Here is a 71,189-nt window from a genome sequence, read left to right as displayed (position 1 = left end):
TTAGGACTTCAACACACGAATTTGGGGGGACACAATACAACCCATAAGAGCACAGAGAAAGCCCACTCTGAGTGCTGTGATAAAGTGTCACTGGTTTGATCCTCACAGCCACCTTGGAGAGAGTCACTGTCTACTTAAACGTGGGGAAACTGAGGCTCAGAAAGCCTCCTCCACGTGCCCCGTGTCTCATGGGTCCCAGTGGTGGGGCTGGGGTTTAAATCGAGGTCTGCTTGTCCACAGGGTCTGTGCCCACTCCCCAAGGATCAAATCTGATTCCTCCCAGCCTCCTGCAATCACTTCCACGTGGGCTGCTCTAATTCCCTAGAAGGGAAGTTTTTACGGTCTGGTCTCTGGACCAGCGGCAGCCGCCTCACCTGGGAGCTTATTAGACATGCGCATCGTCGGGCCCCACCCCAGACCCGCTGAATCAGGCACTCTGGGGCGGGGCTCCTGCCCTCCAGAGGGTTCTCATGCACGCCCCAGTTTGAGAACCCCTGCTTTGTACCCTCCCTGAGGATCACACGGAAGCATTGTGTCGCCTAACTGAATCGGGCCAAAGGGCACGTCAGATCCCAGCTGGGAGCTAAAGCTGCAGCCCTAGTGGGCTCACGGCCAGTGGCTTTCTCTGGCCTTGCCTGTCTTCCTCTCTCTGCTTTGGGAGACTTCAGGGACCAACTTGCTGTATGAGCAGCACAGAAAAGGCTGCCCTCTGTGTGGTGGGGCTGGCATCTGCACTTGAGATTCCTTCAGGAAAGGTGTGCTCCAGACACTCAACCAGCACATGCTGGCATATGCCATGTCCCAAGCTACGAGTCAGCTGCAGAGATGAGGGGAAGACTCAGGCCCCAGGAGTGCATAATGGGGAGATAAACTTCTATTCAAAGGGCAGTGGTGTCACCAAAAGCCCTTCAGAGCCATACAGCCTTGGGTTGAAATCTCACCTCTGCCCCTTGTGAGCTGTGTGAACTTGAGCAAGTCCCTTGACCTATCTGAGCCTCAGTTTCTCATTTGTATAATGGGGAGAATAGCACCTACCTTACAAAGTCATCATGAACCTTAGAAATTATGCATTTCAAGGTCTGGAACTCAGCAAGTGAAACTGTCACGGTTAGTGCTTGAAACCAACATGGACCCCAAGATTTTAGAAGCTAAAAAATAAGGTCATTATCTTCCTGACAGCAGAGGCCACGCCTTCAGGAGTGTCTCCACGGCACCTTGCATACAATCGTTACTCAATAAATGTTTGTTGATTAAAAATAAAAGTATGCTGCCCCCCAGACTGGGATTGGAGGGAGAATACAGGGCTCCTGTGGATCAGAGCAGAGGTCTGTTGAGCTGAGGAAAGAGAAATTTCTCCCAGAGATGATGTATTTGTGAAGTTTGTGCAGGATAAACTCTCCCCGTGGATAGACCCCGCCTGGTTCAGGCCAGGCTTCTGGGGCAAACCTTGGCTTGGCAGGTGGCTGGACTAAGTGAATGTTTGTCGAATGAGTGAACGAATGAATGAATGAATTGTAGATTGAATGGTGGGGGAGGGAGGAGCAGTAAAGAGGAACCAGAAGAAATTTTAAGGTAGTTTTTGTTGTTTGTGTTTTACAGAGGAGAAACTGGAGGCACAGAGAGGTTAATCCACTTGCCCTGGGCCACACAGTCATAGAATGAGCTTGAAAGGTAGAGTGGTAAGAGGAAACGAAATGAGAGACCAGGCTTGAGTCTCCACTGGGTGGCCTGCATGGGGGCGGGGGCATTCACAGGCAGGAGCCCCCTTCAACCTTCACAACCGCTCAGGACCAGCTACGTAATTTGCAGGGTCCAGTGCAAAATGAAAACGCAGGGCCCTGTGTTCAAAATTGCTAAGAATTTCAAGACAGTGACAGCAGAGCATTAAACCAAGCACAGGGCCATATAGGACCACACAGGTCCCACGCCGGCGAAATGGGCCCCACAACTACTTCATTTACAGATGAGGAGACCCCAGCTCAGAGAGGCTGCAAATCTCACCAAGGACACCCAACCTGTCTTTGGGGATGTTAGGATTCGAACCCACGAAGCTTAGTGGTCACCTAGTCCCCCCCTTCATTGTACTAGCCTTGTCTGTGAGCCCCCGGGGCTGAGCATCTGAGTGTCCTGACTCCCTGTCCAGGGCTCCGGGCGGGGAGAAGGAGCATCTCTGAGCTTCTTAGTCCCCAGGAGCCTGACTGCTGGAGCCTTGAGCACCCAGCCAGCTCCCTCTCTCCCTCTCCCTCCCGGGATGTGAGGAGACAGACCTTCCTCCCTCCCACCCCGCAGATTTATTCCTGGGGGTGCGTGGGCTGATGCGTGTTTGTGTGGGGGGTGTTGGTCTAAATTTAAAGACATCATGACAGTGACGACCTATTAATGTTGGGGCTGGTGAGGCCTCTCTTTTAGAAGAATCACAAATAAGTTGAGAGATAAGATGCCGTCTCCGGTTCTAACTTCTGCTGCGGCCCCGCCGGCTGGGCTGTTGCCTGCCAGCCCTCTGGCACGGGGTAATAATAGTAAGGCATGCTTACTGGTGCCAGATGCTTGGGGGACCTTGAGAAGTGGCACATTTGTGCCCATTTTACAAGTTGGAGAAATGGAAGCTCAGAAGGGGACGCACCCTCCCGAGGGCTTGAGTTATGACGTGACAGAGCTGAACTAGGACTCGGATGACGCCAACACATTCCAGGACCCGTGTGCCTGCAGCCGTGCCACGGCTGGCTGCGTTGATTCAAACACGAAGTTAACAATAGTTGTGATTGTGTTGAGACCCAGAAGTGCGCCCGGCCCTGTGCTAAGTATTTGACATGCATTCCTTGAGCTAACTCCCTCAATAACCCAGGCAGCGGGTACCACTGTTCTCATCCCGTTTGATGGATGAGGAACCTGCGGCTCAGCGAGAGTGAGTGGCTTCCTCGCCTTCTCCGTGCTAGTAAGTGATGAAGCCAAGATTCCAACCCACGTCTTGTTGACGTCAAAACTCATACTCTCTCCGTCTCTTTCTTTAAACCACAGCCAACTGTGGAAAAAGAAAACACAGATACGTAAAATAACTTTTAAAAAATCACTCTCCTACCTCCCCTGCGAGAGGTAACTTTATGTACCTTGACGAGTTTCATCCCACTGTTTTTCTCTGCTGAAGGGGAGGTTCTTGCTCCTGGCACCTGACCCGTGGTGTTCTGTAATTGCCGAGCAATTTAGAGATGGCTGGAAATATATAATTCATGGGCGCATCTTTCATCCTGTCCACTGGAAGGCAGCGAGGCATGGCTGTCTCCCGGGGAGAATTTCAGCCTTGACATATGGGGAGATGGGATCTTAGGAGCTTAGAACAGAATTTCAGAATCAGAGAACCTGCCAACGCTGAAACTGACTGCAATATCCCAGCATAGAATTCTAGAAGTTGGGGATCCTAGCACGGAACCTTATAATAAGGTCTTATGATAGAGCGCTAGGATAAACTCCAGAATCAAGCTCCAGAATTGGAGATGAGAACTTTGTAAATTGGGAGTCAGATGGGTCCAAGAACAGCATTCTGGTCCACTCTTCTGTTTATTCACAAGAGCAAGGTCTAGAACAACGTCTAGAGGTGTTTTTCTTCTTACCTCTCGGTGTGTGTGGGGGTGGTGATACTGGCATCTAGTGGGTACAGGCCGGGGACGCTGCTAAACATCCTACAATGCACAGGACCGTCCCCTGCTCCCCTGCCAACAAAGAATTATCCAGTTCAAAATATCAGTGGTGCTGAGGTTGAGAAACTCTGGTCTAGACTTTTTAAGACATGTGGTAGTTTATTCTTTCGACAGTCCCAGGGGATAAGAAACCACGTTTTGTCAGAACGAGAAGCTTCAGTTTCTAGTCTTACCTGCCACACTCAGCATGTTTCTTGGGCAAGGCACATAGAGTCTGCTGTTTCTCATTGTGAAGTGGGTTGAAGGATTCCTGCCATGTGCTGTAAATGGAGATGGACAGACAGGGATGGTGCATGTGTGTGTGAGCCGTGGGGGGAGGTGGCAGGCTTGGGGGGTGCACATGTTCGTACTTGCGTGTGTCTCTGTTGACACGTGCACGTGTGTCGTCACATGCCACCTTCTTGATGGCATGCAGATGGTGAGCCACGGGGCTGCAGCATCGGTCAGTTTCTGGATGTGATTGCCCTCATGGGAGGGCACATCTCTCCGTTGGATGCCAGCAGAACTCCTTGGGCCACTGAAGGACACGGTGAAGATACTACAGGGGTCTAAGGACCCCTGTCCCTTCTAGAAGGAGCTCGTTTCCCTCATTCCCAGCTGAGGGGCCTCATGGGGGGCACCGGCTTGCTGAGCAGACTCCCTGGAGAAAGGCTCCCTGGGTGTGGAGGGACTGCATTGCCCCACTCGCCTAGTGGAGGCCAGAGGAAGGTGCTGCAGCAGGAGGCGATGGCACATAGAGGCTATGATTAAGGTTCTGGAGTCGGACAGGCCTGGGTTCGAGCCTTGCTCTGCCGCTCATCAGCTCTGCCTGCTGGCAAGTTGACTGGCCTCCCCACCTCAATTGCCTCATCTGTAAAGTGAGAATAAAACCAGCCCGCCAAGTGGAGCCACTGGGGAGAGTCAATGACATCATGTACCTGGAAGGGCCTGACACACAGTAGGTAGTTTATACATTTTCCTTCCTTCCCAGGGAGGGCGCCAAGGCCTAAGGCTGGGGTCCAGGAGGCCTGGGTCTGAGTAAAGTCACTGGATGACTATGGGGAGTGCCTCCACCTTCCCCTTTGGGCCTCGGTTTCCCCATCTGTCGATGAGGAAGCTGGCCTGGGATTGTGAGGGGTCTTCCCCTCCAGCTCTGATGGGCTATGAGCCCACCTGCAAGTCCTGCTCTGAGCCAGCTGCAGGGACTGGCGGCCCCTCCAAGGGCACTGGGTGCTCTGCGATGGAAGAGAACTTGAACCTATGCAGCTGGCGGGGGGCACAGAGACCACACACACACACACACAGACACACAGACACACACACACAGGCACACACACACACACACACACACACACACACACAGGCACATAGGCTTGGACAGAAAGACTGGGCCTAGGTGATTTGGGGCTGAGGACAGCGGTTCTTGCTGGGGAAACTCCTAGTGGAAAATTCCTCCCTGGGGAAGAGTTGCGAACGGGAGCTGTCGCCGTTCCTAAATTAGAGTTTAATCCTCCATCAGCGTGCAGTCAGCGAGCGGCAATTTGTTCGTGGTTGGAGCGGGGGGTTGACGGGGGCTGGCAGGGAGCAGCGTGTGCACTGGGAAGAAAGCTGCAAGGCAGCGGGCCTGTCCTGGAACCAGCTTGGCTCTGGCCTGGCTGTGTGACCCTGGGCCACTCTCTCAGCCTCCCTGAGCTCCAGTTCCTCGTCTGTAAAATATCAGACTTGTAATAGCTGGTTTCTAAGGCCTTTTGAACTCTACAAGTCCATGGTATAATAATAATAATAGTAATAATAGTGATAACAATAGCTAGAACTTATTGAACACTCACTTGGGTCCAGGCCCATGGGAGGCATTTCACATGAGTGGGGGTTATTTCATTGAGTTTCTCTAGGCCTCAGTTTCCCCTTCTGTGAAACAAGGCTGTTTCACTAGGAGCTGGATCTCCAGGCTTCCTTCCAGCTCTTTCTCACGTGCTCTAAGAAGATGCTGAGAGAGTGGTCTGTGAGCTCTGGGGATGGACGGGGTGACCTGCTCAGTGGCCCTAAGCCCCTCTCCCCAGTAATCTCCACCAGCGGCCTCCATTGTGATGAAGATCGAGACTTGGCAAACGCTTTCTGTAAAGGGCCGGATAGTAAATACTTCAGGCTTGTGGGCCACGTGCAGCCTGCTGCTGCTGCGTATCCTCCTTCTTTGTCATAACTGTTTAAAATATAGAAGCCATTCTTGGCTCTGGGGCCTGCGGCCGCAGGCCGCTGTGGGTGAGGTCGTGGTTTGCCAACCCGATCGTGATGGATGCTCTCGCCTCATCCAAGCGCTCGGCAGCGTCGGTCGAGCCCTGAGCCTGCCCTTCCAGCCAGATTTTGCCCCTGAGCCCCACCCAGGAAGAAATTCTAGAGCCACCACTGACCCCTGCCAAGGGCCCGGACCTCGGCCTGTGCTCAGCTCCACCGGTCAACAAACATTTCTCCACCCCAGCTCAGCCTCCGAGAGCCACCGAGACATGGCCGTAGCCCACGGGGGCAGGAAGCATCCTCAGGGTCCTCCTTCTCCTCCCCCTTCTCACCGTGCAGTGGAGGAAGCAGGCGTGGGTCACGCTGCCATTCAGAAACAGCCCTGAGCGGAACCCAGAGGCCCCTGCAGGGTGGAGTCCACCCACTCCCTAGCCCCCTCTCTCTCCACGCTGACCCACCCCCCATCCTGGTTTCTAGAATGTGCTGGGCCCTTTCCCACCTCCTGGTCTGCATTGTGTCCCCTCTGCCTGGGCCATCCTTGCCCCAGATCTTCTCATAGCTGCCTCCCTCTCACTTTTCAGGTCTCAGCTCAGATGCCTTCTTCTCAATGAGTCCTTCTGCGACCACCGTCCCAAATAGCTCTCCCCTCCTGTTCTCTATCACTAGGGCTTTCAAATGATTTTAATGGACCTACAGTGAGAAATGCATTTTACACTGAGATCCAGTCCACCCACACACAATAAAGCAAAAGGTTCACAAAATAATACTCCTCCGCACTGCGTGTGAGTTGGTAATAATTCACTCGGTTCCATTTCCCTCCCTTCCAGCCCATCCCATCCCATCCTTTCCCTTCCCTCCTCCCGTCCTCCCTGTTCTCTGCTGCCCCCTGTAGGCCTGCCCCTGTGGTACACATTCTGCCCAGAACCAGAGAGCCATCCATTATCTCCCCAGACAATTAGCAACCTATTAAAGAACTCTATGCAAATGTGCACTAATTGACCCACGACGCAGCAGCTCCTGGAGGAGAAGGATGACTCCAGATGGCTTAATGATAGGGATTTCTTTAGAAGTCCCTCTTGGGGAGGAAAGTGATCCAGGCTCAGAGAAGGGCTGTTAGCTGCCTGACAGGGAAGGCCAGCGGGTGAGGTGAGCTGCACCTTGAGCCCCTGCTATCAAACCACTGGACAAGGGGAACGGGCATTTCACCCTTTACCCCCCCTCCCCCACCCTTGTCCCTCCCTGCAACTGGGTCCCTTCCCCGCAGCCCAGAGTTTGGATGGTTCGTTGACATCTACTCCAGTGGGTCTCTGCCTTTTCAAGAATATGACTGCCCCATTTCTGTTTTTTTTTTTAATAGACTTTACTTTTTAGAGCAGTTTTAGGTTCATAGCAAAACTGAGCAGAAAGTACAAAGGTTTCCCATATACGCCCTGCCCCCACACATGCACAGCACCCCCCTCCCATCAACCTCCCCCATCAGAGTGGGACGTTCATTACGATGAATGAACCTACACTGACATGTCATTATACCCCAGACTCCACAGTTTACATTAGGGTTCACTCTTGTGTTGTCTATTCTGTGGGTTTGGAGAAATGTATAATGACATGAATCCATCATTATGGTACCATAAGTTATGGAGTACTTTCACTGCCCTAAAAATCCTCTGTGCTGCCCCTATTCATCCCTCCCTCCCCACAACCCCTGGCAACCACTGATCTCTTTGCTGTCTGCATAGTTTTGCCTTTTCCAGAATGTCATAGAGTTGGAATCAGACATTATGTAGCCTTTTCAGATTGTCTCTTTCACTTAGTAATATGCATTTAAGGTTCCTCCATATCTTTTCATGGCTTGATAGCTCATTTCTTTTTAGTGCTCAATAATACTCCATTGTCTGGATGGACCACAGTTTATTTACCCATTCTCCTACTGAAGGACATCTTGGTTGCTGCCAGATTTGGGCAATTATGAATAACACTGCAATAAACATTCATGTACAGGTTTTTGTGTGGAGTAAGTTGTCAGCTCCTTTGGTAAATACCAAGGAGCATGATTGCTGGATCACATGGTTAGAGTATGTTTAGTTGTGTATGTGCCCTTTGAAGGCTAATCGTAGCGCACTCTTACTGAGTGCCTGCTGTGTACCCAGCACGGTGGTAAGGAAAGTCCCCGTGTTTTCTCATTCAGTGCTGTCTATGACCCTGGAAGGCTGGTACTTGGTCCTCTAAGAGTCAGAAACCAAGACTTTCTCAGCATCTCTGTCTCAGAGTCTCCCTACTTTCTTCTTCTTTCTGCAGACTAACTTTTGCTCTTTCTTTGGCACATGGTGACAGCTGCTAAGGTTATAGGTCCTTAGTCCAAGTGATCAGAAGAGATCAGAATGTCTCAGATCCCAACTACGTATTCCCAGGGACAAGAATTGATTGACCAGTTTTATATGTGAGTTCACTTATGGTCCACCAGCAATGCCAATGGGCAGGGTTATGTGGTACAAACACAGCCACCGCCTACACCTGTGAGCAGGCGGTGAGGGTCATGCACTAGACAGACCCCCCAAATGTATCCTCCACACCTACCTTGGGTGGTCAGCAGTCATCACGACAACTCACTGAATCTTCCTCTTTTTCTGAGATGAAGTCTGGGCAAATGGTATTGTCATGAGAAGAGAGGAGACGATTTGTCTGGTTGGCCCAAGTTGGGGCAGAGAATGACATCTATTGAGAAACTGTTATGACAGGCTTAACAGAGTGCAGGCCCTGGAGCCAGACTGCCTGGGGTGGAACTCGGCTCTGCCGCTTCCCAGCTGTGTGACCTTGCACAGGTGACTTAACCTCTCTGAACCTCAGTTTTCTCAAATGTAGCAAATGAGACCTTTCACATAGGATTGTTGTAAGGATTGAACAGGTTAATATCTAGAACAGTGCCTGACACAAAGTAAGTGCTTAATAAATAATAGTGTGTGCTATTATTATGGTGCTATGTATTTCAAACACGTCAGCTCCTTTAACCTTCATATCTTCTCAGCGAGGCAGGGTAGATTGGTCCTATTTTGCAAGTAAGGAAACTGAATCTCAGAGAGGCCACTTGCTGAAGGTCACACAGCCACCATGTGTCTGAGGCAGGTTCAAACCAGGGATGCCTGACTCTAGATCTGACCCCTTCCATGTCTCTTCCCAGTGATCATTTCTACTCACCGTGGCCCGGCCTGATTCTCTGCAACCCGTGAAGATGGCCACAAAGTTTCCCCGAAGAGCAAGAGGCACTGGGGTCATTACCCAGGGAAACAAAATTTTAATATTTATTTATAATGGGCACCATATGCTCCCTGTGATTTTTTTATTTAATTACATCAGGCAGATGGTTGGGTGCTAAAGGCCATTAAGCTAATGGCACTTTGCCTTCTCATTTATTTTCTCGAGTTTTGGGAAAGATGAATGAAAATGGACACTGATGGCGAGCTGTGAGCGCTGGGCGGTGGCAGGTGAGCCCCCATCCTACGAATGGAGGAGAAGAAGTGTGGGGGCTCTGGGACTCTTCCTGGGAGGTGGGTGAGTGTGCGGGAGACAGTACATGATGGGATCAGGACCCTGGAACAAGGTTTCCCCTGTGCGCACACACAAAGATGCAGGATCTTGGATGTAGTAGCCCCACTTTTTTGACCCAGGGAGTAAGTCTCTATGTACTTAAGTGTCCGCGGCAGTTTTGCACAGAGAGGACAGAAACTGGAGAAAACAACACAACAGATCCATCATGGAGGAACAGGATGGGATCATTACATGATGGACACCCATGAATGGAAGGGTGTGTCCGGAGGGGTTCACACACCATTTGGGGGTATGAAATTCTTCTCCAGGGTTAGTTGAGTTAATAAAATTTTGGATTCCTAAAGACCATGAGTGAAAGCCTCAACATTGACATTTCTGATGGTATTTCTTGGGCTATTTCATTACCTCTTTCGATTGCCAAATGGCTGGTCCAGAAGCAAGTTGGATGAGAAGGGACTTGGATTAAAGGAGTTGAACTTTGATTAAACTACCTGGAGAAGAAGCGTTTGAGGGATGGGTTTCCATGTCTCCAAGCTCAGGAAGGATCCTTCCTTTGAGGCTGGGATTCAACTGAGAGATTTAGTGGGTAAGAGAGGGGGGCTAGCTGTCCTGGTGGCCCACTTGGTGGGTGCCATCGCATTAGGACATTGAGACTTAGTTCTGCACTTGGATTCGTGCTCCACTTCTTGCTAGCTGTGTGCTTGGGCAAGTTACTTAATCTCTATGAGCCTTAGCTTCCTCATCTGTAAAATGGGTTTAATCGTGCCTATGTCTCGTTGTTGTTGAGAGGTCCTATATTGCCTTCCAGGAATCTGGACAAAGATCTACATATAGGAGGTTAATCATAGCATGACTTATTTATAAGGGAGGAAAACTGGGAATATCTTACATGTCTAATGACAAGGAAAAGGTTGAATAAATGACAGTATATTCCAAGTAATCACTATCATTGATAAGTAGTTTATTTAGGAGGTGAAGAGTACACCTGTCCTTCCCTGAGTGGGGAAGAGAGACGGGGAAGGGAGGAAACCAGCACAGGGTGTGCTGTCAAGTCAGCTACTGAGGGTGACTAAGGCTGAATCTCTCATGGGAAAGTCAGGGAGACTGTGTAGACACAGCCTCAGAGTTATTCTACCAGAGGGGTGAAGGAGCCGGGGCGTTTATCCACCAACTCCCATCAGTCATTGATTGAAGTTGCTTCCAAATGGCGTTCGGAAGTTAACTCTATGGGTGGGGCACATACAGCCTCTATTACAGATCTACCAGGCTGGCAAAAAGGAAGAAGGCTGACACATTAAGGGTTGATGCAGACTTGGAGCAACAGGAACGCTCATACACTCCTGGAGGGAGCTGTCACTACGGCCACTTTGGAAAACAAGTCAGCGTTTCTTAGGATAGTCATAAGATGCTCACACAGTAGGACCTCCCAATTTCACCCCTACGTGTATATACACCCTACACGACCTCTTGTGCACATGTATCAGGAGATAGGCACGAGTGTTTGCAGCAACTAGTGAGGGGATTCCATTCTGCCCAAGCCATGTGAGCTGAGAATTGATGATGGAGAAGCTCCGTAAAGGGAAAATGGGTCCTTATAACAGGAAAAAGGGGCACTGAGCAGGCAAAACCACATCTATTCTCTGCAAATTATTATCATAAGCAGTAACACTTAGACGACACTTGCATATATTAACTCATTTAGTCCTCACACCAACCCTATGAGATAAATACTACTATTTCCCCCATGCTATGCATGGGGAAACTGAGGTACAGAGAGATTAATAACCACCTCAAAGGGTTCTAGTGAGGATTAAATGGTGCAATGGGAATAAGATGCTTGGGACAGTGCCTAGTACCAAGTGAACCCTCAACAAATACTGACGATTTCTGATATTTTTGTTATTAGGCCAAGAGCAAAGTTTCACCTCTGGCCTCGGCTCCCGGTTTCTTGGAGATCTGCAGGTGGGTCTCCTTCCCAGAACTGTGGAGAAACTGAACCTTCCCAAACCTGGTTTCTCAGTAGCTATTTCTTGGCCAAGCTTGGATGGTGGGGGGTCAGCTATTCCCTGGGCTTGTGCCTTTAAGTGAGGTTCAGGGGGCTGTGGAGGGAGGCTGACCCCTCCCCAGACCCGTGGGCCTCCAGCCAGACCTACCTACCTCCAGAATCTGGAAGGGAAGCACTGCGGCCCCTCCCAGGGGAGGGAGCCACCACGGGGCTGGCTGCACCCCCTGTTTTCCCTTCCTGCAGGGCAGCTCTGCCCGCCAGTCACTTTTTTGGCAGCTCAACACCAGAGGTTCATTCTGGTGCTAAAAATAGACTGTGTTTAGACACTCTGAGGCTCCGGCTGGAAACACTGACTAGAGTAACTAAATACTGCCCGTCCCGCAAAGGGGGCCTCTCTGCCTCACCCTTGTGGAAACTCAAGCCACCCCAGGGAGGGAGGCAGGGTAGGGATCATCCACCACATTCACAGAGGGTCAGAGGCTTCTCATGTAAAATGAAGAGGGACGAAGCGCTGACAGCCAGCTCTTAGCGAGTGCCCGCTCAAGCCCCATGTTATCTCACTGAATCCTCCTCAGACCCCAGGAGGGAGATTCTGCAGTCCACCCTCTTCATGGAGAGAAAACTGCAGCTCAGAGAGGTGCAGGCACCTACCGGGTTTCCCACCTGTAAGTGCAGGAGAGGATGCGAATGCAATTGTGGTTTCCAACGTGTAAAGAGCAAAGGGAGACGGAGAGGTGAGGGGCTCACTGAAGGCCAGCACGCGCCCCCGCCCGGGGGCATAGATACACAATCTGTGGATGAGGAGAACCGTCACACCTCTCTTGCAGGTTGCCGGGAGGGAGGAGTTTGTGTGAATGTGTTTGTAAAACCTCTGGACACAGTGTCCGGCATGTGGTAAGTGTTCAACAAATGGTAGTTAGCTTCATTTCCCATTCTCTTTGGGGTAGAATTTCTGTCTGGAGAGAGAGAGAGAGAGAAATGGGGGAGAAAGAATGACAGATGGGCATGAGAGGCAGAGAAGTCTGTGGGGTTGGGGAAATGGGACTGTGGCTCAGCAGGGGCCCCTGAAGCCCAGGACCACCCAGAGCTGAGAGACGCAAGACGCTGCCTCCACACAGCCCTGAGCGTGCAGTGCTCTGAGGCTGTCACCCAGCTGTTCAGCACAAGGCACGGAGCCATGGCTGTAGGTTTAAGCCCAGGGGGAGGTCAGTCCCTTGACTCTTTTCACTTATTTCCTCCACTAGTGTTTCTTGGGGGCCTACTACGTGCCAGATGCTGGGGCTAACGCGGTGAGAAAGCAGACACGGTCCCACCCACGTGGGGCTCAGATTCCAGGGTATTCTCCCTCCAGGGACCCCCGCACCTTCTAGCACTAGCAGGATGGGGTAGGAGGCTCAAGTCAGCATGCCACTCCCCAAGAGGAGCCCCCTGCTCACAGTCCCTTCCTGGGCCGGCCCCCTTCCCTCCCCACACCACCAGTGCCTCAGTCTCTCTGTTCCCTGCCAGCTTCTAATGAGCTCATTATCCTCTTAAAACCCATTTGGCGTCCACTTAGAGAAAAGATGTGTTGAAATATAAAAGAATGAGAAGAGAACAACAAAAAGGACCAGACCCAGAAATATCCTCAGAGAGACAGAAAGCCACAGGGAACGCAACAGCCGGAATCTTTGTCGTCTCCACGGCAGCAAATGAGCTGCCGTGATGGCTTTAAAGGCTGTTCCATGTGCCCATGAGAGGGGCGGGGCACGGGGCTTTCCTTGAGCACCTACTATGTGCCAGACACTCTTCCTGCAATTTTCAATTCAATCCTCCAGCAATGTCGTTTTGAGGATGTCAAGATTCTGGTGCCCACTTTACGGGGGGAAGCCTCAGTCTGTGAGAAGAGGTGTCTTGCCCCGGTCACACAGCTGGTGGGTGCAAGAGGCAGGATCTGAACCCAGGTCCATCTGCCTCCAGAGTCCACGCTCTGGCTTACATGCCTCTGGAAGGGCTGGTGTCCCCCGCCCATCCCCATGAGGGCTGTTGGCCTTTACTCATCCTGGTCCAGCTGCAGAAACATCTGGCACGTATGTGATCCACACGGAATACCGGGGGCACCCCCCACTGCCAGGAGGTTTTCAAGCTAATAAGAGACCGGTCTTTCTAAAGTGTCGGCACGACCAGAAATCTTCAGTGGATCCGCACGCACGCCGTTAGAGCACAGTCTGGACTCCTGAGCTTGGCGTTCAAGGCTCCCCATGGTCTGGCCGCACCCACTGCTTACCTGCGTTCTCAGCCCTAAGCTCCTTTGCCCCTGTGCTCCATATGTGCTGTACCTCCTCCGTGGGGTGTCCTCCTGCTGCGCACCCAGAAAACGTCGACTCCTCTTGCAAGATCTGCCAGCTCAAGACCTCTCTCTGGGGGAACCGTCTCCGCTCCCCCCCAGACAGTTGCAGACCCTCACTTCTCCAGGCTCCCACATTCCAGGGCTTCTCACCCCCGGGTCCACAAACCCCTGACGTTGTAAGCCAAAATCTGGGAGCTTATGTGCAAGGGCTCTTTTCTGGGCATACGTCTGTAGTTTTCATCAGAGTCTCAAAGGGATACAAGACTAGAACAGACGCATGGTTAGGAATAGAGTCTGTGAAGTCAGATGATCTTGGATTCACAACCCAGCTGCCACTTACCAGCTGTGTGGCCCTGGACAAGTTACTTAATCTCTCTGAGCCTCGTTCCTCTCTGCTGTGACATAGATACAGATTTTCCTCATAGAATTGTTATAAGAATTAAATCAGAGTATGTATATGTTTAGAGCAGTGTCTGGCACATAATAAGTGCTTAATAAACATTAGATATTAATATTAATTGCTGTTCTATATCGTATACATACATCTACTATAGGACTTATCACTGTCTACCTAGTATAGTGATTTAGTATAGTGATTGTTTAAATTGCTGTCTCCCTCAGTAGACTCTGAATTCTCTGAAAGCAGGGACTCTGAATTATTTATTTCTGCATCCCAAGCACACACATAGTAGGCAAGCAACACATGTTTTTAAATCAATGGAAGAATAAGTGGATGAATGGGCTGCTACGGTTCAGATGAATGGATGGATGGATGGAGGGATGGAGGGCTGGAGGGATGGATGGAGGGCTGGAGGGATGGATGGAGGGCTGGAGGGATGGATGGAGGGATGGATGGAGGGCTGGAGGGATGGATAGAGGGATGGAGGGATGGATGGAGGGATGGAGGGATGGAAGGATGGATGGATGGAAGGATGGTTGGATGGATGGATGGGTTAATGAGTAAATTAATGGTGGATGGATGGAGGGATGGATGGATGGATGGAGGGAGGGATGGAGGGATGGATGGAGGGATGGATGAATGGATGGATGGATGGAGGGATGGATGGATGGAAGGCTGGATGGATGGATGGATGGATGGATGGATGGATGGATGGTTGAATGGAGGGATGGGTTAATGAGTAGATTAATGGTGGATGGATGGAGGGGTAGGTGGATTGATGGATGGATTAAAGAATGGATAATAGATGGGTAGATAGACTGTGACTTAATAGATGGATGGATAAGCAGACTGATGGATGGGTTAAAGGATGGTGGACAGATGGATGGGTTGATGGATAACAGATAGTTTGACCCCACAAGAACATGGATTTTTTGCTGTTTTGTTCACTTATCTATTCCAAGCGCCTAGAACAATAACTGGTGCATAGTAGGTGCTCAGTACTTAGTTCCTGAATGAATGGGGTGGCATATGGAGGACTCTACCTTGAACCACAGTTAAACTCCCATGCTGCTGTCTGGATCCTGAGGGGCTGTTACCATTCAGATCATCCACGGGCTGACAAATGAATGCCCCACATTGGCTGAAATTGTCATGGGGCCCCCTGCTGGTGACAATATGAAACAGCATCAGCCAAATGGAGTTTCCTATTTTCTAATTTACGTTCTATTTTCCTCCTGGCTGATGATCCTGAACGTTTACTCATAAAGTGGTGGTTTACAAACCTTTGTGCTCATTACCATCACTTGAGGGCACCTTGTTACACCTGTAGGCTTCCCCCTCCACCAGAGATTCTGGCTGGAGAGGTCAGGGATCTTCGTGTTTAACCAGGCTTCCAGGGGATTCTGAATCAGATGCTCCTCGGACCACATTCTGAGGGACTCTGTCAAAGAGTGAGCCACTGCTGGTCATTGGGAGGCAGTGGAGCTGGGCTGCTGCTTCAGGGGCTGTCTCTGAGTTCCCAGGTGATGTCCAGGCTATGTGGGAAAAGGACAGAGTCAAAAAGGCAGTGGTAGACACTCAGTAAATACTAGTGAATGGATACATTGCTAAATAATCCTGCCTTCCTTCTTTTTCCTTTTCTTCCTTGGATAGAAGAGAGGGGCTATGGGCTTGATCTCTCCCACTAGAACGTGAGCCTGTGAGGGAAGGGACTTTGTCTCTCTGGTTCATGGCCTTATCTCCAGCACCTAGGACAGTGCCTGTGACATAGAGGGTGCTTACCAAATTTGTTGGGGAAAAAATGAATGGATTTGATCTGGTTCAATATCAGCCACGTCCAGCAGGCTCTTCAGCAAGGACATAGAAGTACTTTTTGGACTTAAAGTAACCCATGCATCAGCGTATGTTTGACAAATATATAGGAAGTGCGGGGCGTAAGAACCTGTGTTTGTCAAAGATAGAGCTTGTCCCCAAACCAGGGCCCAATAGGATTCAAGCCCCCAAATTCCCAGTGTGGTTTAAAGGAAATGGCAGTCTTCTAGAAGACTCAGGACTGGGCTCCTGTCCAGCACCGCTGGACGCTTCGGCCATTGGTTTCCTCCCCTCTCTGCATTCTGCAGCACCCCGAGAATGTTCAAGAACCTTCGAGCTCTGGCCTCTGTGAGGAGGCTCCTTATTCCTGTGTCTGTGCTGTTTTGCAGGTGGTAGCCCCGAGCCCTGATCCTCGAGCGGATGGAAGCCCACCAGCTTCTGCTTTCACAAGGTGGACACGCTGCATGTGGCCCCCAGCTGGGGAGGAGGCCAGAAACGGCCCTCGGTGAAATAACCCAGCCCCGACAGGCCTGAGGAGCCGAGGAAGGGGGAGATGTGAGCTGCAGCCTCTGGTGACCCACAGAACCCTCCTCTGATTGCTATTTTCAAAGTTCCTTGGGAACTCTCTGAGGCGAAGAACAAGATGTAGGAAGATGAGACCAACTCCTGGGTGCCCCGAGCTTCAAAACCCCTTTTGTGGCCCAAAGAAGCTCACCTTGACCTCGGGAGGGCTGGTGAGCTCTGTCCTCCCTTCTCCTGGCGTCAGCCGAGCACAGGACGTGCCCTTCCACTCTGGTATAGTCAGTCACCTTTGCAGAGGGAATAAGACTGAAGACCCCCAGGGGTTCCATCCCTAAGGGAAGCTTGGGAAAGGGAGGCTCCCTTCCTCCCCTCCCCACCCCCCCCCCAGCTGAGCCCCAGCGAGCCAATCCGGAATGATCCCGCTATGGCCAAGCTCTGGTTCAAATTCCAGCGGTACTTCCGCCGGAAACCCGTACGTTTCTTCACCTTCCTGGTGCTCTACCTGACGGCCGGGAGCCTCGTCTTCCTTCACTCTGGCTTCGTGGGCCAGCCCGCCGTCTCCCAGACCCAGGCCAACCCCGCTGCGGGGGTCCCGGCCGAGGGCGCTGAGCTGCCCTTCTTGGGCGACTTGCATCTGGGCAGAGGCTTCCGGGACGCGAGCGAAGCCTCGAGCATCGCCCGTAGGTATGGACCCTGGTTCAAGGGCAAGGATGGGAATGAGAAAGCCAAGCTGGGCGACTATGGCGGAGCCTGGAGCCGAGCCCTCAAGGGGAGGGTCGTCCGGGAGAAGGAGGAGGAGCGAGGTAAGAGGGGTGGGCATCTGGCACAGATGGTGGCTGAGAAGGAGGGAGGGGGAGGATAATAATATAATAACAGCCGCCAGTCTCCAGGGTTTAATAGGAACCAGCCGTCATATAGTGATAGCTACACATATCAAGAGGTCTCACTATCACCGCCATTTCACAGAGGAGAAATTGCAGCTCTGAGAGATGAAGTAGCTTTCCCAAGGTCACACAGCTTGTAAACAGCCAAGCTTGGATTTGAACTCTGCGTTTATCAGAGTTCAAAGTCTGACTCTGCCCTGCAGCCTTTTTCAGTCCTTGTTAAATACACACAAAAATAAAAACAGCTGGCATCTACTGAGCACTTACTGTGTACCAGGTACTGTTCTAAGCACTTTGCATGCATCGAATTATCATAGCTCTATGTGGTAGGTGCTATTATTCCCATTTCAAGGATGAGGAGACTGAGGCACCAAGAACCCAAGGTTACATAGCTAGTCATGCAGAGCTTCTGCTCCACCACATGGCCTCTCATCCACCTTGCTGGGTCCCTTGCTGATGGTGCTTGGGGGACATCATTGCCCTGGGCATATTTTGTTGCATTTTCTTAGCCTTTCGCAGTCCAAAAGGGCTTTTCTTTGTGAGTGCATTACTCTATTTGATTTTCACTACACTTCATGGACTTAAACGAGGACTATGATCCTATACCCAGTTAACAGATGTGGAAACTGAGGCTTGAAGAAGTGAAGACACTTGCCCAAGGCCGCGCAGCTGGTGAGCGGCAGCGCTGGAGTCCTAATCAGGTCCAGCTGGCCTGGGCACTTGGCTGCATGACTGTCCCCTGGAGTCTACGGGTGTCTGCCCATCTGACCAGCATGCTGGGGAGGACCCTGCAGCCCCTGCCATTCATGAGATTAACACGAATGGACGTTTCAGGAATCTGGGCCGGATGGTTGGGAAGATCCACTGCCAATCAGGACAGCAGGAAGACCTCCGTAGGCCTTGTGTTCCCTGCCACACGTCACACTTCCACTGTGATTCAACACCCTTCCTCCACCACGGAGGGAAGCAGAATCAATGGAGGGGACTCATCCTGGGAGCACATTCCCCTGATTCAGTCCCACCCTGCACCTGGCTCAGGGGCCATCCAGAAGACCCTACCTTCCCACCCGCGGGAATTTCCTAGATTTCTGCCTCTTCAAGAACCCAGTGTTCACAGAGAGGTGAAGGAGAGGTGGGAGGTGGCAGACGTATTCCAGCTCCACCCCAACTGGCCATGTGGCCCAGGCAAGTGGTTTCACCTTCTCACGCCTCAGTTTTGTCATCTGTAAAATGGGAATAATGACTCCTCCTTCCCAGGGCTCTCCTGAGGGTTCAATAGGACAATGGTGGTGAGAACACCTAGCAGAGTGCCTGGCACATAGTAAGTTCTTAGAGGTGATCAGGAAATTCTCGTGGATCTACCCGGAGAAGGAACCCCAACTTTAGGCAGGTGAAGTGTGAGGTGCTACATTAATGGAGAAATTGTGATGTGGCTTCTCTCTCCACCCTCTCCACTCACCAAGCTCCATCTCACCCCAGCCACTCCAAACTCCACCTGCAAGCCCCAAACTTTGCAAACACCGAAGTTTGTCACAAGGCTGTATCTTAGGATACGCTCCCATTATACTTAGGATAAATTCCAGAGTCCCTGCCATGGCCCACCTCCCCAACCACATCTTGCCCCTCCTCCTTGCCACTCCTCATGCCCCTCACCAGACCCCACCCCGCTGTCCTTCTTGCCGTTCATCGAACACACCAAACCCGTTCCTACCTCAGGATCTTTGTAGAGGCAGTTCCTTCCATCTGGGATGCTCTTCCCCCAGATCTCTCCCTTCCTCCCTTCCTTCAGGTCTCCAGTCAAACCTCACCTTCCCGTAGAGGCCTCCCTGGACTGTCCTAACTAAAATAGCCCCACTTCGTACCTGGTTACAACCACATACGCCAGTTTTATTTTTGTCAAGAACTTATCGCCATCTGAAAGCATCTCATTTATGTGTTTGCTTCCTTGGTTATCGTCTCTCTCCCCTGCTAGACTGTCAGCTCCTTGAGAGCAGGGCTGTTGCCTGTCCTGGCCGCCTCTGTTCTATCAGCACCTGGGACAGCGCCCGGCACAAAGACAGTGCGCAATACCTACTGTTGAGTGAATGAATGTTGGATGCACAAATGAATGAGTGACCGTCCCTCTGCCTGGAGTGCCTCCGAGGGTTAACTCTACTCCTCCTCCAGGTCTCAGCTTAGCTTGCCTCCGGGAGATTGTCCCTGGCCCCCTCCAGGCTTGATCAAATGCTCCTCCTCTGTGCTCTCTGTCATGGCCTTATATGAGTGGTACTTGCCTGTGCTTGTCCCCTGACAGAATATGAATTCCTTGTGGCACAGCTGATATGTACAACAATAACATTATAAAATGAAAAGAGAGAAGGAAGAGAAAATAAGAAAGAAGCCCAGAGCCCAGAGCTCTCAGCAGGCAGCCATTGGAATCAGGCGGCGTTATTAAGAAAACACAAATCCAGCCTGTCCTTGATTAACTTCTTCAGAGTTCAGCGAGCAAAGATAACATATTAGATTAACACTAATAAAGACGAGACGCTTCTCTGACCTGATGCTAAAAACATTTGGTTTTTCTCCGAGGCTGATGAGGGCTCTGCTTGATGCCGTGATGGGGGACTTGAGCTGTAAAGGATTCAGAGCCCTCATCACGGCCAGGAGGGGAGGGAGGAGCTGCTCCCAGGCTGGGCTGGGCTGGGTGGGACCTTGGCAGTCACCTTGATAGCCCTTTACCTGCCCAAGCCTTGCAAGAGCCTGTGTTTTGAGCAGCCAAATCAGAGCTCAAATCCCAGTTCTGCATCTTGCTGGCTGTGCTGCATTGGGCAGGTCAGTTTGCCTCTCTGAACTTCCGTTTCCTTTTGGGGATAAAAAGTATTTAACATCAGATGATTATATAAGATAAATTGACTGTGTGCTTTCTAAGTGCCAGGCACTGTTCTAAGCATTTTACATCTATTACATCACATAATCTTCATGGCAACCCAATGAGGTAGACACTGTTATTAACTCCATCTTACAGATGGAAACTGTAAGCAGAGACATTAAGTAACTTGCCCAAGGTTATCCAGCTGGAGGAGGGGGAAAACCAGTATTTGAACCCGGGTGGTTTGGTCTTACGCCCAAACCTTAACCACGGCATCACCTCACTTCTCAGTGCACAGAAAGTGCTCATCACAGAGCCTGGCACACTGTAAGCACTTAATACGTGCTGGCTATTATTCTTAATATTGTAATTCTGCAGGAGAAAACAGGGGTGTATAGAGGTGATATAAAATGACACTGCTAGTCGGGGGCAGAGCCGGAAGCCAAATCCAGTTTGATTTCAAAGCCTGTGCTGTTTCTGTTTCCCCCAATTACAAAGGGCATGGGCTGGGTGTGAAGGAGGACATGAGGAGATTTAGTCTGCACTTTTGGAAGGGACAGAAGGGCACCCTCCCCATCTCCTCCTCCTAACCTGAAGATCCAGTCTGCAGGTGGTTGAGGGTCTGGTCTGTGTCAGGGACTGTGCATCCATACTCTCCTTTCAGCCTCATATTAGGTAGGAGTTATCGAGCCCCTTTCATAGAGGAAGAAACAGAGGCTCAGAGAGGTCAAGTGACTTGTCCAATGGCACACAGCTGCTAAGAGGCCGAGCAGACTTCAACCCAATTCTGTCTGAGTTTAAAGCCCTTGTGCTTAACCACTGAGCTATACAATTCCCAGCTCCATTCATTCATTCATTCATTCATTCATTCCATATTTATTGTATACCTACTGTGTGCCCTGCCCTGTGTTGGGAATGAGAGATGGAGACACAGTAATGATTCAAGCACAGTTTTTCCCTCTGAGGAATATTCATAGCCCCATAGGAGAAGACAGGCAAGTAAAAAGATAAATTAAATTTCCAAAAAATAACTTTTTTCCTGATTATCAAAGTCACACATGCTCACCGGAAAAATATTACAATACATTGAAAAAGAGAAAGGCAAAAATAAAAGTGGCCCAGTCCCACCATCCAACAACAGCCACAGTCAACACTGTTGGTGTATTACCTTCCTGTCTTTTTCCTTTACGTGCGTTATTTCCAAAACATATATTTTTTATGCATAGCATTGTACTCTGCTTTTCCCCATTATAGCACTTTTTCATCTTCTTAAAAATTCTTCTACAATGAACCTAAATTATTTCTAATTTGAAAAAGTAATGGATAGTACTTGGAAATGGTTTTGAAAAGTGTTATGCTGGAGTTAGCCAGGGGACTCCAGGATTCCAAGGGAGGGATCCTGTTCAGCCATGGGATGTATCTTGGCTGCCTTCCTGGAGGAGGAGATAGTTGAGCTGAGTCTATAGGGTCCGTGGGCCTTGACCGAAAGGAAAGATGCATTCCTTGTACCCCAGAGAAGCCAAATAGGAGCAGGAAATTCCAATTCCCTACACAAGGAAACCCAGATGGCACTGCAGTGGTCGTCTCGAAGGACCACCTTCCAGGATGGCAGTGAATCCCCAGCAGGGAAATAACTATTTCTTGAGTCTCTAATCTGCACCAGGCCCTGTTCTAGGCTCAATGCAAAAATTAATCTTACTTACAGTCAATTTTATAATCCCTGTATTAGCGTCCTAGGGCTGCCGTAACAATGCACCACGAACTGGGTGGCTTAAATCAACAGAAATTTATTCTCTCACAGTCCTGGAGGCCGGAAGTCTAAAATCAAGATGTTGGCAGGGCCGTGCGCTCTCAGAGGCTCTAAGGGAGAACCTGTTCCATGCCTTTCTCCTAGCTTCTGGCATCGCCAGTGACCCTTGGCATTCCTTGGCTTGTGGCTGCATAACTCCGATCTCTACCTCTGTTCTCACATGGCGTCCTCCTTGTGTCTCTGTGTCTTCATAAAGCCTTCTTCTTATAAGGGCATCAGACATATTGGATTGCCCCCCCCAGTATGACCTTATAACAATGAATTACATCCACAATGGCCCTGTTTCCAAATAAGGTCACATTCTGCTGTCCTGGGCTTAGGACTTCAACATATCTTTTTTAAAAAGCAATTCAAGCCATAATACCCCTATTTTTTATTCCCGCTTCTAAGGTGGGAAAACTGTATCTCCAAGAGCTTGAATAATGCTGCCAGGCTACAGTAGTGCCAGGATTCGAACCCAGATCTGGTTGACTCCAAAACTGTTCTCCTTCTAGTACAGTGATGCCTCCTGTTTGTGAATCTACTCACAGACAGTAAATAAGGAATACAAATTAGTTCATGTTTAGCTACCCTTTTAACAAATTACCTTTATTGAAGACAGCAAAATTTCTTGAAAAGGAAGATTAATTGAAGCAAATGAGAAAAGTACAGGAAAAAAAACACCATCAGGAGGGTTCTTTTCCAGATGCCTGTGCTCTCCCAGGCTCACCCTCACTGCTTTCTGTGCCTGAGATAAATAGCCTGGCTGGGGCGACTTTGCCATTTCAGCAATATTTGGATGGCTGTGGAAATGAGATGATAGATGGTGTGAACACGGCCATTAATCCACCCTCAAGTGGCCTGTGATTTTGCCTCTGTTTTGCATACCTGACCTCCCGCTCGTCTCCGGCTTGGAGAGAGATTCTGCTACCACAGCAGGATTTGAAGGCGGGCCCCTGGGAAAATGGCTGGAGTGGGTTGGCGGTAACCCACTGATGAGTTCAGTGCTCAGCGGGGTGATAGGATTCCAGGGACGGGGTCAACAGTTGTGATGGCCACAGCCTGCTCTGAAGGGTCAGTGGGGAAGGAGTCACCAGCCCTTGCTCAGGACAGGGAGGAAACTGACTCAATGTCTGTATCCTGACCCACAGAGCTCAGCCCACTCATCAGGCCACAGTGCCTACCACGCCCATTTGTCTCCAGAGCATCAGTGAAGGACTGTGTATCTTTTTCTCCCTCCTGTTGACGGATGAGGAAATGGAGGGTTTCATCACCTGTCATCCTACGAGTCTTTGAGCACCTGTTGTGTGGGACGTCACAGCCCGAGGCCTGGCCTAGTGGACAGGGGGTGCGGTTAGAGAGGCTTTAAGAGCCCAGGCTTTGGGGCAGATGGCCCCACAGCCAAATCTCAGCTCTTTTCCTAAGGGACCCTTCCTCTCCCATCTTCCCCCGGCAGGTCTCTGAGGCTCGGATGGAGATACCCTCCTCTCAAGCCGAGACCCAGTGTGGTCCATGGGAAGGGGAGGCTTTGGAATAGACAGGCCTGGCTGTGGTTTGGTCCAGACCCTCACAGCTGGGTGGACTCAAGCAACTTAGCTTGAGGGCCAGCATATTGGTCAGTGCTCCTTTGGTGGCAAGGGACAAACACCATCTTGAACCAACTTAAGCTAAAGAAGAAAATGTGTTTTGTCTTGTCACTAAACTCTGGAAGGGGCTGGACTTTTACATGAATGTTTTGTGCCCTTCTCTCTCTCTCATCTCTGCTTGTCTCTGCCTTGGTTCGGTTCTTCTCCAACACAGACTGACTTGGGTGCCAAGGATTGTGGCCGTTGGTGGCTCTGGGCTTACAGAATGCCAACCTCATAATCCAGGGGAAACAGATTTCCTTCTCCCAGCTTTAATCTATAAGAATCCAAAGAATGGGTCGTGTGCCCTTCCCCGGAGCAATCACTCACTGGCTGGTGGGAGGGACAATACAATTGGCCTTGCCAAAGTCAGAGTCTCCCCATGGTCAGGAAGGGTAAGGTCTCTTAACAGAAGAATAGGAAGAAGGGGTGCTTTGAAGGTGCAAACAGTACCATCACAGTCCACTCCTTCACTCCACAGTGGACGCGCATGCATACGTGCACACACACACTCTTGCCCCCGTTAATTTGATTATAAAAATCTTATCTCACACAATCCTCTGTCCCACATATAGCCAAAGGCTCCTGCCCTTACCCTAAGGTGAGACCACCCAAAGTCATAGCACATCCAGCTCCAAGCCCAGCGTGTCTGGAGCATGAGCGTTCCTCCCCATCAGGTCTCCACGTGGCTCCTTAGGATCTTGAAGCCTGCGGTCCACCAGGAAGTGAAACCTCCCCAGTGTAAAATGGTTGGAGGATAGACCTGGGCTTAAATTTTAAGTGAGACACTGATAAGCTGTAGGAACTTGGACAGATTCCATAGCTTCTAATTCCACTTAGAATAGAGGAAGAACAGAAGCCACGTGAGGAGTGACCAGTCGGAACATACACTATGTGCCAGAACTGAGATTCACTTCTAAGGCAAACAGATGTAACAGTCACTGGGATCAGTTTCCTCATCTGTAAAACGGGTTGATATGAAGGGTGTGAGAGTTGAATGAAAACAATTAGGCATGTCCCATAGTAAAGCGGACAGCACATAGTAGGTGCTTAATACCTGAGAGTTTTGTTCCCCCCTCTCTCTCTCTCTCTCACACACACACACATGCAATCTGTCGATCTGATGACAAAGACCTCAAGTTGCCAAAATAACCTTTGCTCCTTCCTCTCTCCATCTCCTCTCCTTCTGTCCTATCCCTTCGTCCCTCCCTCCCTCCTCCCTTCTTCTCTCTCCTCTTTTCCCTCCTCCACCATCCTACAATGCATCTTCGGACACTCTGTCCTCCAGTGAACTATGGAGCTAAAGTTGGTGTGAAGCCATCACCAGCGTCGCCCATGGACGTTCCCTCTCCCAGCTCAGGTGTGAACGGCATCCATGCCCCAGGTTGCAGGGCCATGATTCCTTCTGTGACAGGAGGGGAATTTATTGTTGAACAAGCACAGTGACAAGACGTGGGCTTCTCCAGAGCTGTCACCCTCTGACGTGCCCGCTCCAGGGAGGCGATGTTTCTTTTAAAGATGGACTGTTCTTAGTCGACCAAATCACCTCTGTCTTATGAAAGAAATTCAAGGTGATCGAGGTCTAGACACATTCCAGCGGGGCTGACAAATTCTACACTTAGCAGTGCGGCATTGAAGGGCACGATTGCTCAGCTATAAACCTTTATCGTCAGCTAGGCTCTGCTCTCCTCCAGGCGTGAGGGAGGCAGGGAGCCCACAGTTTAGACAGACAGCAGCCTCACCAGGGAGAGTGATCAGTGGCGTGTAGCATTTTCCTCCATCCTTCCTTATGACGGCCGTTTAGTTCTGAGGGCTAGCTAGATCCTCAGTCCAACCTCCAGTTACTCCCAAGTGGAGTAGTGGACAGAGCACTGGTTTGGGGCCCCCTGGACCTGGATTTAAATCTTTGTCCCAACACCAACTAGCTGTGGGTCTCAGACAGGCCACTTCCCCTTTCTGAGCCTCAGTTCAATCATCTAAGAAAAGAGCGTGAGAAAGCCAAAGCTTCCCACTTCACTAGGGTCATCACAGAGATCCCCGGATGCAGGAAGAAGCAAGCAGGAGTTCAGAACGTAGGCTCTGGAGCCGGATTGCCTGGGTCCAATCCTGGCTACACACATATATGCTGTGTTTCCTTGGGCAAGTGACTTCACCTCTCTGGGTCTGTTTCCTCTTCTGTATAGAACGGGAATATTGGCACTTACCTCATAGGGTCATTGTAAGGATTCAATGAGGCAAAATGCTACAAGTAAGGCATTTAGCAAAGCGCATGTCCAAATTAATAATAATAATTGTAAAAACATATAGGAAAAGACTTTATAAACTGTAAAGTGCTATCTTCATGTGTAAGAATCACTATTTACCATGAAGTACAGGAACACGTTTACTACTTTAAGAAAACCACGTGAATGGTTTATAATTGGATGGTTGTTTACGTGATTTAAAATTTTCCTTTGGATGGAAGCATTCACCTTGGCCCCCCAATATAGGCAAACTGTAAAGTGCTTACACTGCATTGTGAATGGCCAGTTTCTTATTCCACTCACCTTAACCTTGTCCCTATTATATGCAAGACACTATGGTAGAAACATTTACACAAATCATTCCATTTTAACTTCAGTGGGTTGATATTTTCATCCCCTCTATGAAGAAAACTAGGCCACAGAGAGGTTACTTGGCCTAAACTCATTAGTCCAATGCTGGAAGGTAACAAAAGTGAGATGAAGACCTAGACCTTGAGATATCCAAGTCCAGTGTTCCATCCAAGGAAAAATAAAATCTGAAGGCAGCTTGTAGAGATGATAACAAGTATCAAGTATCAAGCTTTTCAGGGCTGTCTTAACATGTCTCATCTGCTTGGTGCTTGGGAATGACCTTGGCTTGGATTCCTGGGTGCCCAGTGTTCACCAGTAGAGCCCAGAGGCTTGACCTTAACCTTGGTGGAAGAAGGGTCCCCTCCTTGTCTCTGCTGGCCTCCAGGGCCCACAGCCTTACCCACTGGACTCATTGCCCTTGTGGATCAGGTTCTGCTAATGCACATGACTGTTGGTCTCTCTTGTTTCTGCTTCTCTGCTCAGAGGAAGGACATTGGTACCAAACGGTCAACAAGTCCACATAGCCAGAGGCACACTGGTTACTCCTGTAACTCTTTCGGCTTTGTCCCCAGCCAGCTCTGACTCTTCTCCTCTCCCCAAAGCCAAGTACATCGGCTGCTACCTGGATGACACCCAGAGCCGGGCCCTACGAGGCGTCTCCTTTTTTGACTACAAAAAGATGACCGTCTTCCGTTGCCAGGACAACTGTGCAGAACGGTAGGGCCCCAACATTGCAGGCTCCGTTCATTTCAAACCCCTTCCTTCTCAGGTCCCCTGCCTGTGGTGTTCTTTCCTTTTCCATGGAAAGGCGTGGGGGAGGATGAGCATGTGGGTACAAGGAAGGAGGGATGCGAGGGCGTGTGTGTGTGTATGTATGCGCGCACACATGCATGCAAATGAGCAGCATTGTTCGGGAGTTGGTCTATGGGAGTTTGTGACTGTGCAGCCGTGTGAGGCTGTGCCTAGGAGTGAGTGTGTAACACGCAGTGTGCAGGGTCAGCTCGTTATGTTTGTGAGCTTAATGCCAATACACTATTATCCTTAAATAATAGTGGTCGTGTGTGCAGGAGACTTTGTGAGTATGTGTGCAGGAGTCCAGAATTGTGCTTGTGTGTGGGAAAAGCACGAGTGTGTGTTGATGTGCATGTAGGTGTGAGTGTGAGCGTGAGGCTTGTGAGATGCCCGTGGGAGGGGTGAGCTGGGAGCCTGGGTATCAGGGGTATTTAATGGTTTCCCAGCAGAGAAACTCCTTGCTTTTCCCCCAGGGAGAAACACTCACCTATCCAGACAATGTTTTCCAATCTAAGAAGAAAACGGTGTTCTTGATTGGCACATGCCCTGGGGGAGGGAGCTGACTTTCCAAGAGTTGACGAGGCCCCAAAGCCCTGGGGAACGGGAAAGGACCCTCAGTCCAGGCCTGGGCACCAGCATTGCTGCCCTGGGGACACTGGGGCGTGAGCTTATGTCCTGGGTCCCTTGCGACCTTCTCCTCTCCATGTGTCCTGGGTCCCTTGACCTGGGGTGGCTTGTGAAGAGGCCTCTGATATGCTCACTTTCAGACTCTGGCCGGCTGGCTCTGGAAGTCACAAGGTCTGAAGGACCTCAGCTGCACGGCTGGAGTGGAAATGGGCAAGTGGGTGGCCGAGGGACTCTTCCCTCTGTCCCTGCTTAGGAACCCCTGTCCCCTTATAATCAGCTGCCCGAGCAGTCCACCACTGAAGCTCTGAGCCCAGGACCCTCTCCAGCTTGCAAAAGATTCTGAGCCCTTGATGATATTGAGCCATTCACTTATTTATCGAGCTGTGGGAAGACAGAGGTGAACTGCACAGATCCACGCCATCGCGGAGCTCACAGCCTGGGTGGGGAGACGAGCACATAAACAGCAAAGCACAGTGTGGCGAGACGGGGTTGAGGGGGAATAAATCACACACTGTGGAAATGCAGAAGAGGCCCCCAACCTGCCTGGAGCGTCAGGAGAGGCTTCTCAGAGCGGGTGGCAGCCGAGGGGAGCTTCCGAAGATGAGTCAGATCAACTTATGTAATTCAGTTTGGTTCAGCAAATATTTATTGGCTGCCCACATGGGCTTCCAGGCGCTGGAGAAGCAGAGATGAGTCAGCCACAGCCCTGCTCTCGGGGGCTCCCCAGCCAGTTGGGGCGACAGAGGCATGAACAGGTGTGGGCCATAGAGAGCAACAGCTTACACTTAGTGGGCGCTTGCTCTGTTGCAAGCACTGTTCTCAGCGCTTTGCAAATATTAGCTCTTTAACCCCCACAAGATCCCTACCAGGCAGGAATGTTATGATCCACATTCCACAGAGGAGGAAACTGGGGTATGGAGATATCAAGAGTGATGGGTGCTAGGCTGGGAGTGCTAGGTGCGGGGAGGTCGTGAAGATTGAAGGAATGGAGGGTTCCACAGGGAGGGCTCAGGAAGAGTTACAAAGGTGAGCTCTTGAGCTGGGTTTTGAAGGATGAATAGGAGTTTTCTAGGTAGGCACAGTAGGACAGAAATAACAGCATACTCAAAGACCAAAACTCCTGAAACATCCTAAATACCCAGCATCCTGGGCTGTATGGGGTGCACAGAAGTTCCCAGGGGAGTTGTCAGAAGGGGACGCCCACTGACACAGGGTCTTGAATGCCACCTAAAGCATTGGCCTTGAGGGCAATGGGGAACCACTGGAAGGTGTTAATCTGGGGAGTGGTCTACATTCATTCAACAATATCCTGGGTGTCATCCCAGGATATGGAGATGACCCACAGGGTCACTGTCCTCGTGGAGAATATATTCTAGAGCAAGAGACAGGCAATTTACAAGAGAAATAAAGGAATAAAAAGATCATTTCAAAAGTGATAAGAGCCATGAGAAATAAGTCAGTGTGGTGGAAGAGTGCCCAGTGGGAGAGGTGACATCAGGAGGGGGGTCAAGCGTCTCTAGCTGGACGTCGCTGCTCTGACATTCACGCCCAGCTGCACATTGGCATCACTGGGACACTAAAACTCTCACTGTCCAGGTCCCACCCGGGCCTGTTCACTTAGACTGTCTGGGGGCGGGGCACAGACATGGCATTTAAAAAATGTCCCCCAGGTGATTCTAATGGGCATCCAGGTTAAAGAACCCCTGAGAGTAGGGTTTGTAGGCTGAGCTAAGCCATCTGGATGTATATGTGAGTGCAGTGGAAGCCACTGGGGGGTTTAGGCAGTGGAGAGGTGTGATCTGTTTTAATTTCTGAAAGATATTTCTGGCAAAGGAGACAGCAGTGAGATCAGGGTCAATAGTCTGGGGCCCTCTCAGACACTGATGGGTGACCCTAAGGATAGTGAGGCTGCCTCCATTTCCCTTCTTATACTTGGTTATCCATTGCTGTGTAACAAGTTATCCCAAAATTTAGCATCCTAATACAGTAAACATTTATGATGTCACATGGTTTCTGAGTGTCAGGAATTAGGATTGTGGGAGCAGGATGAGCCAGGCAATTCTGCCTCCGTGTCTCTCAGGAGGCTGCGTCAAGATGTCAGCAGGGACTAGAGACATCTGAGGGCTTGACCGGGGCTGGAGGATCCTCTTCCAAGACGGGCACTCACGTGGCTGTTGGCTGGAGGCCTCAGGTCCTCGCCACCTGGGCCTCTCCAGGGGGCTGCTTGAGTGTCCTCACAACATGGCGCCTGGTTTCCCCCAGAGAGAGCCATCCAAGGGAGAGAACAAAGAGGAAGCCAAAATGCCTCGTATGACGGAGACTTGGAAATCACATACCATCTCTTCCCCCATCATCTATTCAGGAGAAGTGAGTCACTAATTCCAGCCCGCACTCAAGGCAAGGCAAATGAAGCCCCACCTCTTGAAGGAAAAACTATCCAAGAATTTGTGAACACACTTTAAGACCACCACACTGCCCCACCTGTGGGTCCCTTGGCATAATTGTTCTTTACCTGGCCAAGCAGCTGTGGAACTCCCTTCTGGACGTCTCCCTGCGCCTCCACTCTCCTCCACCTCAGACTTCATACTTTCTGAGCATCCTTTCTGCCACTTGCTTTGGAATTGATAACACCCACCAGGCCTTTTTCTTGGGAAGTGTTCCTTCTATCAATGGGTCCAATGATACAAGAGGGGCCCCAGGGGCGCCTGAGAACTGGGGCTTGAGAGAGACAGAGACTGAGACAGACAGGTGGGAGAAGGAGGCTGGCCCAGCTCCAGGATTTCAGTGGGATCCAGGCACCAAGATGCCCAGTTAGTTTAAGCTGCTCTTGCTGCAGCTGCCCAGGTGACCATGTGGATCACATGCCACCCCGAGTAGCTGGGGTGTGTGGAGGCACGAGTCTGTGTGGGTCTGTCTCTCCAGCCGGCCCCCAGAAGTCCAGAGTGAGGGTGGGAGCTGAGAGTCCCTGTTAGTTCTGCCTTACATGACCTGTGTTTTGCAGGCTGCTCCCCGAGGAGCCCTCGTGGTTCTGGAGAATGCCAGAGGCCACCTTGGGCAAGCGGGCTGAGCAAGGCTTGTCCTGCCTGCCTCCCTGCAGAGCCCCCCGCTGGAGCCAGAGCAAGAAACGCCCCTGTCATCTGTTTACAGGATGGGTGTCCACTAAAAGTCCTTTTTAGGAAACGATGCAGTGGCTATAAAAAAATAGTTGAAAACCTGGCAGTGCCTGGATTTTTTTTGTTTTAGCAGAAGGAATTTTTTACTTGGCTGGATACACAACCTCGGTTTTGCTATCTTCCAACGGGAGGCAAAAGTCCCTGCCTCATCCCCTCGCTCCAGCTCCTCTCAAGGGACATAGGGGCATCATTCCTGGGGGCGTTTCCTGGAATAAAAGGGCTGGATTCTAGGGCTATGTTTGGCTCATGGCTCTAGACAGGGAGGCACAAGAGAGTGGGGTGGGGCAAAGGACCACAGGATGTGAGGGGTGTGTGTGTGTGAAGCATGCCATGTGCTGAAGGTGTATACAGGTGGTGTGAACATGGACATGGTGTGTCTGTGTGGGCGAGTATATGGGGGTGTAAGACATCAGGCGGGATGAGGCGGGTGGATGGTCCCTGGGGGTCCTGGTCCCCAGAGCGCCCCCATCCCCTGGGGTCTCCAGGCCAGGTGAGTCTCCCTGTCCCGGGGTCTCCATGGTGGCACCTCCCTGGCCTGACAGCAGCTTCCCCCAGGGGTTACCTGTATGCCGGGCTGGAGTTCGGCGCCGAGTGCTACTGCGGCCACAAAATCCAGGCGACAAACGTGAGCGAGGCCGAGTGCGACATGGAGTGCAAGGGCGAGCGGGGCAGCGTGTGCGGTGGCGCCAACCGCCTGTCGGTCTACCGGCTGCAGCTGGCCCAGGAGTCGGCCCGCAGGTGTACGTGAGTCGGCCCCGCCCCCTCTGCGGCTCCGCCCTCGGCCTGCTGGCCGCAGCCCTCGCCCACCTGCATGTCTGCCCTGCACCTTCCGTGGCTCCCCATCCCTCCAAGCCCTTGGCTGCCCTCCAAGGCCGCCACAGTCCTGCCCCAGCCTCGCCTCCCACCCCACCCCTGGCAGAGACTTTTACTCCAGCTACTTCAAATGCTTCCACGTGCCCTCTTCTCCCCCTCCCCTCTTGAATTGCCTCCTGGGCCACTGCACCCCTCATTCTCACCCGTCTTCCTCCTTAACAAACCCAGCTAGAGCCTGAGCTTGGCCTTCCTTCCTGGTTGTCTGAAAGCAGACTCTCTAACGAGGAGGATGACGAGGGTGATGGTGACAACAGCAGCAGCAAACACTCCGTCCTTCTCTAAGTGCCTTGTGTGCAGTAGCACACACAATCCTCACAGTGACCCTTGAAACAGGCACTGTTATTCCTCTGCTCCCATTTTACAGATGAGGAAACTGAGGCTCCGTGTCACATGGCTGGTAAGCAGTGGAGGATTTAAACCGACTCCAGAGCCTGCCTCTTTAATGCTCCGTGGAGAGAATTTCTCTCGCTCATCAGTGCTTCAGGCTTGCTGGAGAAAGCCTCCAGTTTCCAAACTGAGGGAGGAACGGGGGGATGAACGGGAGAAGATAGGAGCTGGCCCCTCTTCTCTGGACGTTGTCCCATTGTCCCCTTTCTGGGGGTTGAATAGCATAATATCTGTTCAGCGGGAATCTGCTGTGTGCCGAGCACTCTGCTGAGCCCACTGCAGGCCGGATCTCATTTACCTTCCCTGCCGCCTTTCCAGGCAGTTACCACTGTTGGTGATCCCCTTTTTACAGCGAGGAAACTGAGGCTTAACGAATTTAAGTAAACCTGCCCAAGGTCACACAGTCTAATTAAAGATGACCTTCCGACCTCTGAAAAGAGCTAATGGCCTTGACAAAACATGGAGGCTGCGGTTTCTGCTGGTGACCCTTCTGATGCAGTCCGGAGGCAGAAACAGAAATCCGCAACCACACCTCTCACCCCTGGGCCAGCGCTTCCCAAACTTAATGTGCCAGTGAGCCCTATGGGGATCTTGCTAAAATGGAGATTCTGATTCAGCTGGCCGGGGTGAGATTCTGCATTTCTAAGGAGCTCCCCGGTGATGCTATCATGCTGGTCCACGGACCACACTTTGAATAATAAGGCCTTAGACCTCAGTGGCGCTGACAAGGCCCACCTAGAATGTAGGCCTGCCCACACAGGTGGACTTGGCAGAACGTTAACACCTGTCTGCGTGCAGAGAGAGGCCTCTTCCGTGTGAATGTCATTGTTTATAAAAATTCATTGTTGCTTTGCTTGATAATGTTCTGTTTTTCAAATCCCATGTTTTTGGAGCCCCGTTCAAGCTTTGCTCTGCAATAGGGTCGAGCATGCAGCCACTTTGCAAAGGGGCCAGTTTCTACATACAAACGGATGAGCCGTCTACCTCCCCATGGTCGCCTCAGTTCACCCAGGTCTGAAGGTCTGACTGGCAGAGGACAGAGACCGTGTATGAAATCCAGGCTGGAGAATGTCCACACAGCAAGTTTCTGGTTTGGCCATTAGTGTACTGAGGTTCTAATTTGATGGCAGATTTGTCGTCCTTACCACTGATCCTTTTATGCCAATATTTATGTTATTTTGATGGTGACTTTGATCATTGAAAGAGATGGTCTTAGAGTTGTAAGTATTTAGAGGGAAAGCAGCTGCCACTGAAACCTCCTAGTGGATGAGATAACAAGAATTGGGCTGTGGATGTCATTAGCCTGATATTAGCCAGCACTCCTTCTGGTTAATGTTTAGATTGGCTGGGTAATCTGGAACATTCTCTCTCTCTCTCTCTCTCTCTCTCTCTCTCTCTCTCTCTCTCTCTCCCTCACACACACACACACACACACACACACACACACAATTGTGGGGGATCACTGGTATAATAACACTGTCAGGGACCATCAAATATTTTTTATTCAGCTGAAATATACAGACCTCAACACACAAAGACCACTAGATTCTGCTACAATATGGTGTGTTTTGCCCTTGTAGCAGTGGGAGGGCTGGGTGGTTGCCGGAGAGCAGCCCCCGAGGCTGGCAGAAGTGTTGCTGCACCCCTCAGCTTGCCCACATTTGCAGAAGCAAAATTACCCAAGAGGTATTCTGTTCCATGTGAGAAAGAAATCTTTGTACTTATGTCCATGAGGGGGAACACATTCATTTCTACTGAAAGGGGGGTCCTGGATGCTCTACATCCCCTCCAGTTGTTCTGAATCACCACTGAACAAGGTTTCAGGCTTGGGCACCTTCAGCTGGAGTCTCTAGAAGAGAATCTAAGCCTTATTAACCTCAAGGCTACTATGGCTGAGACGAGGATGGAGGTGGCTTGGATAAGGAGACAGATGGTTGATGATGTGTCAAATTTGGACTCCTGGTGAGCTCCCAGTTGGCAGTATGCTGTATGGAGAGAGCATGGGGACCGTTCATTGAACTGAAACAACTGATGGCCTCCCACTTGGATTAGGCATGGAGAGGATGGATGGAGAATAAAGCACAGCCCCTGCCCTCAAGGAGCTCACCATGTAGTGGAGAAGTAGACCCAGGACTGGTGGGATCTGTTCAAGCATGCGGGGTATGTTCAGGGGATTGCAGGGGCTCTGTCTGCAGGAGCCGAGGGAGCAATATTTAAGCTGAATCTCAGTCTAAGGAGATTTCCAGGTGAAAGGAGAAGCCATATATTCCAGCCATGAGCAAAAAAATCCAGGCCAGCAAATGTCGTGCGTTGGATGCCCTATTGGAAGCACCCTCCTCACTGATGTCTCATTTTACAGTTTTAGAAATTGAGGCCCAGAGAGCAGAAGTGGCTAAACTGACCAGCCCTTGGGGAGGCTCCACAGAGCAGGGCTGTTTGGTTAGGGCCTTGAAGATGCATAGGTCTTTGCCTGGTGTGGAAGAGGAGGCTCTCCAGAGTCAAGATAAGTCATCAAGGGATGGGAGAGAAATCTAGGCAAAGGAACAGAGTGCGCAAGAGCCTGGAGGTAATTTCAGGAAATGATAGGCAGGCATGGGTTTTTCAAGGCAAGGGTGCTTCTTAGGGACCGAGCTGGGACCCAGTCTCTGACTCCTAATTTGGGTGCTCACTCACTACACTGCTGTAGACACCTTGACCTCTTGGATTCTGAACCCCATCTCCTCTCTTTTAGGGGAACTCCTTGGCTGCAGCTTAACTCCTTCCTTCTCTGGCCCCTGATCTCTCCTCTGCCTTGTTTCCTGACTCTAAGCAATATGGAATCTCCACTGTCTTTCCTCTGACCCAGTGGTACCCTTGGCTTCCAGTTCCTGGGATCTGATTTATACACAGATAAGTCAGAAAGGGAGGCCTTCCAAGTTACTGGCGCATGACACTAGCATGTATTACATCAGGCAGAGAAATGAGCTAACACTCTAGGAAATAGGTATGGTGGAAACCAGATTCCATGTGTAGAGTCATTAGTTCATATTAACACTGTGTCCTAATCATGTTTACCTGAGCAGTGTCACAGAACTCTTAATGATTGTGAAGATCCAAAGGAGGCTTATTATCTCCCAAGCACCACCCTGGTGGGGCGTCTGCCTTGCGTAGGAAGTCAGCTTATCTGTTTCTGAGGTGATGGAATGGTCCTACAGTGGCAAAAGCATTAAAAGGTTGACAGGGCAAATGTCTGCAGGCACCCTGCTATTCTGCCTTGACACACACTCTCACACGCATGGACTCTTTGTCCTTGTTACAAGAGAACCGAGAAATGGACTTCCTTCTTGGTTGGAATACATTTTTCACAGCAGTTTGCTAAATGTGTCGGCAAGTGTAGCTTTCCCCCAGGGGCAGAGACCTGCTGGTGATTTGAGAACATTATGGCTTTATAGGATGTTGCAAGAAATTTCATTTGCCTGAAAGATTCTTGCAAGATATGCGTCGCAAGATTCATTAGAACTACACTGAACATATACGTCAGCTCGTGGGTGGCTGTCCATGGTTCTGACTATCATTTAGTGCTGCCTAAGATGCCCATAACTGCAAACCAGCCTCTCCCAGGGCTCAGCACTTTTTCCTCTTGTTTTTTCTTTTCTATCTTGGTGAAAGAAAGTATTATGAACCTTACATTATCACTGAAAAAATAGATCCTTGGATTTATGATTCACAATTTACATAGTGGATTTTGCGTAGTGTTAGTTCTGGCAAATTTTTGTCTTTGCAAGTTAGAAGAGGAATTTTGTGCAATGCTTCATGCTCACGGATGCTCCATTCTAACCGCTTCTGCTGAAGGAGAGCCTCAGATAACCATGAAAAGTCACACTGGATGGGTGGACCTTGTCTAGCTCCTTCTCTGCCAGGCCCAAGGCCTCTCCTTCCCCCTTGATATATGCCTGGGACCACTGCATTTTATAATTCAAATGGGCCTTCATGAGTTATGCTGTGTAGGGCCAAGGGGATGATAGCGGGAAAATTTTTCTCCTTCTGTATCATGATGGGGGAGATTGGTTTTCTGTCCTTCCCTAAGCAAAATCCAGACAGGCTATCGGAGCAATGTTTTGAAATCAGGCAGACATTGTTTCTATCCCAACTCTCTCACTTACTTGCTGGGTTCACTTTGGCCAAGCCGCTTATTTTCTGAGCCTCAAGTGCCTCATCTGTAAAATGGGGACAATTCCAACCTTTAAAGATGACCCTGACCACCAAGTAAGATACAGCACGTAGCACAGTGCCTGTTGTGGAGTGGTTATCACGCCCCCTTCTTCCTAAAATGAGAACTCCTCAATTCAGTCTGAGCAGCACCCCATTCAAGCTATTTGAATTGCCAACAGCTCGCAGGAGCCTTTGGTGATGCCTAAAAATAGCTGGTTTGAATTCTCCTCGGACGGTTGGGCTCTTTGTGTAATTCAATCTCTCTTTGATTATAGGTAGGCGCTAACAGCTCCCAGCTCACTGCGTTTCCTTCTCTCCGACATCTTTAATGCAGTGGAGCTTGGCCTAATTACCCGGGGGGTGGTGGCCTCTTTCAAACCAAGGAGAACTCTTCCACACCTGCCTCTAAGCTGATGCCTGGTGACATTTACCTCATTTTTGTGAAGCCCCAGAACAAAGAGATGATAGGACTTCAGAGATACTTGTAGCTGGTTCCAGGCTGTTCTTCATCTGCCCCCAGCAAAGAGAGTTGACGAACAGTTGCTCTGCTCGCCTCTTGCTAGTAAAAACCCCAAGCTGCTGAGGTCATGCACCCTCCCAGCTGGCAATGGAAAGCTGACATTATCAGAATGTGGGGCAAGGGCTTTTGTGATCTTTGGACCCCTACTGTGGGGCCTGAGAGGGTTTCTGGGAAATTCAGGTGGCCGGCATGGGGTCTCTGGAGCCCAATCACGTTAGAATTGGGCAGGCCTCCTGCAGAACAGCAGAGAGGTGGGAAACCAGGATGTGATGTCAGACAAGGTTGGGGCCAGATCCCAACTCCGCTCCTCACTAGCCGTGTGACCTGGAAAGGCAATCGAATCTTGTTCCGTCTCAGAGTCTCCGCCTGCAAAACAGGATAATAGTATCATCTACGTCATACGTTGCTGTGAGGATTAATTGAGATACTAGATGTGTAATGCACTTAGCACTAATGACAGGCAGTGAAAAGCCGATATTTCCATTGTCATTATTCTTTAGTAAGTGTTGATTGGCAGGAAGACACTACCCGAGGTTGCTGCTATTGTCCACAGGCTGTGCACTGCACAACCCCAGGGGGCGCCATTCTCACAGACTATGGGCTGTGAAGAGCAGTGGCCCTGAACTCCATGCAGGATTTCCCTTGTGGATTAAACATGCTCCAAGATCCGAGATGTTGTAAGCTGGGCTCCCTCCCCCAGAGATAAGGATGTGAGCCTTGGTTTTCTGGGGAGGCGACCCCAGGATGCATCTGTAGGGGAGTGGAGAAGTGAGGCAGGGGAGAGAAGGAGCTAAGACAAGGTCCTTGACAAAGCAGGTCACTCCTGAGGACAGCTGAAGCTTAATCCCACTGGGGAACTCTGGGAGATGATGGAGAATGTGTTCCAGAGGTGTCCCGCCGGAAGGACAGGGAGCTGCAGTATTTCTGCGCTCACTCTCTCCCATCATAGGCTGAGGGTGGCTCCTGGGGAGATTAACTCCCTGGGAGGTCCAATCTGTCCCTCACAGGCCCTAAGGCAGCATGCTGGGCGTTGACTGTAGGTCACTGTCTGCCTATACTAGGATGGTGAGTGCCAGGGGCGCATTGATAGGGCATTGACAGTGTCTACTATGTAGGATCTAGCCACTCTTCATGTATCACCGACAAGCAATGGAGAAAGGAGTAGGAAGAGACATTGACTGAGTCCTGGTTGGGTCTCAGGCACTGTAAATGCCATCGCATGGACTTCCACCCCAACTGTGCAGGGCAGATATGATGATCCCCATTTACAGATGAGGAAACCGAGGCTCAGAAAGTGAAGACACCTGCCCAAGGACACACAGCTAAGTAAGTGGCTGACCCAGGTCTGTCCAGATTTAAAACCAATTCCCTTTCTGCTGGGCACCAGAGCTTTTTGCAAACAGGAAGACACCTACCTATTGCTGTGGACGTCCAAAATTCTTTATATCACAGGAGAGTGTTAGGAAGGTTGAGGGATCCGGGCTGGCCACTTCTCTTTCATTTGTGGACATAAGAGATTCTTGAGAGACCCTCTCAACACTGATGCAGAGAACCGGCAACCCATTTTACAGGTGGAGGAAATGAGGGTAGTGGGAGGATTAAATGTCTTAGCCACATGCATACTCGCAATGTTCTGATTGCCAAGCCATAATGGAGAGCAACTTGCCGAAAGAAATGGCCTCCAGAGCGTTCCCCAGATCCCTGGGACTCCAACCTTTCTGTCGAACATCATGAAGCCCTCTGTGATCATGTGGTTTCCCCCCAAAAGCAGACTGGGCAGGACTTTAGGAAGATCTCACATCCAACAGGTTAACTGCTTCTGGAACCAACTTCCCAAACCTGTTCCCCTCCCCACCACCTTGACCAAAGAGAGACTCACAGCAGTAGCTCCTAATCCCTCTATGGCCCTTTAAGGCCTCTGAAAACCTTACCTTATTTGGAATTCAGGGCTTTCAGCTCAGCCCTCCTCTCTAAGCTGGGAGGGTCAGGGACTCATTCGCAGATGCTTAAATGTCAAAGGAGACCACCCTCAGCAGAGCTGGACTGACATAGTCTTCCCTCCTCTTCCCACCCTTGCAGTCTGGCCTCCTGACGTCCAGCAAGCAGGAGAAAATCACGTGAGAGATGCAGGGGAGGGATTCACCTTCCTCTTCCTCCTCTTTTCTGGTTAAGCCAAAGGGTGCTGGCAAGGGGACAGACAGATCCACAGACTTTTGCCTGCCCCCTCCACTGTACTCCCAGCACACCAGGCTCCCTCATGTCCATCTCTGAATGGTCCGCCCAATATTCATGCTTCCATTTTAGAGATGAGAACACTGAGGCTCCAAAAGGACAGGAAACTTGCCCAAGGTCAATGGCGAGAAAGAGCGGAGCTGCCCGTAGGTGCTGTGTGGAGAGCTGCCCATTCACCAGGGGAAGACGCTGCGTTCCAGGGAGGAAAAGCCAAGTCGGAACTAGAGTTCTTGAGTCTGCTGGCCGCTGGGCTTCTGTTCCTGGAGCAGGGCAGCTTGTCCTGAGCCTGTCAGTTCAGGGAAGTGCCATGGCCTTCTGGTGGGGCCATGGCCAGACATGATGGCCTTTTCTGGAGCCCCTGGGTCAGGGCTGGGCCCCTCAAGGCCATCTGCAGACACGTGCTAATGTGGCCCTGTCAGCAGACTGAGCCCAAGAGACAGGCGCCCAGCTGGGGGAAATAGGAGAGCAAAGCATCCAACCACAGAGGTCCAGACGATGAGCATGTGGGCCCAGAGGACCCCGAGCAATGCCCTAATGCCCTCAATTACTCAGTCATGTCTTCAAGAGGCTACAAGGGTGACCCCTAGCAGCAGGTGACCCCAAGACCACCTTGGGTGCACGCCAGCTCTCTCACGCCCACGGTCAGACACACACACTCCGTACAGAGACTCGTATGTGAGGTCCACTGTGACACAAAGGACCTGGATAGACCCCAGTAGTGCCCCTGGTTGTGAGCTCCAGGTGAGAGGTCCCCACGCTCTCTGCATCCTGGGGAGAGACTCAGTCTGCGCTGGGCTCCAGCAGAGGGACTCAGCCCTCCTGTTACTCTCTCCTGTATGGTACAAGCGTGAAGTGGCCTTTCAATGGGGAAACAAACAGTTTTGTTCTAATGTAGGTGCTGGCTGTTCAGAGGATTGTTGAGAAATGCCCAACCCCTGGTGACATTGAGCCAGTCCAGTGGGAGGGTGGCTGAGGCTCAGCCTGACCCTCTGCTGGGAGAGAGGAAGCCCGCCTCTCAGCTACATGGGTGCCAGGCAAGCCAGACAGAGCACCCAGGGTTGTATGTCCACTCCATGGTGAGACTCACCCCCAAGAGGTCCCAGGCACAACCACACAGTCACCAACAGATTCCCGCTGTCAGATGCCACAGTCCGATGCCCACTGTAGGAGGCACCCCTGCCCACACAGGGTCCTGTATTCCCACATAGACAGACCCACGTGCCCTTGGATGAGCCAGGTCTACAGGGCCACATTTGTAGTCTCAGAGCTCGGCATCCACCTGCCCAAACAAGGTGATCTGTATTCACACTGCCACAAACAGTCACACACACACGAGATGCATACCCTGCCCCCTGTCACACACACTGTGCACAGGTGTCCCACCTCCCAAACGCACCCTCGCTACAACCAGACCCACAGGTCAGCCCCTCCCGTTCCACTGATGCACAGACAGACACACACCCCCATGCACGCCCAAAGACCCTTCACCCCTTCTCCTGCAGCTCTGTCTCCCCCTGAGCAGTTCTGTGTTGGGGGTCTCAGACCTCCCCCCAGGGTGGTGCGAGGGGACTCCAGGAACAATCCACCCTAGGGGATAAGAGCTGGTGGGCCTCAGACCCCTAAAGTGTACCCAGGACTGTCCCAGTTCCGAAGAGGCCTCCCTTGGCCTCAACCCCCACACCGTTGCCCATAGCAACCCTCCCGGCCCCAGCTGTGACCCAGGGGGTTATAGAAGGAGCCTTCGAATAGAGTCCTGGTGGGGAAGAGGCAGGTTAGCATTTAAATATGGTTCTGGAGACTCAGGGTCAAGACTGGGGCATCTTTGGGTGCTTAGAGAGAATCAGACTCCAGTGTCAAGAGACCCCAGAGTGACAGCCCTGACTTTGTGAATGATTAGTGGCCAAAAGTGAATGTCAAGGGCATAAGAGAGAAAATAAATGTCACAGTGTTTTGAAAATGCTAAAACAAGGCCTGGAAGAGATTTCTTAAAGAGGGACGGCCCAGAGAGTGTGAGGACTTGGACATTCCTGGGTTGGAATCCAGATGCTGCTGCTGATCAGCTGTGTGGCCTTGGGCAAGTCACTTCCCCGCTCTGAGCCTCTGTTTCCCCATCTGTATAATGGGGAGAATGAGACCTTCCTTGTAGGGATCAGGAGAATAAAGTGTATCGAGTGTTTACACAGTGCCAGGCACACAGACAGCATTTGATAATATCAAGAGTGGGAAGATCTCAGACTAGAAGTCCAGTCTCTGCTCCGCCTCGTATAAGTTGGGTGACTTGTGTCAAGTGGCTTCAGCCCTCTGAGGCTTGAGTTTCCTTGTCTGTAAAAATGGGAATCCTTATACCACCAGGCTGATGTGAGGGTTCAATGAGGCTGCACGTGGGAACGGCTCAGCCTAGCTGCCGGCAGGTGGCAAGTGACCAATATATGGTAGCTATAATGATAACAGCAGATGCTATTATATTACTATCAGCATCTAATCATAATAACAGCATTGCTATTATTGGAAGAAGCACAGACTTGGGAGACAGAAAAACCTGGCTTTGACCTCACTCTGTCATGTGACGGCTTTATGATGCTGGAAGCCAGCGGGCCTCCGTGAGCCTCAGTTTTCTCATCTGTGAAGTGGAGGTAGCCGGAGCATCTACGTCATATGGCTGCTGCGAAGACTAAATGGGTCCAAATCTCCCAGCACGGAGCCTGCCATCAGTGGGGGCTCCATAAATGCTTGCGGAGTCTAAAGAGAGAGGGTGACGTGACCCCTTATGTTTTAGAGCAAGGCCAGCCTCTCGTTGCCCCGTGACCTGAGTTGTCATCTGGCTGAGTTTTCTGGTTAAGTGACTGTTTGCCCACGGTGCTTCAGGCCTCCTACTTCGTCACCGTAGATCTTTAGCTCAGATGTCTGACCCCTCTCCCTGTCCTCATCTTCTATGGCACATTCTCTGAGCATGATAGAATCTTCCTTGGGGTGACTGATGAACTTTCGGGGCTTCCTTCCGAGCATCCCAGGCCACGGGATGGGAGACTGTCTAGTGTTCTCCCATGGGACACTAGTGGCATTGGGGGTGTTGACAAGTCCTCATTGGGGGTGGAGGGCTGTCCTGTACAGAAGAGAATCACTGCATAGTCTAACCCCCTCTCCCCGCCTGGGGAAACTGAGGCCTGGAGGACCACTCAGTGAGTCAGCAGCACCCTGACCACCACCACCGCTGCCGCCGCCTCACCAGCGTGGAGTGAGAGGTGGGGAAGAGGAGGAGGTCGCACCGGATGGTGTGAGCCTGTGGAATGCTCCGGAAATCAGCCGTTCGACCAAATTCCTGATGTCTTCTCAGTTTACTAGATTTACTTCCACAAGAAACAACCTCAGGCTACCTGCTAGGTGATAGAAATAATCACGAGGGTGCCTTTGACAGCTGAAATTTTAAATTATCATTCTTAAACAGCGCCCCCCTCCAATCCTTCTGCCCAGGGAGTAATTCCATGCACATAAATATAAATATATATGTATATGCTAAAAAAGTGGTTTTGCATTCTAGATGGACCCAGATATAGATATAGATGGAGGTGCAAGGTTTTTGCAACTCGCTCCGCTTTTTCCCAAGGGTTAATATTTTGTTTCTGACATAATCCTCGGTAAGTTTTTTGCTAATGGTGGGTCCTCAGGTTTGTCACGTAACCTCCCCTCTCTATTACCCCAGACCCGGCAGAATTTTCAAGAAGATAACATGAGATGCTTTTTGTAACGTTCTCAGCAGAGGGGATCACACATAGAAGGTCCTTGATAGATGATGCCTATTTTTGTGCTCCTGGCTTTGATCTGTGCTCTATCAACAGCGTCCTTTGTTTTCTGTGAAAGCTGCACTTCTAGAAAGGTATATACAACTCAGATTTGAGAACAGCTGAACCCAATTTTAAATAGGCATCAGGAGCCTTTTGATAAATTTGACAGGAGCCCCTTTTTATTTTTTTTAATTTGTCTATATCACACAAAAAAATACGTTCACCTTAGAGAAAGTTAGAAAAGAGCTTTACAAAAAGATGGAAATAAAAATTGCCTACCATCCTACTCTATCAGTCAGAGTTCTCCAGAGAAACAGAACCAGTAGGATGTATGGGTATACATATATATATTAAGAGATTTATTTAAGGAATTGGCTCATGCGGTTGTGGAAGCTGGCAAGTCTGAAAGCTGTAGGGCAGACCAGCAGGCTGGCAACAGGGCAGGAGTTAATGCTGCAGTCTTGAGGCAGAATTCCTTCTTCTCTGGGAAACCTCAGCTTTTGCTCTTCAGGCCTTCAACGGATTGGATGAGGCCCACCCACATTATCGAGGGTAATCTCCTGTAAGTCTCCTTAAAGTCAACTATTTGTAGATATTAATCACATCTACAAAATACCGTCACAGCAACACCTAGACCAATGTTTGACCAAACAGCTGGGCACCATAGCCTAGCCAAGTTGACATAAAACTTAACCATGACACCTACTGCTCAGAGATATCCATGGTTGTTAACATATTAGTATATGTCCCTCTAGAGAATTATATTGAGAGATAATTTTTGGATAAAATTGATATTTTATAATATGTGGAGTTTATATTCTCAGTTTTTGTTTAACATCATATCTTGAACACATCTTCATCTCTCTACAGTGATCTTGAACACCGATATTTTTGATGGAGATATAGAATCCCATTGTGTTGTCGTTCCGTGCTCTATTTGCCCAATACTTCTTTGATGGACACCTGGGTTGTTTCCAGTCTTTCACGTGTTAATTTAAATAAATGCTGCAATGAACATCCTTATTGATAAATCTTTGTGTACATCTGCAGTGGACACAATGGGTGTCCACTCAAATCCCCTTTACTGCGGTGACTGTTGGTGGCCAGTGGTCACATTTGCCCCTTTGCATGAAAAATGACCCTTGGCCCAACAGGAGCAGCTTCTCCCCGGAGCTTATGTCCCACAGCCAATAACTGACGGATATCGGGGAGGGGGACACACAGGTCCAAGCCCGGCCCCCTTTCCTTAAAGTGACACCAACTCTGTGGTGCAATTTACACTCCCGGCTGAAGGCGGGACCCCGCTGAGGGCACGTGCTTGCTTAGCTCCGCCCCTGCCCTGTCTTGCTTCCCCCCTGCCTGAGAGCACATCCTCAATAAAATGCTGTCTCAGGTTCTGCTTCTAGGAAACCAGCCTAAGACAACATCTCTGAATATATTTTTAAGGGGCGACTTCTATTGAAGGGACAGCGGTGGCCTCCAAATTTTCTATGTGCAACTGGGATATTTCTGGATTAGGTTATCTTAAAGGGAGTCCCTCCAACAGATCAGTCCCTTGTAGCCTTCCGGGGTCTCAGTGCTGGGTGGGCAGAGACTCCTGGGGCCCCGGGTGTTCCCCCTAAAGTCTAGGACAGTGGGAGGGAGAGGGGCACCTTGGTGCTGTGAGGCAGGACACGACAGCCCTGGGCTTTTCTCAATCCTCAAATGCTCAGCCCTCTCCTGATGAGATCATGAGAACCCCCATGGCATCTATCATTTCCCTGAGGCGGGGCTGCCACCATCGAGAAGGAGGAAGCAAGACATAGGAATGCTGACCAAGAGAAGGGAATAATGTGGCCCAGCGAGAACATCTCAGTGACCCGGACTGTTGACAAAGATGCCAGGATTGAGGAGAATGTTCTTGGAATTGTCTAGCTCATTAGTCTCCACTTTGACTCACTGTGTGACCTTGGGCAAGACTCTTGCCCTCTCTGGGCCTCAGCTGACAAGCGCTTCCTTCAGAAGGTGGTCTCGCAGCCTGGATCTGACTGTTCCTTTTCCCTCTGGCTCTCTAGACGGAAGTGCAGTCTTCCGAGGCTGCTTCCGCAGACCCAACAACCTCTCCCTGGCCTTGCCAGTGACGGCCGCCATGCCGAACATGTCCGTGGACAAGTGCGTGGACCTCTGCACAGAGAAGGTGAGCCCAGGGTCCTCCTCGCGGAACTCCAGGGAGGGGTGGGGTGGAACAGCTGGAGGAACAGCATGCTTGGCTGGAGAAGCAATGGCCCAGCTGGGATGAGGGAGGTCATCACTGTGATCTGTGACATGGGAGAGGGATGCGACCATTTCCTGTGGATACCAGGGGTAGGAGTTACACAGGGTCGATTTCTTCCCTCTGAGGAAGTGTGTTTGTTCTAATAGAGAGGAATGCTCAGGAATGAGGGTAACACTTCAACTGGGCCTAGAAGCGTGAGTAGAAGATTGCGAAGTAGAGGCAAGGATAATCCCACCTTGGGACAGAGTGAGTTCCCCATCACTGGAGGTGTGCAAGCAGAGGCAGGGTGTCAGCTGACAAGTTGGGCATTGAATAGCAGTTGGACTGCATGATCTGTGGGTCCTTTCTCAGCCTGAGATCCTTGATGGCTGACTGTTTATCCTTCCTCCCTAGCCAGACGGTGAACTCCCCAAGAGTAGGGGCTGTGTCTTAAACATTTTGTGCCCCCCACACCCGGCACAGAGCTGGCGCATCACTGACACTGAGTGATGTCTGAGGAGCTCTGTCCTTCACTCAAGATGAGCTAATTACATGAGGGTCCACAGGAGAACCGCCCCCCGCCCACCACAAGAAGGCAGTTGCCCATTTCATTCATTCATTCAGCTAATATTTAAGGAGAACCTACTTTGTGCCTGGCCTCGTGCTCAGTGCTGGGGATGCAAAATCAACAAGGTATGGTCTCTATCCTCAAGGACGCTGGCATTTGCTGGGGGCCTGCCTGGTGGCTCCTCCTGGGTGTTCAGCCTGCACCCCAAATCCCAGACACCCCCACCTGCTCTGAGTTGCCTTGCTTGGCCGTTGCTCTCATGGAGGCTTGTAATCCCTGGAGCGTCTCTCAGGAAGACCGAGAGGCTGCAGCGTCACAGAGGCTGCCTACTGAGCACCTTCTCCGTGCAGCCCTCTGTGCCACGGATCACACAGTTTACCTCTCACAGCAAGGCTTGGAGTTGGGAATTCTCACCCCCATTTCACAGATGACAAAACCAAGGCTCAGACAGGGAAGTCACTTGCCCAAGCTCACAGCACAAGCAAGTAGCAGAGCTGGGACTGACTCCACATCTTTGTTCTTAATTTCTGAGCTGCCCTAGAGCCCCCACAGAGAGGCTTCCAAGAACCATTTAAGGGCATCCAGGCGATTTCAAGTCACCAAGCATTTCCTGAGTGCTTGCTCTGCTCCTAAGAGGCGTCCTGGAAGGTTGGGCTGAAGCTCATGAGATTAAAGGAGGTTTGACCATCATTCGGTCCAGCTCTCTCTCTTGGGCAGGAATCTCTCCGCGTGACATCCCCTCCAGGGGACGTTCCTCAGTCCCTGAGGGCCTTGGAGGAACCTACAGATCAGCTGGAGGTGGGGGACAAACACACGTGAGACAGTGAGCACGGGGCAAACAAGTGTGAGAAAAGATCAAGTCACACACAGAACTGGAGGGACGCAAAGGTGTGCGAGTGGACGGGAAGGCCCCTCTGCAAACACCCCTCTTCCAGTTTTCTCTGGTCTCCTTAGGGGCCAAGGGAGAGAAATTGAGCAGATTAGCAGGCAGGGCTACAGGGCTGCTTGTGCCAGGTGGTGGAGGGTCTGAGATTTACAGCATCAGAGGAGGCTCCCATATGTGTCACCAGTTAGAAAACATCATCAGTCATGGCCCAGGCTGACCCCCACTGTGTATCAGCATCTCTCTCTGCTCTTCAGCTGGGAGCTACAGTTCATATTCAACATCTGTTAGGAAAGAAGGCAAACCTACCGTGGCAAAGCTCACCAGGTCCAGCCCCACAGGTGCGACCTGGTTTGTTACCCGATTGTTCCTGGACCAGCTACCAGGGAGAATTCAGGGCTGTGGGTCTGGACTAGAAGAAAACTGGACAAAGAACGCTCCGTTGCCCTCCAAATCTCAGGTCCATCCTGCTCCCACTTAGCTGTTCCGCAGAACGAGTAAAGCAATCGCGAGCAGCTCTCCCCACAAAGATTGTGCACACACGTAGGTATCAAAATCCTCTTGGCCTTAAAGGAACGAATTCAGACAGCCCTTCCCAAAGCGTGGGCTTCGTATCACCATCAGACCAGGGGGGATTTACCATGGTACGATGCCTGACTGTGAGGCAGGCGTTTCTTTTCCAGTTTTCTTTCAAGTCCTCCAGGAGAAAGCTTCGTCTCAGTGCTGAAGTGTCTTCCACACCTCCCTACCCTCAACTCACCTCCCTTTTATAGGAAAAATGGAGCCAACCCCAGGCTCTGAGTCTTGGCAGGCGGATGAGATGCCTAGTTAGAATTGAATGACATAGTTGGTTTCTACAGTATTTGCCGTTACAGTGTGGAAAGTGTGGAAGTGCTGCTTCCTCACCAGTACCACTTTGGGGAGTGATACAAAGTTTCCTTTGAAATTTAAGTCTCACAAGGCAAGTTGACTTCAAGGAAACGAATAAATAAATAATAGTACAGGAAAACAAAAAAGAAAACAGTAACTATGTGAGGTGATTGATATGTTAATTAGCTTGATTGTGGAGATTCGTTCACAAGGTATCCATACATCAAAACATCAAGTTGGACACCTTAAATATACTCCATTTTTATTTGTCAATTATATCTCAGTAAAGCTGGAAAAATAGTACAGGGGGTTCACAGATGGGGCTAAATCGTAAAAGTAGGGTTCACTAAGGAAGTGTGGGGACCCTGGCGTTGGGAGTGTGACGGAGAAGAGAATGCATTCAGAGTCCGGGCAGTCCAGGGGGTTAGCGACTGCCTTCCTGCCCCACTCCATCCCCAGGAGTACCCGCTGGCGGCCCTTGCGGGCACCGCCTGCCACTGTGGGTTCCCCACCACGCGATTTCCCCTCCACGAGAGAGAAGACGAACAGCTCTGTGCCCAGAAGTGCAGCGCAGAGGAGTTTGAGAGCTGCGGGACCCCCAGTTACTTCATTGTGTACCAGACACAGGTCCAAGGTAAGCCAGCCTCCCCGGCGACCCCCAGATGGTCTCCCAATGGCTCCCCTTCCAGAGGTGCCCCAGTCAGTCCATTCCATATGGCCCATACTCTGCAGGGCAGAGGGCAGAGGGCAGAGGGCAGAGGGCAGGGCTGGTGAACTTGGCCAGGCTTAGAGATCCTGGATGGGCCACAGAGGGAGGGCGCCAGGCAAGGGGGGTGCTCTAAAGACCCTCATCTCTATCCCTCATCCTGAGGTCCCCCTTGGTGGCTCTTTCCCTATAATGGAGACAGAGACTGAGTGGGAAGATGTCGGGCTGGGAGTGGGAGATCTGGGTCTCCAATATAGATGCCCTGCGTGATCCTGGGCAAGTCACTTCCCCTTTCTGGGCCTCAGTTTCTCCCTCTGTAAAATGCGGCTGTAGATTGTTGATCCCCAAGGGCCCTTCCAATTCTAGGGTTCTGTAAATTTGCCTCTAAATTCTTCTTCTCTTTCTCCGGGTCACTCCTCCTATCCACTTCTATCCTTCCTCTTCTAATGGAACCCACAGTTACTGTTTATCTCCTCTTCCCTCTCTTGGGGCCACCAGACTGTGATGATGGTGATGATGATGATGGTGATGGTGATGATGGTGATGATGGTGATGGTGATGATGATGATGGTGATGATGATGATGGTGATGATGGGGTGATGATGATGATGGTGATGATGATGATGGTGATGATGATGATGGTGATGGTGATGATGGTGATGATGATGATGGTGATGATGATGATGGTGGTGATGATGATGATGGTGATGATGATGATGGTGGTGATAATGATGATGGTGATGATGATGATGATGATAATGGTGGTGATGATGATGGTGATGATGATGATGGTGATGGTGATGATGATGATGATGATGATGGGGTGATGATGATGATGGTGATGATGATGATGGTAGTGGTGCTGGAGTTGGTGGTGGCACTCAAGGTTTCTCAAGGACATTCTTTGGGCTGGACTGAGAGTTGAGTCCTTCATTTGCATTTTCTCCCTGAATCCCCTCAGCTCTCCTCTGAGATGGGAACCATCATTGTGCCTACTTTACAGGAAGGGAAATCGAGACTTAAAACAGTTGAGGGACTTGCCTGAGGTCATGCCCTTTATAAAATCTCTGGATGAAAACCTTTTCTCCTGACTGAGGCATCATAAAAGGTGGGTGGCATTTGGAGAGGTGTCTTGTTGGGACACTCAGCCCAAAGGAAACCCCTGAAGGATTCCCTATATCTGAGTATACTGACCACCTACTATGCACCAGTCTTATGCCAAGCCTCGTCTCACATAGTGATGCAAAGCCCACAGTAAGCCTATGGTCAGGGCAATATCATCCCCATTTTACAGACAGGAGAAGCAAAACTTATAGGGATTCAGAAGTGGCCACAATTGCACATCTACGGGAGTGATTTGCTTTCGGGTCTCTGCCTCCAAAGCCCCTGGTAGAAACCTCTGCCCACAGTGCAAAGAACTCTCCCCACTCCCTCTGAAGCCTAGAGAGCCAACAAAACACCACTGGGCTAGACCTCCTCTTCATCTCCCAGGAACCAGGCCGCCATGTATGGTTGGGTAGGTTGGGCACTGCACAGGCAAATCCTACGGGAAAAGTGGTACCTGAAAGCCAGCCCACGCTCTGCCTGTCATTCTGTGCACCTGGATGGCAGCACATCTGCCCAGAGGAAGGGGACGGTGACTTTTTCTGATTTGCACTAAGGTTCTGTGAGAGCTAGGGGCAGCCCCACCAATGCGCCTCCCCTGTTTGGCCTGATGGGGCTACCAGTGGTGGCTGAAGTCCTGCTAAGAATGCAGTGAGCAGGAACGTGTTTAGCTAGTGTGGCCCTTGGCTTTGTTTATCCTCCAATGAGAAAGGATGAGCATTTGTTAGTTTCCAGGAAGTGTGAGTTGGTCTGTGTAGATCTGTGTTGCCCCAGCTTGGGGGAGGGTCACACTCAGATTAATTATCCCATGACCGTGAACGGCTTTGATGTGGGCAGAACAGACACTGGAGCCTTTGCAAGAGCAGACAAAGAGCTCTAATGGATGAGTTTGCTCATTCCCAGTGTCCTGCCCCCAGGCCGTGACTGGTCTTCAATTTTTCCATGTCATGCTTGCAATCCCTACGCACTGGGGAGGCTTGAGAGTCATGCGGTTCATCAGGCTGCCAAGAGCCTGGTCCACCATGGCTGTCATTTATGAAGCACCTGTTATATGCCAAGCCCCGATGTTCCTGCTGGGAACTAAATAAGTATTGAGCACCTACTGTGTGCCAGATACTATCTAAGCCCTTTGGACTGAATTAACTCATCTAATCCTCACAACAGTCCAATGACATAGGTGCAGCTATTATTACCATTTTGCAAATGAGGCTACTGGGCACAGAGAGGTTGAGTAGCTTGGCCAGAGTCACACAGCTAGGACAGGGCAGAGCTGGGATTCGAACCCAGGCAATCTGGGTCCTGAGCCTGCACTCTTAACCACAGCTTTTCAACATACATTGCAAATACTTCACATGCATTATCCATTTAATCTTGTAAGGTTTATTAGCCCCATTTTACAAGTGAGTAAACTGAGGCTCAGAGAGGTGAAGAGTCTTGTTCAATGTCACACAGCTCGGCCATGACAACCCCAGATTGGAACTCAGGTCTGTGTGACTCCGAAGCTATATCCAATACTGCCTTCCACATCTGCTCTGATTTATGGAGCTTAAGAACCAAATACACTTTCTTTTTGGTGCTAAAAACAACATCCTTTACTGCAAAGTTGGTCTTAGCCTGCCAGGATGTATTTGAATGGAGAATTCTGTTTTCTGGGGAAATTGAGGGGCCGTGTTCTTTCTCCCTCCCAACATTTTATTATGAAAAAATGTCAAACCTCCAGAGAAAAATGGAAAGAATTACACAGTGAACACTCATATACTCATCCCACAGATTTTCCATTTGTCAACATTTTGTTATATTTACTTTATCATACATCTCTCCACTTCTCCATCCCTCCATCCTTATTTTTTGATGCATTTCGAAGTAAGTTGCAAACATCGTTACACTTCAGTGTGCCTATCATAAATGATAATTCGATATTTGCTTATGATTTTTTGTAGTCACATTTACATAGAGCGAAATGCACAAATTTTAAGTGTACTATTCCATGGCGCCTGGGTAATTCACACCCTTATCAAAATATAAAACATAACCATACTCCTAATCATCTAGGCTCTCTTTTGCAGTGTGATCCGTGAAAACCACTCCCAGTCACCTATGTAGGCTTCAACAAAGGGAAAGACGTGGTTTATTTTTTTTCCAAAGTCTGCTCTCCCCTGAACAACGGATTAAATGCGGCGTGATGGGAGTAGAGAGCTGGGCCTCTGGCTGCAGCAACAATGCTAGAGCTACAGGTGATTGGCACTCGGTGTGTGGGCCTTGTGCTAACACCCAACGTGCATTCTCCACTTAACCCTCCTAACAGCCCCGGGACGTGATCACTGTCAATAGTCCCATGTTACAGGTGAGGAAACTGAGGCTCAGAACCCATTATTTTTCTGAGGTCACCCAGCACATAGGTGGCCGAATTGGAATTTAAAATTAGGACTTAAAACATTGCCCTTTTAAAAGGCTGCTGTGAGGGCTGGCCCCATGGCTTAGTGGTTAAATGCACGCGCTCCGCTACTGGCGGCCGGGGTTCGGATCCCGGGCGGGCACCAACGCACCGCTTCTCCGGCCATGCTGAGGCCACGTCCCACATACAGCAACTAGAAGGATGTGCAACTATGACATACAACTATCTACTGGGGCTTTGGGGGAAAAAAGGAGGAGGATTGGCAATAGATGTTAGCTCAGAGCCGGTCTTCTTCAGCAAAAAGAGGAGGATTAGCATGGATGTTAGCTCAGGGTTGATATTCCTCACAAAAAAAAAAAAAACGGCTGCTGTGAGAAATCAATGCAGCTCATGGTGTATTTCAATAATGGCAGGTAATGCAGAACAGGAAAGGCCCGTGTAAAATCTTGAAAGGAATTATTAGAAGGGTGGAGTGATGGGTGCTATCAGATGGTGCTGAGTAGTCAAGTGAGGTGAGGCTGGGCTGAACACTGAGTGGTCGCTGGAGACTTGAGCAGGAGCTGGCTCTGGGCAGGGACCAGGGAGAAGCCCAGAGAGGCAAGAGCTGGGGGCAGATAGAAGGGGGAGATGGAATGGGGTGTGGACGCCTCGGCCAGAAGTAGGGCTGAGTGGGGTGAGCAGAGAAAGGGGCTGCTGGAGGAGGGTTTTTTAACTGATGGAGCTATTTGTTCATGTTTGAATGCTAATGTGGTGGAGCCAGCTGAGAAAGATGCAGGGGAATTGATGGAGCGAGGAGCTTGGGGAGGAGGAAGGAGATGGGAAGGAGACACAAGAGCAGGGGGCGGCCCTTTCTTCCAGGAAGTGGGAGGGGAGGAGGAGGGGGTGGGAGGCAGGAAAGCCTTGTGAGCCTAAGGGGCAGGGGAGCCAGCAGAGGAGGAGGTTTGCCGCCGGTCCCTTCACGGGAAATAAGGGCTGAGGTCATGGGCCCAGAGTGGAGACACAGGGCAGGGACTGAAAAGCCAGGATTCTCTCTTCCTTTTCCACTGCAGAGCCCCCTGTGCTGGGCCTTCCCTCAGCTTCCCTTCTATCTGCAGGGACCGAAAGAAATCACCACCGTGCCTTCTTGCCTCCAGGAGGGACTGCAGTGGGAGGGGCTGAGGCACATACTTCCCGTTAGCTCTGTAAAGAATCAGGAGTATCGGAATGGTACTCACCTGCCCCAACCCATTTTACAGATGGGGAAGTTGAGGGCTAGAGAAAAATAGTAACCACCCTTTTGAGCTCTTTAGTGTATTAACAAACTACATGCATTATTTCCTTTAATCCTTATAAGAGCCCTACAATGTAGATATTACTGTTCTCCACCCATCCATCCAACCACCATTGCATCCATCCTTCCACTCATCCATCCTCCCATCCACCCATCTTCCACCCACCCATTCATCTGTCCACCCACCTACCCATCCATCCATCTAACCACCCATCCAACCACCCATCTACCCATCCATCCATCTAACCACCCATCCAACCACCCACCCACTCATCCATCCATCTATCCGAGAAACATATATTATAGTACATATTATGCATAGTAATGATAGCCCAGGCAGTGCAGGAAGGGAGGGAGGGAGTACCAATTCTAGAAGCAGTCCACCTGGCAAAGGCAGGTAGGAGGCAGTGAGGCCGAGGGCAGAGCATGCCTGAAGGAGCAGAGCACACGTGAGCAAGGGAAGAGACACCAGGTGGCCAACAGGTGCAGGGGTGAGGGGGCGAGCCGGTGGGGGAGATGAGCCTGGGAGGAGGCAAGGGCCGGGCCACGCAGGGCTTGGATGCCAGGATAAGAACCTTGGACTGGATCCCATGTAGATGGATGCCACTTGAGGGTTTTAGTCTGGAGAAAAGTTGGGGGGGGCAGGTATTAGAGAGTGACCACTGTGTTGGGGGGACACTGAGGCAGGAGAGAAGACTCACCCTCCTAGCAAATTTTGTTGACTCCCTACTGTGTGCTCATCCCTTTTCTTACATGATCTCATTCAACCCTCACATCAACCCTGTGAGGGAGGAACCATTTCTCCCATTTTACAGATGGGGAAACTGAGGCCCAGAAGGGGTCCCAGCATGTGCACTGAGGCACACGGCTGGGAAGTGGCAGGGGTGGGACTCACACCCTGGTCCCTTCTGGACAGGCTATGTCTGGCCCTGCCACTGACCCCTGTCGGTGCCCTGCCCTTTGCAGACAACCGCTGCATGGACAGAAGGTTCCTTCCAGCCAAGTCCAAGCAGCTCATCGCTCTGGCCAGCTTCCCGGGTGCCGGCAACACGTGGGCTCGCCACCTCATCGAGCTGGCCACCGGCTTCTACACCGGCAGCTACTACTTCGACGGTTCTCTCTACAACAAAGGTGAGGTGGCAGAGGGGGCGGGAGGCTGCCTGGGCTCAGAAGGACCCCCTGGGAGGGCATGGGAATACCCCTTCCTGAGCACCTACCATGTGCTGCTCAGCTCGCTCTGGCATGTTCACTGAGACCTACTATGTGCCTGGTACCTTCCCTTCGCTTATATCCCACAAACCTTTCTAGAGTATAATGTCCTGGGTACCTCACCAACATCCGTTCAATAAGAGACCTACTATGTGCCTGGTACCTCCCCTCCATTTAGAGCACCACAAACCTTCCTTGAGGTACTACTGTGTGCTGGGTACCTCAGCACAGACGTTTACTGACCAGAAACTCTGTACCTAGAGATACAAATAACTACGTTCACTTTGGGGACGTTTCTGGAGGACCTACTGTGTATGAAGACAATGATATTTCTTGTGTGGGTTTCCTGAGCACTGCTGTGTTCTGGATGCACTTCCTACGTTTAGTTTCCCAACAGGCATGTATGGAGCGCCGACTGTGTACCAGGCACTTCGTGTAGGTTATTAACACAGACGTTCTCTTGGTCTCTACCAGGGGGCGAGAGCTGTGCCAAGTCTACGGTTTTCTTTAACCCTTCACAGTAACCCTGGGGGTAGGGTGAGGGTACCATTTCCCAGATATGAAAACTGAGTCTTGGAGAGGAGAAATAACTTGACTAAAGGCACACAGGTTTTTTTCAATGGGCTGACCGGGGATTACACCCTAGTGTTTCCCAGTTTCAAAGCCCACACACTTATGACTCCAGCACACCGGCAAAGAATCCCTGTAGTTTCTTACTGGGGAACTGGAAATCGTGGCTAAAATGTCCATTGGGCATGGAGCCCTCTCCCAGGTGTGGTGGGGGGTATCAGAGAGGCAGGGGCTCTGCCTGTGAGGGGGTTTGAGTCTCTATGTGGAGCAGCCCTTGGCTGTGGGTCTTTGTGTCTGCAAACCAGATGAGGACCACTTCTTGGCTGTGTGACTTTGAGCAAGTTACTGTACCTCTCTGATGCTGTGTCATCGTGCACAAATTAGAGATAACAGTGTGTAGCTGGTGACGTTGTCGTGAAGGTCCATGAGTTGATACATGTAACGTGCTTAGCACAAAGTAAGTGTTTAATGAATGTAGGCTGTGGATACTGCGGTCTGGGCGCCAGGCACGGGCCAGGCGCAGCTCGGCGTTGGCAGAGAGCCGTCCCTGAACCCAGCTCAGGGAGAGCCAGGAGGCATGTGTGTCTGGGCGAGAAGCAGGAGAGACGCAGAGAGTGAGGGAGAAAAGGCAAAAAAGGTGAAAAGGGGCAGGTGGAAGGATGGAGTTGGCAAGGGGCAGGGGGTAGGGGGTCTGCCTTAGAATCCTGACTTGTTGTATATTTATTAATTTTTAGTTTGGGCTTAGCAACTGTTTGTTGAACACCTTTTGTGTGCGAGCTCCAAGCTGTGGGTTTGCATGTTCGTACCAGGATTTGGACCCAGGCCTGGCTATCGGCAGGATCTATGCTCTTAACCGCTAAGCTGCACTGCCTTTATGGGAGTGGCTGGGAGGAGCCCAGGCACATTCTGGAATCTCCTTGGCTTGTCCTGGGGCAGTGGTTGGGGGAAGCAGGCTTGGAGAGCATCCCAGGGCTGGCCCACGTTCTAACCTTCCCGGCTGTGGCATTGACCCTACTCACGGAATCCTAGAATGTCCCAAACAGAAGGGTCCTTCAGGAGCATTTAGTTCAGGGATCCAAAGTGGTTTCATCTCCCGTGTCAGTTCCAATGGATCCCTGCTTTCCGATGATGTGTTAAGAAGGATTCTGAGGTTCTGTTCTCCCTCAGTAACACAGTGCCTTAATCCAGTAGTGACACCTGTTGAGGGTGTAGAAGGGAGAGTGGTGGTCTGCATGCCAGGTACATACCATCTCTGATCTAACTCAACCTCCTAACTTCAGAGAAAGGGAAACTGAATCTCACAATGGAATCAGGAGAATGAGTTTTCAGTCTGAACTCTTATCTGCTGTGAGATCTTGGGCAAGATTCTTCACCTCTCTGAGCCTCAGCTTTCCTAGTCAATAATATGGAGACATCAATGCCAAACTCAGAGATTTGGAAAAAATATAATAAGAAAATGTGTGTGAGGCTGTGGTCTAAAATATACAATATTTTTTCAATGACATGTAACCAGGATGGTCAACTATTTAGTCCAAGTCCAAGAGGGCTGGTCTCTGACTGCATGTTAGAATCACCCAGGGAGCTTTCAAAGCCTTCACGCCCAGGCTGCTCCCTGGACCTTTCCCGTCAGAATTTGGGGGTGGGCCTGGCACTGGTATTTTTTAAAAGCTCCCCGGGTGATTTCAACGCAAAGTCAGAGTGAGCCCCCCAGCCCTAGACTGGGAACCCAGTATTCTCACTTCCAGCCCCACGACATTCAAAACATTGGTCTTTGCCCTGTGTTTTTAATGCTCAAGTGTTGGGGAGTGTCAGGAGTTTTTCATTAACGGGGTGAAGCGTCAACTAAAGTTTTAGAAAGAAAGAAGGAAGGAAGGAAGGAAGAGACAGGGGCGGGGGGTGTGGGGTGCGTGGAGAGGCAGAAAGGAAGAAACCGTGAACCTTCCCCGGCAGTTCCTCCAACTCCCAATGTGTCAATGTCCCCTAGGTCCCGCTGGGAGAGGCAGGGTTCTGTGGGCCGCTCACGGGCAGCTGAAGCTTTGAGTGCACCCGCCTTTACACTAGGGGCTTAAAAATACTTCCTGTCGCCTGAGGCCTTGCCCTTAAAAATGAGCTCTCCCTGGGAGTCCAGGGCTGGCAGTGGGGTGCAGGCAAAGAGAGGACCCCCCCACAGCATCGGTCAATCTGGCTAACCCCCAAGTCCCCCCTGCCCATCACTTACTGAAATCCTTAAACCCTGGTGGGTTCTGGAGTGAGGGGGGCGGGAATGTGCCAGAGGGAGGGAGAAAAGCTGTGCCCCGATTGGGCCCCACTGGGCGGCCGTGCTGCCCTCAGGGGCATTTAACTGTGGCCCCCTGCCCATTGCCCCCGGGATGAGGTGCACAGTTCTCAGAAGGGCACCCCAGCGGCTTTGCCGTGTCCAGTCCTGGCTGTCCCTGCTGCCTCACACCCCCCGCACTCACCCCTTTCACCATCCAACACCATCAAACTCTTTGTATTCACCCATCACGCTGTGTCGCTCTTCCCCCTCCTCCTCCTCCTCCTCACATCTCTGCCCACACCACCTCTGCCTGGGACACCCTCCTCCCTTTGGGGTAAGTCCTATCCACCCCAAGACTGAGTTACAAAAAAATATGGAGCACCCATCACAGCGCTGGGCCCATCATGGACAGTCAATAAATGCCCACAATTATTTGTATTAGTAACAGTGACGTGAATATATTAATAATAGCAAAGGCCACGATGAAGGAGTGCCCTGGGTACTAGGAGGATGGAGGAGGACACTTAAGAATATCAGAGACACCACAAACGGGGATGTGACCCGAGGCTGGAGGAGCGGGTCTCCAGGCAGACGAGCCAGGATCAGGGTGGAGGCGTGGGTGACGTCCCAGAGAAAGGAAACGGCACGTGCAAATGTCCGGTGTGGTTTCTAACTACGAGGAGCTCGTTGTTCCTGGAGTCTGACGGATGAAAGGGGCAGCAGCATGGCCGCCCAGTGGGGGCCAACCGGGGCACAGCTTTTCTCCCTCCCTCTGGCACCATGTCTGCCTCCCATCCCCGAATGCTCCAGGGGAGTGTAGAGGGATTTTAGGCAGACAGTGGTGTGCTGAGATTTGCATGTGTGAAATACTGCTCTGGCCACCGAGGTTGGGTGGCGAAACATTTCAGCTGTAGGACCGTCCAGGTGAGTGACAGTGGTGGGCAGAAGGATGCGGGGAGGGACATTTAGGAGGTCATTGATTGGAAGGGGGGGGGGCCTCGGTGATGGGCCGGGAGGGGGTGGTTTCTCTGTGATGAGCTGGTCCTCCAGCGACACGTGCTGATTTATTTAACCCATTAGAGTTTCCTCATCTCTGCTACTAACCAGCTGGATAACTGGGGCACAGCCCCCTCCTCTTGAGGGCTCCATTTCCTCCTCTGTGACAGGTGTCGGGTGGGCGATCCCCCAGGGCCCTCCTGGATCTGGAGAGCTGCCTGACATTTTCTCGCCTTCTCCACTTTCTCTGCAACCTTCTCTTCCCTCTTCCTGGCCACAGCCCGAGGGGCTGTTGAGTGAAGGAGGGGAGGAAATGAATGAATGAATAAATGAATGAATGAATGAATGAATGGACCCTCCCTCCCAGAATCCAAGTGTCTGTCTCACTTGAGTTCTGCCTTCTCTTCCCCTTACTCAGGGAGGTTGGCCATTGGCAAAGCATGGTTTTCTCTGTGTCTGTGTCCATCTGCCTGTCTCTCACTTTCTTGATCTTTTTTTCTCTCTCTGTCTTTGCATCTCTCTGTCACGTATGTATCTCTGTTTCCTTCTGTCTTTTTTGTGTGTGTCTCAGTTTGTTGTCTCTCTTTGTCTCCCTATTTCATTTCTCTGTTTCTCTCTCCCCCTCTTCTCCCTCTCTCCATCTCGGGGACCCACAGCCCTGGGTGCAGACTCAAGCTCTGCGGCTGTCAGGACCTCTGAGGGAGGGCAGACAGAGGAGGGAGGGGCTGGGACGACAGCCCAGAGCTGAGCAGAGCCCTTCTCGACTTCTGGGGGCCCACAGAGCGGGCAGGAGACTGATGAGGCAGGCTCTCATCCCACCTGACACAGGACGAGAATTTCTGAGGATTGCCTCAAAACAAACCCATGGTTTCTGGAGGACCACCAGCCTCCAGCGTGTCCCTGTCTGGAGCCAGGAGGGGGCCTTTCCTGCCCCAGTAAGCTCTGGGGCAGGCAGAGATGTGGAGTTTCTGCCACTGCCCTTCTCTGTGCTTGTTTCCCTACGTGCAAAATGCATAGGCAGCTGCAACACTGGGAGGTGGGGGGAAGAGAAGGAGAAACGTATCTTGTTCTCTCTGTGGCCTGAATGCACAAGGTCATTTTTCCAAATCCTAGGACAATTGTCCAGCCCTTCAGAGCTTGAGGGTCACATGGGTGCCCCACATCAGCTATTTTTGTGACCTTTCAACATAATATGATTTAAATATTCCACATTTATATAAGGAGGTGCTGGGTCCTGTGCCAGGGAAGGGTGGAGAAGAGCCCCCCCTGGTGGTGGAGTTCAGCAATTCCGCTCTGGCCCCAAGCTGGCATCCCTGATTCCTCTGCAATTACCTGGAGGCCCTCCTTAGGGGACGGTTGAGCAACCATCTGTTGTTCCTCAGCCAAGCTCATCCCACGTGGCCTCTCAAAGGCTTCTTTCCAGACATAGAACTCTTCTCTTCCTGGGAGACATTCTGCTAAATGGAATTTTCCCCACTTCCCTACATTTCCAGTGCTCCCTGCAGACTAACTCTCGAGGCAACGGAAATCTGGAATCTGGAGCAGATCTTTCCCAATGTTCATAGTTTTTCTTTGTTTTTTTTTATCTTGATAAATACTGTGCTAAGTTGACCCCATCGTGGAACAAAGGGAAGGGTGATTTAGGTCTCACAATGCATGGAGCTGATTTAAACCAATTGGATCATTCTGCCATGTGTCTGACTATTTATTTTTTTTCTCTGAGAATCTGTGTGGGTTCTTGTGTACCCCCTGCCTATGTCTTCCCATGGCTGTGCTCACAGTGAAATGGATTTTGATGACGAGAAAATGAAATCCTAGATGGGAAGTCCTCTGTCCATGTCATAAAGAGCTCCACCAATGGAATGCATGACAGCACGATGTGAAATTGTACCCAGTGCTGCCTGTGGGTGAACATTTATGTCTCAAGCTCTCTCTCAAGTTCCCACAGCCCATTCCTCATGGCCCTCAGGAAGCAATTTTCCCCATGATACTGGGCTCCCCACGGGCTTCGAAGACTATGGGTTAATATTTTCTCATGGGCATGGGCCAGTACTAATTTGCAAGGCTAAGCTAATCCTTGCAACTTGACGTGGCAAGTCCCGAGATGGAATCTGACTCAGGAAATCATGTTCCCTTCCTGGCTCTTCTGCCCTGTGGCCCTGGGAGCGGGGCTGCACCTTTCTGCACCAGAATAAGAGTAGGTACTGCACAGCCTCACCTTAATCCACCTTAAAAGCCAGAGCACAAAGCCCTAGAAACCACCGTGAGTGGGCAGGGAAGGAAGACACTGCTCCAAGGTTTGGTGACACAGGGTGGCTTCCCCACCCAGGATCTCACCCTGAGACTTGTTCTGCACTAGCTGCCGTTTGTTGAAGTCTTACTATGTGCCTTGTAGATTCCTCACAATAGCCCTGTGAAAGAGAAGCTGCATGGTTCCATTTTACAGATGAGGAAACTGAGGCCCAAAGAGACAGCATAATGTCCAGGATCACCCATTGAGTTGGTGGGTGATACCAGCCTGTATCTTGAAGGTCCAATACAATAACATTTCAGGTTGGCTTTCAAGATCCCATCCCAATGCCTTAGCTCTCGGAGAGCGGGAGGCCTAGACGGTGAAGAGCACAGTCTCAGGGGCCTCGATGGCTTGGGTTTGAATCTTGGCTCTGCCTCTCGCTAGCTCTGTAACTCAGATGAGTTATTTGATCTTTCTGTACCTCAGTTTCCTCATCTATAAAATGAAACCCTCATAAGATTATTGAAAGGATCAAGCTGCCCCATGTACACGAAGGGCTCAGGCCAGCATCCAGCAGAAAGTCGGTGCTGTGGAAGCATTCCCTCATTCTCCAGCTACCCAGACCTTCTTTCGGTTCCTCGGCTTTTGATCAAGTCCCTCCTTCCTTTTGCTTAAATCCTTTTAAGGGCTGTGCAGGCTTTCTGGTCTAGTACTGAACTCTCATCACAACCCCCACAACCCTCTCCAGCCTCACACTCTCCCCTGCTCTCTGCTCTCCCTTGGCAGTCAGTCATTGTGACCTGTTTCTTCCCACCCACCACAGGACCTTTGCACCTGCTGTTCCCACCACCTTTTCCTCCTCTCTTAGGCTAGTAGATTCCTCCTCATCCTTCAGTTCTCAGCTTAGGCATCTCTTCCTCCAGGAAACTTTTCAGGATGCTGCCTGACTAGGTCATGACCTTGGCTAGGTTGGCTGGGCTGCTCAGCTCCAGACTGCAGGTTGGACCCACGTCTGTTCCATGTGTCTCTCCCCAGCTGGGACCAATAGCCCTCCAGGGCGTGCTCTCCTCACAGTGATGGTAGAAGCACATGAGTGAATAGAAACATGTGACGTGTCTTGAGACTTTGGCAGAGACCCACTTGTGCTCTCTTTCCCATGGTCGAACCAAGTCATATGGCCATGCCCAACATCAGGGGGGTGGGGTGTGGACTCCACCCAGAAGGGACTCCTCCAACCCGTCACTGTCAGGCCCTCTCATGGCACCTCAGCACGAATACTCCTCTCCCGCAGGACTAACCAAGGCAATGATTCTACATTCATTGGTGTCACTATGTGAATAATCTGCTCTCAAAAACAGTAAGACCCATGGATGTTTTTGCAAATCATTTTACACACCCCCCCCCAGCTCCCAGCACAGTGCCTGGCACATAGTAGGTGCTCCATAAAGACATGCGTAAATGAACAAGTGAATGAAAGAACGCATGAGGGTTCCCGAGGTGGCCCAGAGTGGGTGGGGTGGACTCCTCGCCTCCCCCGGCTCACCGGCCATGTCCCTGCCCCGGGCTGTGGGAAGGGTTCAAAGGCGAGCGGGACCACTGGCGCAGCGGGAGGACCATCTGCATCAAGACGCACGAGAGCGGCCAGAAGGAGATCGAGGCCTTCGACGCCGCCATCCTGCTCATCCGTAACCCCTACAAGGCCCTCATGGCGGAGTTCAACCGCAAGTATGGCGGCCACATCGGCTTCGCCGCCCACGCGCACTGGAAGGGCAAAGGTATTGCGGGCCAGGGGAGGGAGATGCGGGCCGGGGGCGGGGGGCACCCGGGAGGGCGTCCTTGAGCGCACGTGTGTGATGCTCCAGCTCCTGCTTCCGGCTGAGGAGGTGCAGGTCCCACATCCCGCTGCACCCCGAGCATCGCCCTGTGCGAGCCAGGCTGCTGTCATGGCACCGTGGGTAAGGGCAGGCGCTCTGGAGCAAGACTCCTGGGGTTCAAACCCCAGCTCCACCGCTTCCTGGAAAAGCTCCCTCACCTCCCTGAGCTCAGATTGCTCCATCTATAAAACGGGGATCATAGTTGTGGGGGTTTAAGAGGTTCACCCTTTAGAAACACTCAGCAGATATGACCCATTATGGGAGACCCTCATGTAACTGATATGGGATCAATTGAAGCAGGTTCAAGAGCCCTTTCCTGGGAGTCTGACTCCAGCCCAAGGCCAGTGGCTGAGCGGCCATGAGGTCACCTATGAGGTCTTAAGAGCTTGCTTACAGAGAGCATCATTTCAATAAACCCTCCCAACAGCTCTGGTTTGGGAGGCTCAGAGAGGTTAAGTGACTTGCCCCAGGTCACACAGCTGGGAAGTGACAGTGCTGGTCCCCAAGCACTGAACTTCATTAAGATGACCTGGGTTTGAGATTCGACTCTGACACTTATTAGTAGGGGACAGCTGTGTGGATGAATGTCTCAGCACAGAGTGGCGGCCCAGAGTAGTGGTGAGAGCTTTGAAGTCAAACTCAGCTTCTGCCATCTTGAGTATCTTTAACCACGTGGGTCTCAAAATCCCATATCCAGTATCACCCGTATCTCCCCCACTGTAATGAGAGTTACATCGATGGGTGTTTTTAACCCGCCACAATTAACCTGGTTTATAGGTGGAACAAGCTAAGCTCAGGGAGGTGAAGGAGTTTTTCCAGGAAGTGGTGAAGCTGGGGTTTGAACCCAGGGAGTCTTGCTCCTGAACCCAGGCCCTTAACCACTGTCCTATGATAATGGATTAGACAGTGTTGACGGATACAAATCACCCAGCCCAGAGCCCCTGATGCCCAGTAGGTGCTCTGTAAATGTGAGCTCCCCCACCTCATCCAGCCTCCAGGAACCAGGCTGCCCCAGCCACAAGCCCAGGGGGTGCTTCCCACGCCTCCAGACCCTGCCCCTGGCTCCCAGCTGCCCCAAAGCTCCGCCCCCCGCCCCCCCACCAGACGACCAGAGCCTGGCAGGATGATGCTAACTCAGCAATGCACCAGTCATGCCCCCAACACTGATGTCATTGATAAAGCCCTTGGGCCTGCCTGAATGACTGTGACCCGGGCTCCCAATTCACTCAAACGGGCCCCTCTGTGCCTCCTCCTGCCTCACTCCCCATCACAGGGAGGGGCTGAAGCTTGGACAGGTGGTGACATTTGTTCCCTTGCTCCCAGGAGTAGAGGGCTCTGAATGATTTATCTGTAGAGCACTCGAAAGTGAACACTGGTCGGGACCAGGCTGAGAAGTCTCCAGGGACAGATGGCAGGAAATGACCCAGGAGATCACTGAACCTAGTGGTCCTCAGCCCTGGCTGTGCATCAGAAACCCCAGAGGAGTATGGGAAAATCCCAGTGCCCAGGCCACACCCCAGACCATTACTGGAGAGGAGCCTGGGCATCAGTGTGTTTTAAAGCCCCCAGCTGCTTCCAGTGCGCAGGCAGGACTGAGAACCACTGATTCGTTTTGTTTATTAGTGGGGAAACTGAGGCCCAGAGAGAGGCAGGGACCTGCCAAGTGGCAGGACTAGAACCCACTCTCTACCTCCCAGGCATCCTGCTGCCCCTAGTGAAAAGGGAGGGAACTCACTTGGGAAGCTCCTGTGGGACCAGGCACTTAGCATCCATTATCCCATTTAAACCTTCTAATTACTGGAGGAGGTTAGAAAGACTGCCATAATCATCAGGAGCATTCCATTTTGTGAGAAAACCACACCGGGAAGGGAGCACGTCAGGTGGCTAAGGCCCCAGGTGTCAACTGAGCTCGGATTCAAACCCAGGCATTAGCTACCAGGCTCTCTCTTCCCTTGGGGTGTCACTGACCTTCTGGTGCATTCACAGGTTCTCCTTTCCTGGCTTGGCCCCTCCTCTCAGGTTCAGACAATTCTCCTATTTCCCAGGAGCCCCTCGCCTCTTTTGCCTCATTCAAGACAGCTGGGAGCTTTAAAACCAAAGATAAGGGAGGCATGAGAACAGGCTGAGCCAAGAGGCTGCAGGGGGTGGGAGAGAGGGGGTTCCAGCAGATGCATCTCGTATTGGGGGTCTAGGGTCCCCGTATTAGTGCCTTCTCCCGGCGCCTGACCCAGGTCTCCATGAGCTCTGGCTGAGAGCCTTCCCGAAGAACCAATCTCCATAGCCGCCACCAAGCCCATTCCTCTCATTTGCATTAACATCTGGCCCCTGTAGGCACTTGAGTTTGAGATCCTTGCTTTGGGGACCCTGGACCAGCAGCATCAGCATCACTTGGGAACTGGTTAGAAATGCAAACTCTCAGGCCCCGCCGCAGACCTGCTGCGTCAGAACCCGGGGTCGGGCAATCCTCCAGGTGTTTGCTATGCGCACTCCAGTTTAAAACCCACTGCTTTAAACCCTTGCTGCTCAAGTGTGGCCTGAGGATAGGCAGCGTCGGCGTCCCCTGGGGGAGTTTTAGGAAAGCAGACCTCGGGACCCCCAGGCTCACTGGATCAGAATCTACATCGTAACAAGTTTCCCCCAGAAGCCTCGTGAGCACTTTAAAATTTGAGAATCGCTGCTTCAGGACGCCTTGGCCTGGAATGTGAGGGTCACCCCCCTGAGAGCAGAGGTCACCCAGCTGTTGGGCATGTCCACCCCACCCTGCCCACGTCCCCCTACCAGTTCTAGCTGGGTCGTGCATCCTGCAAAATGTCCCCCTCCTGCAGCTTTTGGTTCCATAATGTTAATTTTACAATCTCCCCGGAGTGAGTCCCAAGCAGAGTTTTACGTGATATGATCGCACAGGTGAATTGTCCTGGATCTGGTTAATGAAACAGAGGCTGTGTTTAATGACTCCGTGGGGAGTTAAGGACAGTTAGGCTATTAATCAGGCCCCACTTCCTCCTGTCCACAAGAAGGTGGAGGGGGAGAGCGGCCAGCCCATGCCCGGCCAGCCCGTGGGCGTGACCGTCCGGCAGAACCAGGGCCCATTCTGATGGTCCACGGCTCAGAGCGCCTTTATTACTCAACTGGAAGGCAGCGTTCAATTACAGAAATCCTGAGCTAATCAAGGGCTTTATTTTCGTTTTTCTTCTTCTTCTTTCCGATGAGGTAATTTAGGAGCTTCAAGTGAGGAATCTTTGCCATAGGAGGGGAGGGGTGGGCAAACACCGCTGCAGAAACAGCCTAGATATCAAAAGTGGTCCTGGAGAGACGCTCTGGCCGAAATGATGGGGCCTGGGGGGCGTCTCGGAGATGCTGCGGACCAACATCGAGAGTAACATAACATAACATCACAGTAGCCAACATTGATCGAGTGGCTCCCACGTGCCAGTCTGTCTGTCATTGGGAGACTGAGTGCCGTCTCCATCTACCTGGGCTCCCGCCACATCAGCGTCTGTTGTCCTGCACCAACAGGGATGCTGTGAGGTGACTCCAGAGTAGGGAAATTCTTTAAAAAAGTAAAACAGACTATACACATGCAAGAATTTTTCTAATCACCCAGATACATCTGGTCTTAACCCATTTTAACAGTGCAAGCCCAATTAGCCAGACACATTGTAAATAATCTATTTTAAGGATAAAAAATATCCTTGTCACCAGCATAACTCTTTCCCAAGCAGCCGTGGTGTTCCAGGGGAGCATTGGGGGAGTAGGAGCCTCACTACAGATTCCGACGTATTCTGCCAAGAAAGAGGAGCCCTTTATCACATCGCAACTTGGCGGTTGGGAATTTCAATTTAGTTCAACAACCATTTATTGAGCCCCTGCTGGGTGTAAGGCAGTGGGAGTGAGGCTGCTCGGGCCTGGGAAGGATCGGGACCTGGAATCAGGCAGGCCTGGTCTGGATGGTGCTTCCTGGCTGTGTGACCTTGGGCAAGTCACTTCACCTCTCTGAGCCTCAGTTTCCTCACAGGTGATAAGTGAATGGTAGTCCTTTCCTTTCAGGGTAGTCATTAGGATTAACTGAGATAATGGGTACCCATCACCCAGCAAGGAACGAGGATTAGTTATTAAGAACAAGCTGGGCTTCCCAGCCTAGCTTGGGAGACTCATTGACCCATATTCAATAAGCAGATCCCTCTGGAGGGTGCCGGTGGTGTTGCCCCCATGAGAAGCAGTGGGTCTGGCTTCAGGCTTTCAGAGCGCCTGCCCTGTGATTCTCCAGCTGGGCCTCAGAATTGGGGCTGCAGATCCCTTTCTCTGTTCCCAGCATCCTCCCTGGCCCCCTCTGCAGTGACCTCCGCTTCTCCTTCCATCGGAGTTTCAGCAGCTCCAGGGCTGGCTGGCTCTTTGAGTTCCTCTCCAGGGCTCCCCAAAGAATTTCCCCCATTCTATTGTAGCCTGCCTTTCAAGGCAGATGACCCCAAACACACCCTCCCAATTTTGGTGACAATCCATCTTCCCATTTTACCACGACAAGGTAACAGACAAACAGCAGAAAGAAACAGTACATGATACTTTGATAAAGAGTGAAGAGAGAAAGATGGAACAGAAAGGTGTAAAGATGACAATATAAATAATCCGACTTAAACTGTGCCCTCAGCCCACAGTGTACTGGGGAGACAGACAACATACATGGGGGGTCCCTAGGGGCTGTGAAGCCCAGAGAAGGCACTTGCCTGAGGCTGGGGAGTCGGGGAAGACAGCATCTTACCTGAGAACAGCATACTCTCAGTAATAATAATAACCAGTGCTTACTGAGCACCTACTAGGTACAGGGCACCGTGCCACAAACTCTATGTGCTTTTTCCACTTCCTCTGTACAATGGCCCTATTATTATCCTGTGAGTAGATTCTCTTACTACACAGGGCAACTGTTACTACACAGAATAACTATTACCTCACAGGATAACTTGGTAGTTAAAGCTCAGACTTTGAAGCCAGACTGTTTAGATTCAAATTCTGGCTCTGCCAGGAATTAGCTGTGTGACCTTGAGCAAGTTACTTAACCTCTCTGTGCTTCAGTTTCCTTTTCTGTCAAATGAAGATAATGATGCTATCTACCTCGTAGGGTTGCTGTGAGGAATAAGTGGAATTAATAGCAATATTAATATGTATTAAAATATAAAAATATAGTAACATATTTATGTATAAGGCTGGGCCTGGCATGTAGTAAAGCACCAGACAAGTGTTATTGTTATCCTAAAGAGAAGGAAGGGCTAAGAATATTCCAGGCGGAAAAGTAGCATTCAGGTGGGGGGAATCAGCGGAGTCTGGAGATCTAAAAGGAGTTACTTGTGCTATTATCGTGAGTAACGGCAGCCACTGCAGGCGCCATCTGACCTGCGCCCTTTGAGCCCCTCCCTCTGATTCAGCCCTCCCTCCTCTCTCCGCAGAGTGGCCAGAGTTTGTGAGGAACTATGCCCCGTGGTGGGCCACTCACACGCTGGACTGGCTCCAGTTTGGCAAGAAGGTGCTAGTGGTGCACTTTGAGGACCTGAAGCAGGACCTCTTCGTGCAGCTGGGCCGGATGGTCAGCCTGCTGGGTGTGGCCGTCAGGGAGGACCGGCTGCTCTGCGTGGAGAGCCAGAAGGATGGCAACTTCAAGCGCTCGGGGCTCCGGAAGCTGGAGTATGACCCCTACACGGTGGACATGCAGAAGACCATCTCCGCCTACATCAAGATGGTGGACGCAGCCCTCAAAGGGAGGAACCTCACGGGCGTCCCCGAGGACTACTACCCTAGATGATGCATCGGGGGGGAGGGGGCTAGGCGTCCTGGCCAAGCAGGCCCTGGGGACTCAAGACCATCTGTCTGTCCTCTCTTTCGTTTGGGGACAATCCCCTTGGCTGCTGTTGGCCTGCAATGAGTTTCCTGCATGACAAAGGAGGCTCAGGGGAAGAGACTGTCCGGGCACTCCCCACCTAGTCACACCCCTTCTTGGAGATGGGGGGCAACTGGTTTGGGGAGTTCCAGCCACATGGACCCTTTCTTTCTCCCATGTCCCTGCCCCCATCACTCTCGGCTCCACTTGTGGGAGGGAGGGCTCATGAGTGTCCTGAACGCATGGGTGCCCCACCACAGGCATCGAGGACCTCCATGCGACAGCTAAAGGGACTGTTGTAAAAAACAGTGGCCCCAGACTCTCTTCCCTTCTGGGCTGAGCATTGAGAGCCTCCCTGTCTCTTCTCCGCCTGGAAGCATGGCGTCAAGGTCCATCCAGGCCACTTCTGATTGAAGAAAGGTTGCTGGGAAGTTTCTCTGTGGCCTTAGGTTTCTGACATTCTGGGTGGGGTGGGGAGGCAATGGTGCTCACGATAGATTAACTGGTACCACCATGTGGGGCCACTGGTATCGTGAGCCCACCCCCAGGTCACACTGCTCCTGAGGAACAATCTGGCTGCCTGTCCACCTCTAGGGCTGGAATTCTGCCCTTTTCCTCCCCCATGTATCCAGGTGATGACCTTGGGATCCCTGATGCCACTTCCAGGCTTCCTCAGGCACCCACAGTTATTCCACCAAGATGGCCATGTGCCACGTGCAGAATCTGAGTAAGAAGGAGAGACCCAGTAACACGTCTCTCCACTGTGGGGTCCAACACGTTGATCTTACACTGCCCTCTGACCCTTAGCAGTGGGTCCTTTGCTATCCAGGTGAGAGAGCGAGTAGTCCAAATCAGGTGGAACCACCACCAAAAGAGACCCCCACACCTTCCCAGACTATCAACCTCCCCTGATCGTAGTCCAGTGGGGCAGCTTCCATTGGGGGCCCTTTAAGGAATGGGATGAATGGGATAGCTCTTCCTTTCCACACAAACGCTGCTCCCTTGATGCTGAGACACCAAACCAAAGCATTTCCAAGGATTTCTGAGTCACTGATTATCTATCTTAGAAATCATTGACCCAGGATCCATCTCTTCCCCCACCTGGGATGCCAGTGGCTTCACATCCGGCCCACACCTGCACACCGGCACCATTCCCCACCATGTAGATGCAAAAGCCATAGGTCACAGCTCTTGGCTATTCTGTCTGGAGCAGCCCCCCTAAGCAGCCCCTCTGAAGCCTTGGGGTACAGGAAATGCTCATTCCCAAATAGCCAAGAGACTATGGAGAAGGCAAGTGTAAAGAGATATATTTTTTTAAGAGGAATATGACTAATACATTCCGCCCCTTGGAACCTGGCCATGCAAAGAGAAGGGACTAGGGATCAGACCTGTTGTTCTCCTCCCTGATGCCCTCATCTGTAGGATTCGGGACACCCCGGGGCACAGCCAGGGGGCTCTGAATGTATTTTGTACTGTGTTTCTTTCCCCCAGGCTAGTTTCTAGTCTTCTTTCGTGAAGCACTAGTGGGCTGGGCCTCCTCTCCCACTTAGAGGTCAGCTCTCTCTGGGAGCCTCTTGGTCCAGGACCTGGGCCACCTCAGGCCACAAGCCTCTGTCTGAAGATTCCTCAGGTCAACACCATCATTAAAAGCGAGTTTTGTTGATAATTCTACCATGTGGTAGAGTGTTGTGTAAGGCAAGTTCACAAATGGGGTGTTTTTTTTGGTGTGTGGGGAGGCGGGTAGGAAGGGATTATAGAGTGTTGTGTAAGTGTCCCCGCTTGTGTCTGTGCATGGGCATGGAAGAGGTTATCTATGGGAGATGTCCCTTTTGTGTATATGTGTGAGTGTGTGTGTGTGTGAGAGAGAGAGTCCCTGAGTGTGGTGTTGTGCACGTGCGTATACAGGAGGAAGCTGGTGGGAGTGCCAGGGCACAGAGAAGGCCCCCTGTCCCTGGTGGGGAGGGGGAGGAGTGTCAGTTTCTGAACCTCCATATACTTCTGAAGGGGGGCCTTGTGTCCCTTCTCCTCACACGACAGAGGGGCTTCTGAGGGGTGCAGTGTCCCAGCCAGTGGTAGGTATGAGGTTTTGTGGATGGTAAGGAGGAGAGGGGTGGTAAACAGAGCTGGGTCAGGCAGAGGAAGGGAGAGAGGGGCTTCTCCCCAGCGAGGGGGATGGCTCAGGAGGACTGGGGGATGGAAGTGGTCTTTCCCCCGATCCTGGCTCCTCTGCAGTACGGCAGGGAAAGGAAAGCTCAGAAAGGGGAGTGTGAGGCTGTTCCAGGACCAAGGACAGGGTCTTTCTCCTCTAAATGTTCCTGTTGGCTCCAGAAATTCTTCTGTGATGACTCACTGGGCCCCAGGCTAAACTCTGACCCCAGTCTCAAGCCAAGCCTGACTTGGTCACAGACTGAGCCCCAGTCCTAGGATCTTGATCCTGGATCACAGCTAAGCCCTAATCCTGATCACAGACTGAGCCCCGATCCTGGATGTATACTGATCCATGATCCTGGTCTCACTCCCACATTGAACCCGGACCCGGGCCACAGTCCCAAATCTGGGTCTACACATGCTGAGTCTTGACCCCGGTCATTGACTGCATTCCAGTCTGGGTCACAGGCTGACCCCTGACCTGTCCCAGAAAAAGGCGGATAGTGTGTCTGGACTGAGCTAGAATCTTGGTCACAGACTGAGCCCTAGTCCCATCTCTGAATGAGTCCTGATCTCAGTCACTCTGAGCCCTGACTTTGGCCTCAGTCTAAGCCCGCCCCTGACCTCAGATCAAGCCTTGACTCTGGTCCCAGGCTGAGCTCTGAACCAATATGCCAATCTCCTTTCACTTCTCTAAATATTATCCCTTTAAGCAAATCCTCCCTGACCAGAAGTGAGGGAAGCCATGGAGCATCCAGCTCCAAGCTCTCCTGGGCTCTCCTCCTCGGATCTCACAGGTTCTGTGCCATATCCTCCTCCCTACCACGCATCACCACGGGGCAGGAGTGAGGGGACCTCACAGCCCTTTAGGCCAGAATTGGGGCTGAGATGGACAGTTTAGCAACCTCTTCTTTGGCCAACCTCTGCCCTTTTATCACACTTCAGCAACCATGTTGAATCAACTTTATATTTCAGACCCAGAAGGAACAAAGGTAGCTTTCATTCATTCATTTCTTCAACAAATCTTTACTGAGCACCTACTGTGTGCCAGGCACCACTCTATGTTCTAGAGATTTAAAAAGGAACAAAACAGACAACAATCCCCAACCCTACAGAGTTTACATTTGACCAAGTATGGAGCAGGTGCCTGTAAGTGATCAGAAGTCTTTTGGGGAG

At 51.1% G+C, this 71,189-nt stretch overlaps 1 protein-coding gene across 1 annotated transcript; it reads left to right on the top strand.

Annotated features, from left to right (window-relative positions):
- Positions 1-16,938: 16,938 nt before the first annotated feature.
- Positions 16,939-67,790, top strand: WSCD2 (WSC domain containing 2). The gene is made up of 8 exons (XM_058532285.1): positions 16,939-17,317; positions 26,857-26,971; positions 31,402-31,586; positions 44,886-45,007; positions 47,845-48,019; positions 53,827-53,991; positions 61,700-61,900; positions 67,438-67,790. The coding sequence occupies exons 1-8, from the start codon at positions 16,939-16,941 to the stop codon at positions 67,788-67,790; spliced, it is 1,695 nt and encodes a 564-aa protein (XP_058388268.1).
- Positions 67,791-71,189: the final 3,399 nt, after the last annotated feature.

This window comes from Diceros bicornis, chromosome 35, assembly GCF_020826845.1.
Source record: "Diceros bicornis minor isolate mBicDic1 chromosome 35, mDicBic1.mat.cur, whole genome shotgun sequence".
Taxonomy (NCBI): Eukaryota; Metazoa; Chordata; class Mammalia; order Perissodactyla; family Rhinocerotidae; genus Diceros; species Diceros bicornis.
Note: the sequence above shows the minus strand (reverse complement) of the source record. Positions and strands in the feature narration are given on the sequence as shown.

Bases quoted from the DNA above. Each gene is read 5' to 3' on its own strand.
- WSCD2 (XM_058532285.1), top strand. From the start codon at position 16,939: ATGGCCAAGCTCTGGTTCAAATTCCAGCGGTACTTCCGCCGGAAACCC. The intron at 26,972-31,401 runs GTAGGGCCCCAA...AGCTTCCCCCAG, and splicing joins CAGGACAACTGTGCAGAACG to GGGTTACCTGTATGCCGGGC. The intron at 48,020-53,826 runs GTAAGCCAGCCT...TGCCCTTTGCAG, and splicing joins GTACCAGACACAGGTCCAAG to ACAACCGCTGCATGGACAGA.